A 69,211-nucleotide genomic window follows, 5' to 3' on the forward strand; every position below is an offset into this window, starting at 1 on the left:
ATTTTCTCCAGTGACCATTACTGTTAATGTTTTAGCAGAGACTGAATGACTGTCAGAATGTTGCATAGGAGTTTCTATGTTGAAATTCCTTCAGACTTAGTGTATTTATTTATTCAGTCAGTCAATGTGTATTGAATGTCTCCTATATGCCATTCCTTTAGCTAGGTTCTGGGCTTATAAAGATGAATAAAACAGTTCCTGCTTCAAAGGTGGGCAGATAAATGATAATTTCACTTGTGGGGGAAGAGAAAACTTCTCTACCTTCTTGGTTTAGTAGCTGGAGCTTGCAAATTAAATTGATAAAAAGTCAAATTAACAGGAAAAAAGGCATATACATTTCACTTGTTAATATTTCAATTTTTATATATACAGACGCTCTTCATAGAAAAGAAATGATGGATCAAAGAGGTGCTTAGACACAGGGGATTATATACTATTTTAACAAAGGGTGATAAACTGTGGAGAAGTGACAAGATAAAGGAAAAGCATTTTAGGCCTCTAGGAGTAGTAGATTTCAGGAAACTAAATATATGGGGAAAACTGATAAAAGACAATTGTGATTTTAGTAAGGTTGTTTGTGTACATTCATGATGGTGCTGACTCTGTCTGCCATGTAATGGTTGCTTTTCTTCCTCCCACTATGAGAGATAGGAGGGGGATGACCTTTACAAAGGGAAATTTATATTTCACTTTTATTAGAGGGAGGGCAAAGAGCTCTTTCTGAGTGTGCTGCTTATTTGCCTTCTAATCAAGACAATCTCCATGCCAATATGACACATTTTGGGGTGAGGTCTTCTGATCCCCTTCATAATAAGTATAGAATTATGTATAGAGTACTGTAAAAGCACCTGGTAGTGAGGAGAGAAGTCAGGGAAGCTTCCCAAAGTAGGTGAAGACTAAACTGAGTCTTGAAGAATCAGTACCAGTTAGCAATTTGGGGCTAGGACTACTTACCACTGCTTGAATAAGGCATAAAAGAAAGAAACATATGTGCCAAAGTGAGATGTTTTGACTTAGCTATTTTGACATGACATGGCTTTAACTTCTCACTGGAGTTTTGATTGTTCTGACTTTTTACTAATGTGTGCAAAAAACAGTCCTGACTCCCACCATGCCCATCACTGAGTCACTGCTGTCATGATCATCATCCTTGAAAGTGAAAGTCACTCAGTCGTGTCTGACTCTTTGAGACCCCACCATGATCTATACAGTCCATGCAATTCTCCAGGCCAGAGTACTGGAGTGGGTAGCCTTTCCCTTTTCCAGGGGATCTTCCCAACCCAGGGATTGAACCTGTGTCTTCTGCATTGCAGGAAGATTCTTTATTGCCTGAGCCACCAGATTATGAGTGGGCCCATTTAAAAAACCATCACTGGGGTTTCCCTGCTAGTCCAGTGGTTAAGAATCTGTCTTGCAATGTAGGGAACATTATTCAGTCTTTCGTCAAGGAAGATCCCACGTGCCATGGGGCAACTAAGCCTGTGTGCCACAACTATTGAGACTGTGCTCTGGAGCTTGCAAGCTGCAACTACTGAAGCCTGAGCACCCTAGAGCCTGTGTTTTACAATAAGAGAAGCCATCTCAATGAGAATCCCACGCACCATAACTACAGAGTAGCCCCCACTCTCCGCAAGCAGAGAAAGCCCATGTGCAGCAACGAAGACCCAGAGCAGTCAAAAAACAAAACAAAACACAAAACCATCATTGCTGAGAAACCGAATCTTAAGGTTGGAGAATAAATTAAAGGTCATCTATTCAAACCATTACTGGAGAAGAGAATGGCAAACCACTTCAGCATTCTTACCTTGAGAACCCCATGAACAGTATAAAAATGCAAAAAGATAAGACACTGAAAGATGAACTCCCCAGGTCGGTAGGTGCCCAATATACTACCGGAGAAGAGCAGAGAAATAGCTCCAGAAGGAATGAAGAGGTTGAGCCAAAGCAGAAACAATGCCCAGTTGTGGATGTGTCTGGTGGTAAAAATAAAGTCCAATATTGTGGTGTTGGAGAAGCCTGTTGAGAGTACCTTGGACAGCAAGGAAATCCAACCAGTCAATCCTAAAGGAAATCAGTCCTGAATATTCATTGGAAGGATTCATGCTGAAGCTGAAGCTCCAATACTTTGGCTATCTGATGCAAAGAGCTGACTCATTAGAAAAGACCCTGATGCTGGGAAAGATTGAAGGCAGGAGGAGAAGGGGATGACAGAGGATGAGAAGGTTGGATGGCATGACTGACTCAATGGACATTAGTTTGAGCAAGCTTCCGGAGATGGTGAAGGACAGAGAAGCCTCGTGTGCTACAGTCCATGGGGTCTCAAAGAGTTGGACATGACTCAGAAACTGAACAACAACATTCCAATCATTTGGTTGATACTTGAAAACTCACTTAAACAACTTAACTGTACAGAAGTGCGTTGCACAAAACACCTCAAACATTACCCAGAGGTTGAGAGACTAACTTCAAAGCAGCTCATCTTTAGAAAGGTGTTCCATTTCTCTTTTTTGGTTGAAAACCAGCCTCTCTGCCTCTCTATAATATGACACCATTGGGCCCAGTTTCACATCTTGGGCTCACTAACAATAGTTTCTCTTCCTCATAATTATCTGTGAGATTTACAAAGACATCAGTCCTGTTTCTCTTATGCCATGACTTTGAGTCCTCTCATTTTATCTAAAGCACAAGAGTGGATACAGAGTAGCTTCTTCATATATAAAGTGAGCATAGAATTATAAAGAAGCAAAGCTCCTCTATATGACAAGCTTGGACTTGTAGAAAAATACTTTATAAACAAGAAACTTTAAAAGGCAAGGAAAAATAGATAAGAGTCAACAAAAACAACTCACTCACTCTGGATTGAACACAGGAAACGTTTCTGATAAGAAAAATAAACCAAAGATTCAGATCATAGGTAGAATCAAGAATAACATATAGGACTTACCAGATGGTCCAGTACTTAAGAATCTGCCTGCCAATCCTGGGGACACTATTCAATCTCTGGTCCAAGAAGATTCCACATGCCCCGGGGCAACTAAGCCCACGCACCGCAACGACTGAAGCCTGCGTAGCCTCGAGCCCATGCTCTGCAGCAAGAGAAGCCATGGCAATGAGAAGCCTGCACAACATAACTAAAGAGTAGCCTCCGCTAGCCACACTAGAGAAAGCCCATGTGCACCAATGAAGACCCAGAGCAGCCAAAAATCAATGTTTCTAAAAAATTTTATAAAAATAAAAAGGAATAACATGAACCACAAAATATAATTAAAATAAAACTGAAAAAATATAGGCAAAGAAGGAAAAACAAAGAAACAGAAGACGACTCCCTTTAAGTAAACAGCATCTGAGTTATAAAGCAATACATACCAGTTTAATAGCCTAAGAAATTATACAAGGAGGCCCTTTCCCTGAATTTTTGTCTTTTTTTTCTATTATTAAATTTAATTAAAAAGTTTTTTTTACAGTGTTGTGTTAGTTTCTGCCATACAGCAATGCAAATCAGCTGCAATTATAGATACAGCCCTTCCCTCCCCAGCCTTTCTCCCCTTCCCCCATCCTATTTCTCCAGGTCATCACAGAGCACCAGACTCCCCTAAATTTTTATACATGGGAAAGCATATTAAAACGAACTCCAGGCAACTGTTTTCCCTCCCCCTCCTCCTTTGCTTCCTCCTCCAATTCTGCAGATAGGGACAAGGAGGGCCTGGTAGAGTCTGGGCTCTCCATAAAAAGCCAAACGTGTAAAACATACAGGAAGGGCAAACAGCTAGGGGACAGTTCTATACATTTATTAATACTTTAACTCTTGGAAAGTTTTAAACACATTATTATAATGATAGAAAATAGCACCCACTAGAAGTTTTCCTGCCTTTCCTCCAGAACGAGTCTCTTGCTGCTCAGTCACTAATAGCCCAGCTACAAGGGCAGTATCCTAGATTCCCTGTGCCCTGGACATGGACCTCTGATCACTACAGTGCTCAGATCCTGTCATCCTTATAGGAAACACTGCTTACCAGCGACACACACTGCCACTGTCCTGCTCAATCCAGCAATTAAACATCGAACTTGAAGCAGCACTGGCTGGACAAGCCAAGAAGGAACGATGTGTACACAGAGCAAACCAAAATGGGCCTAGCCAGTACAACAAAATACTGATGAGGTAATCATCTCTTCTCACTAAGATAAAGAATAACTCAGCCCTGACGGTGAGTAGAAAGAGGCTGCAGGGCATTCACTGGGCCAAGCAAGCGAGGTCAGCTCTGATTACTCCTGGGTAGTTGAGTTTACTGATTTTCTGGCTTGAGTCCAGGATTGCATAACACATGGAGGCCCAAGGGCTGGGAATGACCCAGAAGGCCCTGTGCCTCCAGCCTACTTGCTATGCGCTTGGCATGCGTCATGGCCCAGGTGGACTCATAGCAGGGGAGGGATTTGGCGCATGCCCCACAGTGAGCAGACTCCTTCTCCAACTAAGCCATAAGCCACTGACACACGCCATTACCTGGAGGGAAGGCCCTTTGTGAGACCTCGACCCCAGCAGCAAAGAGGCCACAAGATGGCAGCAGAGGACAAAGCCCAGGACACAAAACCTGAACCATCTGCAAAAGCTGATACTTCATTTGGGAAATGTCTGTTGTCTACAATCATGTATTTAAGGTCAGAATAAATGACTGAATCTCAAAAAAATCAGGGTAAAATTCATCAACATGGAGAATTTCCCAACCACCTCAGAATTCAGCCGCATATGAAGCCACATATTTCTTAAATGCTTAAAGCAGGGGATGGTGTCAAGGCCTTTAAAACTGACGTCAGCAGGAACCTTGTCACAGTCACTTCTTTCTGGGAAGTTCCAATGGGCAGGAATTCAAGTAAAACATGAGTGACTTCTATAGTGGCTGCCAAACTGATGAAGGGACAGACACAACGGTTGCTGGGAAGCATTGAGCAAAGCAGAATGCTTTCATGGAGCAGCTAGGAACTCTGGCAGTAGGCAGTATGCCGAGAAGGGTGTGGGGGGATAATGAGGACCACAGGACAAGTCTCACAGTCTTTACTCGCAGCTTGCAGAGGTCAATGCACAGGAAAGGGGCAACAGTAACACTGGGACTAAATCTCTGATCTTCCAATTTATCCTCTTAATACTCTTCTGGTTACATACTCTTCCCCTCCCCCTCCATTGGAAGCTGTCACTACCAAAAATTGCCAAGTAATCCCTGTGGGGCAAAATACCCCTCCCTGAAAACCAATAGGAGAGGGATATGATTCTTAAAAAATGGTTTTGAGAACCTAATGTTAAATCTCTACAGGACTCTTGAATTTTATAAAAGGCTTTGATGGCCTACAAGAACCATATTGTACATCTAAACTCTAAATTTCTACCATATGTGTATATAAAGGACAGATGATAATTGAAGGACTATGGACCAAATCTGGTACTCAGTTTTAAGAAAATCAGTTGTTAACATTTTAAAATCAGAAGATTTTACATTTAAAAAGTCAGAATTTCTGACTATTATAGAAAAATTGGAACAATGACAATACTAAGCCCATAGTCCCACATGGCAATAATTGGGTAGAGTTGAGTAGGGTTAGTCTTTAAACAGAATGTGGGCTCTCTAGATTGCCATAGTTCCCATGACTCCCTATTAACTCATGCCCAATCTGCTCCACTCATTTACACTATTTCTCATCTCTATAGGCAATTTATTTTCAACCTCTGAAGTGCCTTATAGTTTTAAAGTATTTTTTTCTCATGTGTGATTTATTTGAGCCTTACTACTCCAGTAAGGTAGAGAGAGTAAATATTATAATCTCCATTTAAGCAAAATGCATTTCAGAGAGGTCTGATTTGCCCAAACTTCCATATCAAAACAAGAGTCTACATTTTCTGACTCCCAATCTTATTACTCTTGGCAGAGGGAACTATTGAGTTTCTATTAAGAACTTCATTATATGGACTTCTCTGGCGGTCTAGTGGTTGGGACTTCATGTCTCCAACTGTAGGGGGCATGGGTTCCATCCCTGATCAGGGAACTAAGATCCTGTGAGGCATGCGACGTGGACAAAAAACAAAAAACAAAAAACTTCATTTTAGTGGTTCATGTATCAAAACCAGAGAAGTAGATACAGGTATAACTGTTGGAATGGATGAATTCCCAGTGCTTAGTTGTTCAAGAATCCTTACAAATGATTACCTCCTCTTCTTTCAATGAACTATATCTACTCCCCTTTCAGGCATATGAAGATTGCCCTTCTAACCATCCTGAAGTTGAGTGTGGTTATATGACTTGTTTTGGTCAATGAAGTATGTGTGAAAGCGATATGTATCCCTTTGAGGCAGAAGCATTTAAGAACCTGAACAATTCTCCATGTTTACTTCACAACTTGGGAAGGGGCTGGAGCTGGGGGGAGGGGTGATTAGTCTCATGGTGACATGGTAGAGAGCGTCAGGCTGCGACAGTGGTGCAGGAGTGGCCGAGAGGAGCTACCCCACGTCCGAGGTCAGAGGCGGCGGTGGAGAGGAGCAACCCCACGTCCAAGGAGCAGCAGCTGCACAGGTGCAGGAAGGCCGAGAGGAGCTACTCCATGTTCAGGATCAGGAGGGATGACCTTGTCCAAGGTAAGGAGCAGTGGCTGCACTTTGCTGGAGCATCCGTGAAGAGATATCCCAAGTCCAAGGTAAGAGAAACCCAAGTAAGATGGTAGGTGTTGCAAGAGGGCATCAGAGGGCAGACACACTGAAACCATACTCACAGAAACTAGCCAATTTGATCACACAGACCACAGCCTTGTCTAACTCAGTGAAACCAAGCCATGCCATGTGGGGCCACCCAAGATGGATGGATCATGGTGCAGAAGTCTGACAGAATGTGGTCCACTGGAGAAGGGAATGGCAAACCACTTCAGTATTCTTGCTTTGAGAACCCCATGAACAGTATGAAAAGGCAAAATGATAGGATACTGAAAGAGAAACTCCCCACGTTGGTAAGTGCCCAATATGCTTCTGGAGATCAGTGGAGAAATAACTCCAGAAAAAATGAAGGGATGGAGCCAAAGCAAAAACAATACCCAGCTGTGGATGTGATTGGTGATAGAAGCAAGGTCTGATACCGATACCGTAAAGAGCAATATTGCATAGGAACCTGGAATGTTAGGTCCATGAATCAAGGCAAATTGGAAGTGGTCAAACAGGAGATGGCAAGAGTGAACGTCAACATTCTAGGAATCAGCAAACTAAAATGGACTGGAATGGGTGAATTTAACTCAGATGACCATTATATCTACTACTGCGGGCAGGAATCCCTCAGAAGAAATGGAGTAGCCATCATGGTCAACAAAAGAGTCTGAAATGCAGTACTTGGATGCAATCTCAAAAACAACAGAATGATCTCTGTTCATTTCTAAGGCAAACCATTCAATATCACAGTAATCCAAGTCTATGTCCCAACCAGTAACACTGAAGAAGCTGAAGTTGAATGGTTCTATGAAGACCTACAAGACCTTTTAGAACTAACACCCCCAAAAGATGTTCATTATAGGGGACTGGAATGCAAAAGTAGGAAGTCAACAAACACCTGGAGTAACAGGCAAATTTGGCCTTGGAGTACGGAATGAAGCAGGGCAAAGGCTAATAGAGTTTTGCCAAGAAAATGCACTGGTCATAACAAACACCCTCTTCCAACAACACAAGAGAAAACTCTACACATGGACATCACCAGATGGTCAACACTGAAATCAGACTGACTATATTCTTTGCAGCCAAAGATGGAGAAGGTCTATCCAGTCAACAAAAACAACACCAGGAGCTGACTGTGGCTCAGATCATGAACTCCTTATTGCCAAATTCAGACTTAAATTGAAGAAAGCGGGGAAAACCACTAGACCATTCAGGTATGACCTAAATCAAATCCTTTATGATTATACAGTGGAAGTGAGAAATAGATTTAAGGGCCTAGATCTGATAGGTAGAGTGCCTGATGAACTATGGATGGAGGTTCATGACATTGTACAGAAGACAGGGATCAAGACCATCCCCATGGAAAAGAAATGCAAAAAAGCAAAATGGCTGTCTGGGGAGGCCTTACAAATAGCTGTGAAAAGAAGAGAAGCCAAAAGCAAAGGAGAAAAGGAAAGATATAAGCATCTGATGCAGAGTTCCAAAGAATAGCAAGAAGAGATAAGAAAGCCTTCCTCAGCGATCAATGCAAAGAAACAGAGGAAAAGAACAGAATGGGAAAGACTAGCGATCTCTTTAAGAAAATTAGAGATACCAAGGGATCATTTCAGGCAAAGATGGGCTTGATAAAGGACAGAAATGGTCTGGACCTAACAGAAGCAGAAGATATTAAGAAGAAGTGGCAAGAATACACAGAAGAACTGTACAAAAAGATCTTCATGACCCAGGTAATCACCATGGTGTGATCACTCACCTAAAGTCAGACATCCTGGAATGTGAAGTCAAGTGGGCCTTAGAAAGCATCACTATGAACAAAGCTAGTGGAGGTGATGGAATTCCAGTGGAGCTATTTCAAATCCTGAAAGATGATGCTGTGAAAGTGCTGCACTCAAGATGCCAGCAAATTTGGAAAACTCAGCAGTGGCCACAGGACTGGAAAGGGTCAGTCTTCATTCCAATCCCAAACAAAGGGAATGCCAAAGAATGCTCAAACTACCATACAATTGCACTCATCTCACACACTAGTAGAGTAATGCTCAAAATTCTCCAAGCCAGGCTTCAGCAATACGTGAACCGTGAACTTCCTGATGTTCAAGCTGGTTTTAGAAAAGGCAGAGGAACCAGAGATCAAATTGCCAACATCTGCTGGATCATGGAAAAAGCAAGAGAGTTCCAGAAAAACATCTATTTCTGCTTTATTATTGACTTATGCCAAAGCCTTTGACTGTGTGGATCACAATAAACTGGAAAATTCTGAAAAAGATGGGAATACCAGACCACCTGACCTGCCTCTTGAGAAATCTTTGTGTAGGTCAGGAAGCAACAGTTAGAACTGGACATGGAACAACAGACCGGTTCCAAATAGGAAAAGGAGTACGTCAAGGCTGTATATTGTCACCCTGCGTATTTAACTTATATGCAGAGTACATCATGAGAAACGCTGGACTGGAAAAAACACAAGCTGGAATCAAGATTGCCGGGAGAAATATCAATAACCTCAGATATGCAGATGACACCACTCTTATGGCAGAAAGTGAAGAGGAACTAAAAAGCCTCTTGATGAAAGTGAAAGAGGAGAGTGAAAAAGTTGGCTTAAAGCTCAACATCCAGAAAACAAAGATTATGGCATCTGGTCCCATCACTCCATGGGAAATAAATGGAGAAACAGTGGTAACAGTGTCAGACTTTATTTTTTGGGCTCCAAAATCACTGCAGATGGTGACTGCAGCCATGAAATTAAAAGACGCTTACTCCTTGGAAGAAAAGTTATGACCAACCTAGATAGCATACTAAAAAGCAGAGACATTAGTTTGTCGACTAAGGTCCATCTAGTCAAGGCTATGGTTTTTCCAATGGTCATGTATGAATGTGAGAGTTGGACTGTGAAGGAAGCTGAGTGCCGAAGAATTGATGCTGTTGAACTGTGGTGTAGGAGAAGACTCTTGAGAGTCCCTTGGACTCCAAGGAGATCCAACCAGTCCATCCTGAAGATCAGCCCTGGGATTTCTTTGGAAGGACTGATGCTGAAGCTGAAACTCCAATACTTTGGCCACCTCATGCGACGAGTTGACTCACTGGAAAAGCCCCTGATGCTGGGAAGGATTGGGGGCAGGAGGAGAAGGGGACGACAGAAGATGAGATGGCTGGATGGCATCACCGACTCGATGGACATGAGTTTGGGTAAACTCCGGGAGGTCGTGATGGACAGAGAGGCCTGGCGTGCTGTGATTCATGGGGTCGAAGACAGTCTGACACGACTGAGCAACTGAACTGAACTGAACTGAACTGACATGGTAGTATCTCATAATGGTGGTGGTCTATGGACTTGGGTACCTGATTAATTTACAAAGAGCAGAGCACCCTGCCAGAGAGTAAACCTTTGTGGGTTTAAGCCATTGAGATTTTGGTATTGTTACCACAGCACAACCTAGCCTAACCTGATACAAGGTTTACCTGCATGGTAACTGAACTTTTCCAAGAACTAAAATGCAATTCCTAGATATCTGATCATATCATAAAACTTGTTGCTCCTATGTGGAAGACAGTTAAGAATGAATTGTTGACTTTTATCCCTAGCTTCTTCAGCTACCACCACCTTCTGATTTTGAGGAAAATTATTGTGAGTGCTTCACAGATGAGCTCTCCATTATTCTGACATTTAGACTGGGGGAGTGGGGGAGATTTTGTTTCCTCATTCCACAGCCTAATCCCAGAACTGTCCCCACCCACTAATACTCACACAATCTTGTCATAGGGCAACTATTACCACTCCCAAGGGGTCACAAACAGCGGGCTCCACTGCAATGTCAGGGCAATGCAGCCAGGCTGCGCTCTTTCCTCACTGGTGCCTGGGCTTGGTTAAGTCTGGAGAAGCAGCCTTCTCAAGTGGGAACAAAAATGAGTGTGAGGCACACACCCATCCCGGCACTATGTGAATTTGGGGTGAGTTTTCTTAGTATTGCAGCTCTGGTCAATTTCTAGTTTCTCCAGCGGCTAGCAAGCTGTCAGGTTGGTGCTACTGGGTGCCCTCGTTTTCCTGGGCTTTTCTCAAGCCCACCTGAACTTGCCATTTTTGCACAACTGCAAAGATCATAAACGGTGGGGGTTGAGCACAACCAGAGCTTCTGCAAGCGCGCCGCAGCTGCGATCAAAGGTCGGCAGGGCTGCCGAGAGGCTGAGCCTGCGCAGTATCTCTCCCGCCTTGGAAAGGGTGGTTGCAACGCGGGATCGTTACACCGGCTAGCTCACAAGAGGCGGGAAAACCTTAGCTTGGGTCTCCGTGTCCCTCCCTCTTCCTGCCCTATCCACCCCGTCTGCCAAGCCAGTCCGTCCTCCTCAGGCGCCTAGGCCCCGGGGGAGGGGTATGAGAAGGGCCCTGGGCTTCTGACTCATCATCTCCAACCCCTTTCTCGCGCGCGCTCCAAGTCTCAGGACTCTGGACCTGGGCACTGTGGGAGGGGGCACGGCGACAGCATCTGGGAAACCCCAGCTCTGCCGAGGGGCAGCCCTCAACCCCAGCCGGTCTCCGAAGCTACCAGATGGAGGAATATAGAACCCCAGTCAGTTCTCAGTTACCGAGGTTGGGGTGTTGGCGCCCCCGCGTAAAACTGCCCTCCCGGCTCCTCCCTGCACGCGGGGCCAGTGGTCGCGTCCGAGGAAACGCTCGTCTAGGCCCAGATTTCCAGCGCCTCGCGTCACTCAGCAGATGCACAGCGCCCCCACCACAGAAGGGAAGGCTCTTTATTTCCCAGCAGGCCACGGGGCGGCGAGGCATCCTGGGATTTGTAGTTTCCGCTAGAGTAGAAATGCACCAGATCGAAGTGAGAGAACGGAAGCACCAGTGGTGAATGCATCTCAGAGAGTGGGCGTGTACGGGAACCCGGGTTTGGAGTGAATGGGATTGTGAAAGGTGGAAATCTTGGAAACAGTGAGATGAGGCAGATGTGAAGCTGGGGAGGCAGTGGGTAAGAATGGAAGGGAGGAAATGGATCTAGCTGAAAGTTAGTTTAAGGATGTCTTATCTTGCAGGCAGTCAGATTCTCAGGGCTGTGAGGTGATGGCAGACTCACTCTAGGTGTTGCTTTCCCCAGCAGGGAAGGGTAAAGCAAGGGGCCTAGTCAGAGGGAAAATTGAAGGCACTCCACAAGACTTCATGTATGTCTCGGGGGACTCCATCTAGTTTGAGTTCAGGGGGATGCGGTGCAGGAGAGTCTGGAGAATGTTCCAATCGGATAGGAGGGCAGCACATGTCTGCTTCCACTTGCCAGCTCACTCATTTGTTCTCTTTGCTGTGCTAGCCATTGTGGGACCAGTCTCCAACTCAGGAACTTCCTCCAACTCTGAGAGGCCCTGAAAACCAGACAGTTGTGAGGTGAGCAAACATTAAGGGTGAGAAAGGAGGCATCCCAGAGAGATGCAGCTTCCTTCTCTCCCATTTTTTCCCTCATGTTCACATAGTCCTTCCAATATTTAGTCACATTCCTAATGCTCTCCCACATTTCTAGCCCCAACCATTTAGATACTCAGTTTCCTGTTACCCATCACTAGGAGAAAGGGAAAGTGAAGTCGCTCAGTCCTGTTCGACTCTTTGTGGACCCCATGGACTGTAGCCTACCAGGCTCCTCAGTCCATGGAATTTTCCAGGCAAGAGTACTGGAGTGGGTTGCCATTTCCTTCTCCAGGAGATCTTCCCAACCCAGGGATCGAACCCAGGTCTCCCGCACTGCAGGCAAACGCCTTACCATCTGAGTCTCCTAGCCATCACTAGGAGAGACATGTCCAAAGCCAGAAAACTAATAAGTTTCAGTTTAACAACCCCTCCTGCCCCACCACATTATTCTCCCTTAAGTACCATTGACCAGAATAGCCAGTGAAAAAATAAGTTTCTAGCTCTCTGCTTCCTCCCAGCCCTCAATACCTCCTGTAGCTCCTGGTAGCGAAGACTCTGGCTTCTGCAGCATCTTGGCTTCCTCTGGCTCAGCAGGAACAGGGAGTATGCTGAGACCAGCACTCCCCCTAGGGTGAAGGCCTCAGCGCTGAGCTCCAGCACCAACAAGCCAGCTAGCTGTAGGTAGATGGGGCTGAAGGTGTGCTGCAGGGGACCCTGCACCTATCTGCCCTTGTCCTTTCCCCTCCTCTTGCCTCCGCATCCTCCCACATTCTCCTTTATTCACTTGTACCTCGGAGGGGATGGTTCGGGCAGACATCAAGGCTGTCTTCATCACCTCGACCACCAATGCGATGAAGCCCGAGATCAGAGTAAAGGTGTTGAATATCATCATGGCGCGCACCTGCCAGTGAGCCAGTTGAGTCCTGCCAGCCTAGGGGACTCATTGGAACCTCAAGCCCCACCTGTAGCCTAGCTGAAAACAAAACTCAGCTCCTATTCCTCCACCTCCAAACAAGACCATCAGCCCTTTAACTTTCTTATTTTACCCCCTCAGGGTTTTAGGCCAGTCATGGGCAGAGAGCTGACATAATTAGTCAACAGTTAGAAATTCACTTCCTAGACTGAGATGTGCATGTGTGTATGTGTTTCAGGGGGTGGGAGAATAGTACTACATTCTTTTCCCCTCTCACCTTCCAGAGACGGGGTGCTCTGCGCAGCTCAAGAGTAACAATCCCAGTGAGGAGACCCTGAATGATGAGAAAGGCAAGTGGTGAGGTCTGGCTTGTTAGAGAGGGGCCCTTCCTTCTACCCTCCTACGTGGTAGTTCTTACCAGTATGCCAGGCCCAAGTGGCAGTGCTGTGGTCATGTGACAAGCAGAGTTCAGGCAGGCTACTGAGACAGCAAAGGGCACCACGGCCACTGCCAGCCATAGCTGGCTCACCTGGAGGCCAGATGCAGTGTAGTTGAAGGGAAACTGTCAGGAACTCCCTTCCTCCCAATCTTTGCCTCGTACATAGATCAGCGATTGGGAAGAATGCATAGTGCCAGAGAGTAGTCAACCAAGGGCCATAAGGAGAAGGAGATATCATTTAATTTTTTCCTGCCTCATGCTGTAGTTCAGTTACTTACCTGTGTGTTTTCCCCATATGGAGAATCTACTTGGAGATTAAGAGTCTTGCCTTGTTTATTCAATATTTCCTCCACCCTCCTCCCACTCAGCCTAGCATAGTTTCAGGCACGTGATAAGTGCTTACAAAACATGCGTAGAACTGAATTGGGGGTACAAGTGAACATGCTGAAGGTCGGGGTGGGGCAGCTTGGCCTCACCGCCAGCACCAGGAGGCGCCCACTCTGCCTGTGCCTGGCCCAGTGCTGTAGCTTTTCCAGACGAAGGCTAGGTCTCTCTTGCTGACCAGCTCTGTCCTCCATGGCTCCCTTGACCACTAGAGCTCCGTGATTTCTAGCCTGGGAAAAATGCAGTATGACACCCATCAGAAGACAGGACATCCAGCAACATCTCTTTCAGCTGCCCCTCTGCCTGCTTTCAGTATCCAGGAAGTTGAGACTTAGGGTCCTTACACCTACCTAGTCTGAAGCAGCTGCTCCAAAGGGATGGGTCCCAATCGGGCCTGGAGTTCCTGGCGGGGCCCCTGGTAGCTCAGAGCAGATGACAAACTTGTCCTGGCAGAGACAGGCTATCAGGGCTGAGGTGTGGTGGGGCAAAGGTCCCTATGAGGGCCTATGGATCCAGGGAGTGGCGGTGGGTAGACACTAGCCTCAGTTCACTCTACAAGACACCTTGCCCGATCTCATTCTGTTCCCATTTCCTGTTGACCCCATCTCTGCCCATCCTTGGTGCCTCTTCTGATCACTCACCTTATCCACAGGATACTATCACCTTGGGCTCCAATGTCCCATTTCCACCTAATCTTTTTCCTTTTTTAGGGGGCTTCCTCCTTAAATTACTTGTCATTCTGTAGGGAAATCCCACCTCACTCTCTGAATTAGTCCCATCATTACCACTTGAAGATTTGTCCCAAGACCAGCTAAGACCTAGCTTCTTATCTCTCACTTTCTGGACAATTTCTCCTCTCTCATTCCTTTCTTGAAGGATTTACTCTGGATTGGGCACTGACTAAGTGGATAGAGAGCTCTATTTATAGTAGGGATTGTTTTTGACTCAGTGATAACCTGTAGTTAGACATGTTAGAAGACTGGTCCTTAAATGGTCAGTCTTGGAAAGGACACTATTGCAACAATTAATATTTTTGAGGGACAGAAGTTGCCTTGCAGCCAGGCAAGCTCTGACACTTTCCCAGCTGTGTGGCCTTGGATACATTATTCTACCAATTTGAACCTCAGTTTGTTGAAACTGAGTGATTAAAAGGGGGACAGTAATATGACTGGGAAGGGTTGTTGACTCAGGGTGGGTACATAATAACCATTAATGATGCTGATTAGTTTATACTGATATACCTGATGCCATTACAGCACTTATTCAGAAGCTAAGCTGGGGTCATTTATTTCTACACACCAGGGAGGCCTGGTGTGCTGCAGTTCCTGGGGTCGCAAAGAGTCAGATATGACTTAGCTACTGAACAGCAATAAAGAAGCAGAATCACCTGGGCCCAAATATATATTCTGTAGATCAAAAGTAGGAAAAGCCCACCTTGGTGCAAGCCTGACTTTTGGAGGCAACCAGATTTATGTTCAAATCCCAGATCAACCCAGGTGACCTTGGGCAAGTTACTTAATCTCTGTTTTCTTATCATTAAAGGCAAATTAATACCAATCTCAAGGGGTTGCTTTAAGTATTAAAAGAGAAAATGCATATGAACCCATTCAGTTCAGCACCTGGCACCTACACGCTCAATAAATGTGAGTCGCTATTATTAACTGATGACAGAAGACTGAGCCAGAAGACCCCAGGAGTCAGAACTAGGAGGCAGGGTTGTGGGAGGCAAGTGGCCTTCTATGTGAGCCACTTTTGCCCTGTTCAGTGCTGCGCCAACTCACTGAAACACTGTGCCCCCCTCTTCTTTACTGGGCAATGAGAATCATATTTAAAGGGATCTTGAGAACTGTTCTGTCTACTCTCTCCTCTATCCTTAACGTATATTAATTTTATTTTGTGGCGATGGCCTGACAGAATGTGAGATGTTGGGCTTGCACTGAGTATCCCATAACTGGTAGGCCAGTGGAAAGAGTCTAGCCTCATTTTCCTTACCTGTAAATGCAGACTAATTATAGAAGTGTTATTGGAAGGATTGTATACTATTAAATATGTGATCAGGCATTCAGTGAAATATTGATCAAATCTAAGTGTCCAGTTTACAAACTTGTAGTCCTTGTCTAGACTACAATCTCCTCGAGGGAGAGTACCACATTCCCCTACTGTGTTCATCCCCCACGGCCCTGAGCATAGTGCTTGGTACTTAGTAAGCACTCAGTAAATATTTGTTGTATTGAAGAGCCATTAAAGTAACTTAAGGAATGGAAAAATAGAACTCGAGAGGAAGGAGCAGGAATTGTTTATCGAGAACAGAAAGGACCGAACAGTAACTTTAATGTTTCTTACACGGCCGACATTAACTATCTCTATAATCGCCCCTCCTCCTCCCCCAAAAGAGAGACAGAAATTGTAAGGGAGAGGCTTTGAGATAAAACCCCAGGAAGAACTTCCCGAGTCTGTGCATGTTGGGGCAGAAAGAGCGGCAGAGCCAGCTCCTTCCCTGGTATGTCCGGGTTTAGGGTGGGAGGGGCAGTCCTGCTTGGAGGCTGGGGGAAGGACGAGATGACCTTTCAAAATCTCTTCCAGTCTCCTGTTGGAATCATCCGTGCGCCCCACCCCCGTTCCCCCCCTCCTCCGACAGCGCCCCCAGTCTCCAAACGGCCCGCACCCCGCCCCTGGCGGCCGCCTCTCGTGGCTCCCGGGGTCCCCTGCTCCCTGTCCCCGGAGCCGGAGCCCCGCTCCCGCTCCCGCTCCCGCTCCCGTGCGGCTCCCAGCCCCGCCGCGCCGCCCCCCGCATGCTAATGGCCGGGCCGCCTCCCGCCGCACACAATGCGGGCCGGGGCCGGGGGCGGGGGACCGGGGAGGGGGCGGGGGCCGGGCCGGGGGCGGGGGGGCCGGGGCCCGGCGCATCTCCCCCGGCCCCACGTAACGCTGACGCCCGCGCCGCCGGCCCGCCGCCCGCCGCCGCCGCCGCCGCCGCCCGCTCCGCCGCCGCCCGCCCGGGGCTCGTGAGTAGCCGCTCCCCCCACTCCCGGCCCCCCCTCAGCCACCCGGCCCCCGCCCCCGGCCCCCGCCCCCCCTCCGGAGGGGGGGGCCCCCGCTACGCGCGCCCGGCTCGGAGCAGGTGCAGGGGGCGGGGGCGGGGGAGGGGCGCCGGCTCGGCCCCAAGCAAACTTCGCCCAGAGCTCCTGGGGGGGCGGGGTGGGGGCGGCGGCCACGGAAGCCTGAGAGCTAGGGGGGCCTCGAAGGAGGGGGGGCAGGTGGGGGAGTCGGGAAAGCGGACACCAAAGGGGAAAGGCCAGCGGGGGTGGGGGGGGGGCGGTCGTCTTTGTAGGGGCCCGAAGGCAGGGCGCGAGGGGCCTGGGGGTGCCGGGCGGCCGAACTGGGAACCAGAGTGGATGAGTGCCCCCCGGCCCAGGTAGGGCTGATGGAGGAGGAGGGGGAAGGGACCCAAACTCTCCGGGAGCGGGGGATGGGGGAGGGGAGAGGATGGGGGGGTGCTTCCCTCTCTGCGTCCCAAACAAAGTGTCACAAAGAGCTCGGCCGGCGGCAGCGGCGGAGGCGGCTGCAACTCAGCTTTTGTTCTCCGGGCCCGGGTAGCTGAGCCTTGGCCTCCCAGTCTCCCAACCCTGTCCCCCATCATCCTTCTGGTTTATCTTCCCCGGGAGGGGCCCGGGGTGCTGCTAGAAGAACCTCTTGTGCAAGATCAAAGGTCTTGCCCTACTTGCCAACCTACTTCTGGGAGGGAGATGTTCCCAGAGGTTTTCCTACCCACTCCCCACCCCCTTATCTGAGAACTGAGGTTCATATGGGTGCTGAGACCCTGACCTTTCTAGGGTCAGCTCCAGCTAAGGGGGCTTAGGGCTGGCTGCATGCCCTTCCCCCAGATCCAGGTCCTTCGCAACTTTCAGAAGAGGGGTCAACTTGGGACATGCCTCTGGGATAAGATTCACTATGGTGGGGTGGCTGTAGGTGAGCAGGTGTACTTCCCTCTCACCTCCTGCTGTCCATTTGAAACCCACAAATGAGGTCTATAACCCCCACTCAGGGTAGTGAGGATGGAAGGAAGCAGGCTTTACCAAGAACTCAGTCTAAAAGGTGGGCAGGCTGTGCTATGAGGTCAGTTTTTGGGGAGCCACCTGAGCAGTGCAGTTCAGAGGACCATGGAAAGGAGGCCATAAAAGTGATCTAGTGGCATGTCCATGTGATAAAGGTGGTCTTGACTCTAGACCACCTAAGGACTTCCCTTTCAACTCCATCTAGTACAGCATTAATCATAGTTGTTAGAGGACTTGGAGGGCGTAAACATTCTCAGAGGGAAAAACATCAAGTGTAGAGATGACCAGAGACAGAGATCTAGTCACTGTCCTGCAGGCCCTATACTTCAAGTCCTGACCATTGCCCCTTACACTTTGACCCTAAAAGCTTTGGAAACACAAAGTTTGAGAGAGAATCTTCATGGTCCTCCAGACAGCAGATGCATCTATGTACTTGTCCCTGTTGTTTCTAAGAGTCTTCTCACCAACCCTTGATGGTCCACACCCCCTTTCCCACCAGGTCTCCTAGCACATAAAAGGAATTGGCCTATTGCTTTGGAAAGATTTTGGATCCCTATCCCTGGCCCTACATCCCTGTAGAACCCAAATAAGGGCAAAATAACCCTTGATTCCCACTGAGGGTGGGAAGTAGGTCAGTGCTACTGCCTGGCTAAGTCTCGTGGTTGGTGTTTAGGGCCTGACTATAGAAAACTCAGATTATTGCCCACGGGCAATGCATGCATGATCTGGGTTCCAGGTCATTTCATAAAATCTGGGGCTCTGGGGCTCTGTCAGTGCTTTCTCCGACTGAGAAAAACTTGTGGGATCAGGTTCTTGGGACCTCTTTGGTGAGGAGATGATTCTGGAGATCCTGACTGAGCCAAGGAGGTTCTCTCAGTGGGTTTTGTTGATTTGAGGCTACCCTCTGGGAAACTTTCCCTGCTGGGAATTCAGCTTCACTTTGAGCCTTCTTGTATATCACTGCATTTCCGTCCTGGAAAACTGCTATGTGCAAAGCAGTGCTTTTGTTTTGTTTTGGGGAGGAAGCTTTGCCCAATTCCTACTCTACTTGCTTTGGTATGAGATCAGCCTCCCAGGAGGTATTTTGTTTACTATCCTATAAGTGGTTTTAAGGGCCCTAGAATCTTCTCAGAATCAGGGTATCTGCCCATAGGTTAGTCAGCTATGACCATGCAGTATTCCCAGCCTCCTCCCCCTCCTCCCCCACCATCTGCTTCCTCTGAATATACCAGATTGGCTGTACACCAGGATGTTCCGGGAATCCCCAGGAGAGCAACAGAATGTGATGGACCCAAATATGATGCCTCAGTAACTCATTCCAGGATGTACAAACTGTAACTGTCAGAACACTCCTTATAGCTAATTAAAATTCTTCTAGTTACATCTATTTTCTGTTACATCTGTCTATTTTCAGTGACATCCAAAAGGCCAAAATAATCCCTCTGGTACCACTGGTTTTTTTCCCCCCTCTATGGTTTCCAGATAAGAATTTTTAAAAATCCTCTGGCTTTTCTTGTTGCCTTATGTGAGGTGCTAAAATGGCAAATATGGCCCCTCTAGCACTTCATTGCTCTATGGTATGGAGGTGGCCAAAGAGGCTCCTCTGGTAGCCCACTGCACTCTCCATGGTACTGAAGGAATGACCATTTGTTTCAACATCTCTCTGGGGTCCAGAAGAGTCCTATGACTCAGAACCACAAAACTTTTGAGCTGGAGGGGACCATCAGTATAAATTAGTCTAATCCCCTTATTTTACAGATGAGTAAACTGGGAAGTTAAGTGATTTACTGAAGGTTGCAGGGCTATTAATGATCTGACTGGGCCCACAATAGTCTTGTACCCCTCAGTCCTACACTAATTCATCTTTCATTATATTACTTAGTGAACTCAACAAGGCTCTTGGTCTCAGTAAAGGGGCTTATTTGGAGGATCCAGAAGATGAGAGTGGATACCTTAATTTGAAGCTGCAGAAATAAAGATATTAAAAGTTGTGATGGAGGTTGTTTAGTGACCTTGGACAAAGACATTTTGTTAATTAATTTCCTGTTAATAAAATTCCCATCACCCAGATTCCACATGTAACAGGTACCTGACCCTTCATGGAATCTTGTCCCATCTACTAAACATCAAAAATTAAAGCATCCTTGGGTCTCCAGAGCCTTTTTTCTTTGCAGGGCTGACCCTAGCTCAGTTCTCTACTGTTAAAATTCCTTAAGCAAAATATTGCTGAATCCTTTTCTTTCTCAGTAACCTATTTCAGTTTCACAATGCCTATTGTAAGGAGGTTCTTTATACCTCAAACATTCTTTCTGTCTCAGGCCAAAAAAAAAAAAAAAAAATCAGGTAAGGTCCACATTTGTCTAGCTTTGACCACATACAGTTCTTTATGTAAGCAAGATAGACTAGATGACTTCTGGTCATTCTCCTAGGCCTGTTTCCATGAATCTTCATTCTGGGGTTGCTTCTAAGTCCTAAAGCTAACCTTCTCTGCAGCTTAGAATCAGGAGATCCTTGCCCCCCCACCCCCCACCCCCAAGTCCTCTTCCTCTCAGTGCTCTTCTCCTTCCTCAGAACTGGAGCTCTGCACATCCCAGGCCCAGGGAATTTTAGCCTGGAGAATTTTAACCCTTTTCAGCTCAGAGCATGTGCTGAGCCCCTATCTGTGCAGATGGCCCAGCCCCGCCCCCCGTCCCTCACTCCAGCCTCTTGAGCTCAGAGCCAGTGTAATCCTCCTCTTGTGTGAGGGAGCCTCTCCCCTGCAGAGAGGAGGAAAGCCTGCCTCGGAACAGCCCTGGACAAAGGGGCTGAGATGCCCCATCAAACTGCAGGCTCCAAGGTTTGAAACGAGGGGATGAATTCTATCCGGTATTTGCAGTTTTTAACCCCTTCCCAAGGCCAGCAGCGCCCCTTAACTTTCACTCCTCCCCCAACTCTCTCTTCATTCCCTTTCCCTCTGGCTGTCTCCCCCTTCATGCCCCTCCCCCTCTGTCTGTCTCCAGACTCTGCTGCTGGGAGGTGTTTCTCTCCCATGCATGAATGAGTCTCTGTAATGAATGGAAATGAATGGATCAGGAATCCAGGCGGAGGGAGGAAGAATGAGGGGGAAAGACAGAAAGACAGGGTAAAGGCAGAAGGAAGAACTGTGGAGCCTGGAAGAATGTTTGGCTGGCTGGTCAGTTAGGGGTTTGAGAGCAACTGGTCCCACTTGGATAGCTGAGGAGCATGGCAAGCCGACCCCACTTGCTTTTCCCACTGCACAGCCCAGTCTAAATGAGAGAAGAGTATACTGTGATGGTCTCTTCCACCACCAGGGTGGCAGAGACGTGGGTGGGGGTGTGTGGTGGTGGTGGTGGTGGTGATGGTTGTTCTGGATAAGGCATTTAAAATGAAAAATTTGGGGGGAAGAAATCTGGGTTATTAGGGAGCCTTATGGACAAATAAAGTAGTACAAGTTTTGAAAACAGCAGCCTCCTCCTGTCTCAGGATGTAAGGGAGGAGAAGGGATAGATCCCAGGGTGCTAAAAGCTTGGGGCTCTCCGGAAGAGGCTGGGGTTAGGAGTGACTTTTTCCACTGCTGAAAATCAGGGCTCATCCTTTGCTCCAAATCTGTCTCTCTTGCTTTAGCTCTTCAGCACCTGTTGCCTTCACTAGCAGCTTTCCCCCCTCTTCCGTACACTCCTCAGAACCAAAGAATGTGAAGGGGGTCCATGGAGGTGAGTGAGGCTCTGGCCTGAACCTACAAGTACCTGCAACTATACTTCCTCCCCTCCCTACCTCTCTTTTGTCTCTCTGGCCTCCCATTATTATTTCCATGGTCCCCAAAGCTCAGTTCCCATTCATCCCCCAACTTCCTCGAGGTGAGTGGGAGGGGCCCCCGGTGTTTTTGGTTCAGGCCCCGACCCACCCTCTCTTGGGTTCCTCTGGCTCTCCGTATCCATGTCTCCCCCACAGCTCTCCCTTCTCCACCCTTCGCTCTGTTCACATCTTTCTCCACAGGGCTCACGTCCCCGCGCCCCGGTCGGCCACCTAGCGCCGTCGCCCCCGGCTTTCGACGGCGAACTGGATCTGCAGCGCTACTCCAACGGGCCAGGCGTGAGCGCTGGGTCTCCAGGGATGGGAGCAGTGGGTTGGTCTGAGAGTCGCGCAGGCGAACGGCGCTTCCCCTGCCCTGTATGCGGGAAGCGCTTCCGCTTCAACTCTATCCTGGCTTTGCACCTGCGGGCGCACCCAGGCGCCCAGGCCTTCCAGTGCCCGCACTGTGGCCACCGTGCTGCGCAGCGTGCGCTGCTGCGCTCACACCTGCGCACGCACCAGCCCGAGCGCCCGCGAAGCCCCGCAGCGCGCCTGTTGCTGGAGTTGGAGGAGCGCGCTCTACTGCGGGAGGCCCGGCTGGGGCGACCTCGAAGCTCAGGGGGCCTGCAGGCCACCCCTGCCACCGAGGGCCTGGCGCGACCCCAGGCTCCTTCGTCGTCCGCCTTCCGTTGCCCCTTCTGCAAAGGCAAATTTCGCACCGCGGCAGAGCGCGAACGCCACCTGCACATTCTGCACAGGCCCTGGAAGTGCGGCCTGTGCAGTTTCGGCTCCAGCCAGGAGGAGGAGCTGCTGCACCACAGCCTGACGGCCCACGGGGCTCCCGAGCGCCCCCTGGCGGCCACCTCGGCTGCGCCCCAGCCTCAACCTCCACCCCAGCCTGAACCTAGATCGGTCCCCGAGCCAGAGCCGGAGCCTGAAAGTGAGGCAACCCCCGCCCCCGCTCCTGCTGCTCCCGAGGAGCCCCCAGCGCCTCCGGAGTTCCGCTGTCAAGTGTGTGGCCAGAGCTTTACGCAGTCCTGGTTTCTCAAGGGTCACATGCGCAAGCACAAGGCCTCCTTCGATCATGCATGTCCTGTTTGTGGCCGCTGCTTCAAGGAGCCCTGGTTCCTAAAGAACCACATGAAAGTGCACGCCAGCAAGCTGGGCCCACTGCGTGCTCCGGGGCCTGGTTCCGGGCCTGCCCGGGCCCCCCAGCCTCCTGACCTGGGCCTACTTGCCTACGAGCCTCTGGGCCCTGCGCTCCTCTTGGCCCCAGCGCCCACCCCCGCTGAGCGCCGTGAGCCTCCGAGCCTCCTGGGCTACCTGAGCCTGCGAGCCGGCGAGGCGCGGCCCAATGGTGAGGGCGCTGAGCCTGGGGCTGGCCGCAGCTTTGGAAGCTTCCGCCCACTGCCCTCTGCTCTCCCAGCCCGGGCTCGCCGGCACCGCGCCGAGGAGCCAGACGAGGAAGAGGAGGTGGTGGAGGCAGAGGAAGAGACCTGGGCCCGGAGCAGGGCGGTGGGCCCTCTGGCTTCACTGCCCCCGCGCCCAGGTGAGGCCTCAGGGCACTCTGCGCCTGCCGCGGGGGCCCAGGCGAGGTCCACCGCCACGCAGGGTATGTAAGGATCTCCTCTAAGATGCTCCACATTGTGGCCCACTCTGACGCCACCACTGCCCTCCTGCCTGCTCCTTTTAAAAAGGACCTGCCTCATTTCTCGGTTTTCCTCCCGTAGAGGCTTTACTACCCTTTGAGGGCACAATCCAACTCAGAGCAAGTCGAACCTCTCAGGTTCCCGCAAACATTTCGTTTCCTCCTAGGCTGGGAGGGGAAGCAGTCCTGTGGGTGGTATGGGGCCCACAGACCTAATAGAGTTAGGGCAACGGATCCCTCTGACTTTTTTTTTTAACGCGTGTATTGCAGAAGAGAATGGGCTGTTAGTTGGAGGGGCCCGGCCTGAAGGGGGCCGGGGGGCCACCGGCAAGGATTGCCCCTTTTGTGGAAAATCTTTCCGCTCAGCGCATCACCTCAAAGTGCACCTGCGAGTGCACACAGGTGAGGGGGCCAACCTCCGGGATGGGGAGGGGGCTGAGGCCAGGAAGCGGGGTGAGGGGTGCGGGTGAGAGCCAGGAGAAACACCTCTTAATTAAAATCAGAAGGGTGGGTGAGGCAGTGTTTTTTTTCCTTGCCCAAAGCCTGTACATGGAGTGAAATGCGGGTAGGGGCAGACAGTGATCCTGACTGGCATTATCGCACCCCTCCTCTCCAGGCGAGCGCCCCTACAAGTGTCCACACTGCGACTACGCGGGCACCCAGTCCGGCTCGCTCAAGTATCACCTGCAGCGCCACCACCGGGAGCAGAAGAGTGGAGCCGGCCCCGGGCCACCCCCAGAGCCGCCGCCCCCTTCCCAGCGGGGTTCGGTCCAGTCGTCCGGAGCCAAGGCGGCTCCGCAGCCTGCGACCTGGGTAGAGGGCAGAGCGAGCCCCCGGCCTCCCGCGAGTGGCGGCGCGCCGGGGTCCCGTCGGAAGCCCGCTAGCCCCGGGAGGACCCTGCGCAACGGGCGAGGCGGTGAGGCCGAGCCCCTGGACCTGTCCCTGCGGGCGGGGCCGGGAGGCGAGGCTGGGCCAGGGGGTGCCCTCCACCGATGCCTCTTCTGTCCCTTTGCCACTGGAGCCCCCGAGCTCATGGCCTTGCACCTCCAAGTGCACCACAGCCGCAGGGCTCGGGGCCGCAGGCCGCCCCAGGCCGATGCATCCCCGCCCTATGCCCGAGCACCGTCAGGAGAGACCCCTCCCACTCCTCCGCAGGAAGGGGAGGAGGGCCCCGGGCTGTTGAGATCCGGAGAGGCTGGGCTAGGGGGCCAAGAAAGGTAGGGAGCCCTCTTAGGGGGCCGTTAGCTTAGTTTACCCCGCCGGAGCGGGGCAGCGGTAGAGGTAGTTGGGTAGAGCAGCCAGCAGGGGGCAGCGTGGGACCCATATCCCAGCCCCGGGCGGACCAGAGGTGGAGGGGCAGAGAGCGTGAGGAGGGTGGGCGGGCGACACCCACCCAGCCCAGGGGAGAGTCACAGTGCCTTAGCAGTGGCAGGGGTGAGGATCAAAGAACGGGGTCCCAGGGCTGGCAGAGAGGACTGTTCCTGCTGAGGGGCAGCTCTGCCAGCCTTTGCTGGTCCATAGGCGTGAGAGTTTATTTTTGTACAATGGGTGGGGGTGGGGGGCACTGCACCCTTCTAGCCCCTTCAGGGGCCCTGTAGACGTTGCTATTTTTGGTACGATTCCTGTCATCCCTGTCGCAGAGTTGTGTCCCCAATAAACAGGTGTCTTGAGACACAGGGCACTGTGTCTGCCTGCCTATGTCCTGTCCTTGGGCCACTGCATCCAGAAAAGAGTCCTTTCTTCAGGCACTTTTTACCACCCAAAGAGCTTGGTAAGAAGCTTGGGCTTTACCCTCAGGCTTTGGCTTCAGTGGCTCTGGGGTGGGGCCCATGAATTAGTATTTTAACAAGTAGCCTATTGTTCTCCTGTACTGTGATCTGAGAATGCCATCTTGAGAAACTGCTGGATGGTGCTAGTAGACCCTAGCTTGACTGTGACCAGCTCAGCCTCAGGAAGTGCATGCAGAATGAGAGGAGGAACGTCAGGCCTCTGGAGGCCTCTCCTCTGGGAGGGTGCACGTTCACCCAGGCCCAGCTTTGTGCCAGAAAGGGGGTACAGTGTACCTTGCAGCCTTGGCTTTATTTTCTGTGTTCTAGTTAACGATCGGGTGAGCGGAAGTGCTCAAGTTAGTGGTATCACTCCAACCCTGAGGTCTGCTCTAGCTGTTTGGAGACAAAGTGTGAGTAAATATATTTAATATAACAATAGTATTATAACAGTAATTACATATATAAAGTTTGCAGTTCCCTGCCCCACTCTTCTGTAATGGTTTGCATAGCTCCGTGTCTATGACCCCCCCCCCCCCCCCCAAGAACGGAGTTGCCAGGAACTGGCAGAGATGAGTCTTCTCAGGAAGAGTCAGGGGGCGGCATGAGGGGAGAACACAGGCTATGGAGGCAGGGCTGACACGGAGCTGTGTCCTGGGAGTATGCACTGGCCCCGGATGGGAAAAGACTGGACGGAGGAAAATTTCCCCACCTCCAGGGTATAAAGGCAAGCAAGTGTGGACACTGGTTCTTGTAGGAAGGCACCTGGCTGGGAAGAGCTAGAGACAGTGGTAGCAGGGACACATACTAGTCCTTTGACCTCCTCTCTGTCCAGGAAGCAGAGGGAAGGACTTCAGTGCTCTTCCAGTCCTCCACTATGTGCCCTCAGCATCCCAGCCCAAAGTGTGCTGAGAGGAGGGACGGTAGCCAAGCTCCGGATCTTCTCTGGAAGCCAGGAAAGAAGAGGGAAGATGGGTTGGGAGAGGGAAGAAGCTGACTCCCAGGCAGCTGGGGAAGGGAAGGGGAAGGATGTAGGATGTGGTAGAAAGGGGGCACCAACTCACCCAGTCACAGAGGCGTGGTGGGGTCGCTCAGGGCCCGGGTATGACTCTGAAGGAAGAGAAGCTACAGTGAGTTTAAAGCATAAGAAATCATCTCTTGTATAGAGAGGTTATATAACCCTCCCTCTCTCTCAAGCCTGTCAATTAGTTCACCCTTTTTTCCTCCTCATCATTCCTGAATTTTGCGGATTGAATCCAAGTTCCAACCTGTCTGTTAGAATTCTCCCCTCTCTCTCACTCTTGCACCACATTCCTTATTAAAGATTCTTTTTCACTTTTGACCTTCATCCCTCTCAGCCAGGCCTGGAGGAGAGGAGAAACGCAGACTGGACAATAAATCCTTCTAACCTGTAGCCTTGTGGGAGCACAGGCTCACTGGTTCCTCTGCCCCTCATGAGCTGAACGACCAGAAGAGCCCACCCCATTCTCAGCACTCCTGCAAGGACTTACCTGCCGGGATAGCCCTAAGATCCCTCCACTGGACAGAATGGGAGTGCTGCTCCCAGGGTGTGGGGGTTGCAGGCTGGGGCTGTTTCTCGGTCCTGGGGACACATCTCCAGAAGAGTCAAGTGTTTCTGGGGCTGGAGGGGAAGCTAGGGTGAGAGCAGAGTACAGAACCCCTCTAGATTACCTTAAGCAACCAAGCTGCTCCATCAGGGAAGAAAAAGCTCCATAGCAACAGGAAGCTGTAAGTCACCATAGCAATCCAGTTGCAAGAGAACCCCCCTACCAAGAGGCAGGAAATTGTCAGCGGCATCATTAGAGCAACCAGGGAAGAAGCGACAGGAAACTATAAGGATTGCCGTGGTGAACCAGAAGGGTACAACAGGAAGCTGAAGCAGTTTCCATAGAAACCCAAGGAGAGCTAGAGAGAGAGGTACAGAGGAAGTGCTTCTTAGCAACAGGCTGCTGTAAGCATTACCCTAGCAACCAGATGGAAGGCTCTTTTAGCAATGGGGAAGCTGTACATAGTTGTCATGGCAACCGGGCCACTTGGCTAAAGAAAGGAATTGCTCAGCAGCAAGCAGCCTGAACATCACCATGATGACCCAGCTGTTGGGAGCCACCCCTTGAGAGGTGCCTCACCCAGGGCAATTTGCTTGACGTCCAGATCCCAGGCCTCCTCCTCGACGCGGGCAGGCAGGGAACAGGCTCCCGGGGAGAGACCGGGAAGGGAGGGGCCGGCATGCTCAAAGGATGACACGGCCACCGAGGCCCGGGTGCGGGCGGCTGCAGAGAGTGGGGGAGGTGGAGGGGTGGGGTGCTGGTGTGGGAAAGCCCTCCTGGCTCCCTGAAATGACCCTCATCTCCTAGAGGGCCTCCCAGTCAGTCCCACAGTTTCTGAGAAGACATATCCACTTGTGACCCTTCCTTTCTTTCCACCACACCTCCTCACTGTGCATTCACTCTCAAGGTCTTTGACTTCTGGGGGCCACCCCCCTGCACTCTGGCCCTCACCTCTTCCAGTGAGCAGGGCACTCAGTGTCCGCTCCCCAAGTGCTTTGATGTCCAGGAAGGGTTTATTCCCAATGCCCATGGAGACCATCTGCTGCACTCGGAGCTCTAGGGAACAGAGACCATGTTACCAACTTCTTTGCTCCTTCCCAGCTCTTCATTCCTCATTCTCATTCCCTTGGTGTCTCTTGTTACTCTCCTGTTGACTGTTATGACATGGATGGTGATGGTGGTCCTTGACTTCCCCCTTAGACAGCTGTCTCTTCTCTCCTACCTGTTGCATCTTGCCCACTTGGCATTCCTGCTACCCAACTTCTCTTCTAATACTCACACCTTCTTCTTTTATCTTGGGCATTAAGCGCAAAATTCCCATTTTTACATACCTTTACAGTTTATCAAGTGTTTCCATATATATCACCTTATTTAATCCTTCTTATCATACCAAGATGTAGATGTTACTTTCCACTTTTCAGACGAGTGGAATGAGAATTAAAGAGAATTAAAAATGAAAAACAAAAACTAACAAAAGACTGCTCAAAACAAAACAAACAAACTAGGTCTGCTAACAGAGAAATTACATTCTGGAAGGCAAGGCACGTGCGCTGAACACCCTCTGACTCTTTTGCCCAGCCATTTGTGCTCACCTTCCTGAAATTTAGTGACTTCCTCTTTTCTTTTGGTACACCTCCAACTAATTTCTATCTCAGCACTCTCTCTCATGTCGAATCTTCTCATACATCATTCTCCATCTTATACCCTCCTTTCCCCAGGCCCTCTCCAGCTAACCTCCTGCCATAACCTTGATCCCAAGCACACCCACTCCTGGTTCTGCCCAGTACCCTTGTTGTGGGCTGCCTGTCTCCACAGCAACTGGGCAATAGAACTTGTCCACTTGAGTTTGATCTCTGGTGAGGCTGCCTGCAGGGTGTACGCCTCTCGTGCACGCCGCCGCCGAAACCACAACTCAAAGCAGAGCCCAGTGTCCCCGATGTTTTCTGTTAGCCCCATGTCGGCAGTCTGAGAAAGAGCAGAGGAGTGTGGGTGAAGATGAAGTGTTTCCTGACTAGATGGTACCACGTGGAAAAGCACTACACTTAGCTTGGCATCTGGGAGATGCTCAGTAAATGTTTGCTCAACACCTACCCTGTGCCAAGTGCTCTACATTTAGCCTTCACAACAACCACGATTTACAGAAGGGGGGGGGGGCTGTATAATACCCAGAGCATCTTGTCCAAAGGCTTATCATAGCTTATTAGAGAAAGTTCAAGCCCATGGCTGTGTTATTCCACACCTAAGCTTTCTTCTCTGTATTGGACTCTGTTGGAACTAGTATAAGAGGACTAAGTCAGAGAAACTCTTAGAATCATGCCACATTGCCTGATCTGGGACTAGGCTGCTATTGACGTTTATCTGGATATCAAGGCTGTTTCCCTAAAGCAAGGCCTCCCTCCTCTTGGTTTCTTCAGTTCCATAAGTTAAGCTATATTTATAGTGTCCTCTCTTCATCCCCCAGGGACCATCCCTAACTCAGAAAGCATATGTGCTCTTAATGGGAACGGTCCTCCTCCCTTCTGGTCTGGAATGCACCGTGAATCTCCTGTGTGAATGAGAACCCCGTGCAGCAGGCCAGTGACAAGGACTTCTGTCACCTTGACGCCCTGACCTGATGTTTGATTACAGGCCAAAGCCTCTTCGACATGATACAGATTCTGAACCTGGGTTTGGACTGAGTTTTCCAGAACATCCTGAGTTCTCAAGAAGAGCATGATTTCCTGTCCTGTCCCTGTGGTTTCCCACCACCGCCCTGCCCCCAGGCGTTGTACCTTAAAGGCCTGCTTGTAAACGAAGGTCTCTGACCCCCCCTCAGGGCCCTTGAGCTTGCTGAACAGGAGGAGATGCTCAAAGAGAAAGACATGGCGAAAGCACTTTTTTCGGCCACAGATGACTGTGAAAGGGTCCCGGTGCAGGAGTTGGCCCTGCTCCTTCAGATCTATCTGGGGAAAGCAAAAGGAAAAGTCATTGGCCCTAGGGCCCTTTATATATATTTTATGGAGCGTAAAAATGGGATTAATAGGGCAAGGGGCCTACTGCACTGGTTCTCAGGTGGAGTGAGGAAATCAGGAAAGCCCCTGGCCTAGAACCCATCTACTGGTCACCATGCACAGCACCCCTGGCGTGGCAGCACAGCCCTGCCTCTGAAGGCAGAAGATGGATCACACAGTAGGGTTTAGAGCCTCTAGTGGGTAAGCCTTTGCATGTTGGGGACCAAAGCACCATTTTGCCCCAGGAAGAGTGTCAAATCAGCAAAGACCTGAAGGCAAAAGAGGTCTAACCCAGTGGAGGTAGGTTTCCAAGCTGTTCTGGAACCTTAGGGCTGGAAAGAGTCTAAGGAGAGGAGAATAGGTATGTGTTGAGTGTTAAGATACAGAATGAACTGCAGGGTAGATGTAGATAAGAATTAGGAAAGGAATAGGAAAGCAGAGGCAGATACAGGGTCATGGGATGCCGGGCAGGACATAGCTTCTTTATTAGTAATGAGGAAACTGAGGGCCAGTGAAGTTCAGTGACTTGACCAAAGCTATCCACGTTTGTTAGAAACGACAGCCTGGGGCCCTCTGACATTGAGCCTAGTTCCCTGGTCACCAGCCCACACTGCTTCTGAGATCACAGGGCGGCCTGGGCTGGTGTGTCTGGAATATGCCCTTACCTCACAGCCACGCACCGCCTCTACAGCCAGCAGGTCTCTGCCACGGATCTCTTGTTCCCGGAGCAGCTGCACAGCAGCCCCAAGGGCCTGGCGCTCAGAACTTGGCTCAGGTCCAACTTCCCTTAGAAGCTCCTCTAAGAGCCGCCCATACCTGGCCAGCTGCTCCAGGGGCTGCTGCAAGGCCCGGGGCAGGTGAGGGCCCCCCTCCAAGGTGCCCTGGTATGGGGAGGAAACAGATAGGAATGAGGGAAGGTGCTAAGACCTTTGGGGAAGATGGGCAGTACTTTGGGTTTTTAGGGGTAGATCAAGTCCAGATGGTCTTCCCAGGTGGTACTAGAACCCACCTGCCAGTACAGGAGACTTAAAAGACTCAAGTTTGATCCCCAGGTCAGGAAGATCCCCTGGAGGAGGGCATGGCAACCATCTCCAGTCTTCTTGCCTGGAGAATGCCATGGACAGAGATGCACGGCAGGCTACAGTCCATAGGGTCACACAGAGTCGGACATGACTGAAGCAACTTAGCATGCACCCACAAGCCAGATACGCCCAAAGGTAAGGTGAAAAACCTTTCCACAGAAAGAAACAAGATAGGAGGCCTGCATGAGACTCAGACATCCTCTATATCTTAAAGGAGAATGGAAGAGGAATACAAATAATCCCTTGTATTCTCCGGCTTTTAACTTTGGAAGTCACTTTCACATCTTTTGATGTGATGTCTTTTGACCCTCCGAGCAGTCCATTAGTTAGATGTAGTGAATACTGCCCACTTTTACTGGATACAGAAACAGCAGCCCGGAGGAATCGAGACCCTTGCCAAAAGTCCTCAGGTGGACCGGATATGATCCCAGCTTCGCCTGGCTCCCAGACCAGTGCATGCCCCACCCTCAGCAATTCTGGGAGATTACTGGTAGCTGAAGCTCCATGGCACGTCTAGGAAAGCTTTTTTTTCCCGAGAGATTTTGAGGTTGGCTGAACTTTACGTCATCCTGGTTTCTCCCCTTTTCACAGAGTAGGAGAAAAAGTTACCTTGGTTGGGGGGCTGAGGGCAGCCAGACCAGTCTCCAGTTTGTGCCGGTGCTTCACGTACTGGGCATAAAGGCTGAATTGGTCCCCCTGTGCCAGTAGGGAAGCAGTAAGTCATCTCCATGAGGCCCTGCAGACCCGCCTCTCCCTCTCCTCCTCCACATCCTGTGCGACCGGAAGGAGGGACCGGCCCCCGGGGAGCACTCAGTCTGCCTGAGGAATGACAGGCTCCGGTGGAGAGAGCAAAGGCCAGGCAGCCCTGATGCTGGGGACACAGAGGCGGAGTAGATCCAGGAGCCCAGCAAACAGCATTAGGCTCCAGTGTCTGGGACTGCACATTCCGGGGAGGGGAGCGGGGAGGAGAGAGGTACTGAGAAGGAGGGACCGTGGATGGGGCTGAGACATGTGAAGGGAGAAGCCCTGGAAGACGTTTTAGAGGCTGACTCACATGGCGAAGGAAGCAGGCCCCAATGCGCAGGGGGTGGGTGGCGCAGCCCTGAAGTTCCCGCAGAAAGTGTGTCCGGTGGAAACTGCGGAGCCTCTCCCGGGCACTCAGGGCAGCGGCCCAGGTGCCCCGCAATTCTGGAGTCAGCTCAGGCCCCGGGGGTGGCACCGGCTCACTCAAGGCGGCCACATATTCTTGCTCACAGGTAATCAGCTCAGACACCAGACGCTGCTGGGCGCTGCAGGTGCCACAGGGAGAGACAGGGGAGGCTGTGGCATGGGAGGCAGTCGCCACCCCGACAATGGCACGTTCTTTTCCTGCGGGGCAGCTGGGTCTACTGCTTGGGCTCTCACCTGATGCTCCGCTTGCGCTCCATCCGGGGGGTGCCCACTCCCCAGGGCCCTTCTGGTCCCCCGGCCCGGCCCAGCAGCACGTGTTCCCGGGGTGAGCACGTCCTGTCTACCACCTCCGTACTGGTGACCTCCAGGCCTCGGATCAGCACAGTCCTTGGTGGTCTGCCTTCTGCTTCCGGACCCAGCTCGGCACCCTCCTCCTCATAGTCCTCCCCACAGGGGGCCAGAGAGCAATGAGATGGGGCTGCCCGTGGCCCAGGGCTGCTGGGGAGCAGCAGGGAGCTGAGGCTGGGTGAGGGGCTGTGGGGGCCCCGCAGGGCCCCTCCGCTGCTGGCACTGTCTGCCCGTCGTCGCCGGTGGCCCTGGGGACTCGCCTCCTCCCCCAGCTGTTGCTGAATCCTCCTCTCCAGCTCTTGGCAGCGGGCCCGGCAGCGGCCCCATTCTCGCAGGGCTGCCGGGCTGCCCAGGTCCAGGGCCAGGGCCCGCATCTCCTGGAAAGTGCCAGCGCTGGGCTCCGGGGCACGCCGCAGGGCCAAGGCTGCCAGCACCGCCTCCCGCCCTGGTCCCGCTCCTGCCAGCCTCGCAGAACCTTCATCCACCCATTCGTGTGCCTGCAAGGCCAAAGGGATGGGGAGTTGGGGCAGGAAAGGGTGAGGTCCCGGGCCATTCCCATGAACTGCCCCATGGCAGCTCTTGTCCTTCTTCACCGAGGCTTCCCAAGGCCCAGCACCACCACCACCCCTCAAAACACCTCTCCAAACTGTCCTGCATCCCTGCCTAATGTGTTACTCTGAGCTGGTAGGGAGACAGAGGGGCCTAGATGAAGATGGCCAATACACAGAATTTACAAGTGGCAGGCTCTGTACTGAGTGCTTGTTACATACTGCTTATATAATCTTCACGCACCTCTGTGAGGTAGGTGCCACAAGGCACACTCAGTTTAGAATCCTGTCCCAGGTCATTCATCAGGTGGGTGATAGAGCCAAGAGTCAAAGCCCAGGGGAGGCCTCCTAAGTCCTGGCTTCTAATAGGTCCCTAATCAGCTTCTCCAGGCAGAAGAAAGGCGGCGGTGGGCACAGGAAGAAAAGGCTCGGCACGTACCTGCTGGAAGAAGCGCTGTAGCCGCAGAGCCCGATGGAGGCCACTCTCCACCTGCTCCAGGCGCTGTTCAAAGATATCCAGAAGCTTTTGGGAGGCAGTGTCCTCTTCCAGGGCCAGGGTCTCCCTCGCCTGAGCCAGGCGCTCCTGGAGAAACGAGGCTGCTCTGAGGCCTGGCCCCTAGTCCAGCAGTCTCCCCTTCCTCCCCAGTCCCCCTTCTCACCTGAACCTCAGCACTGAAAGCCCGGAATCGTAGCTCTGTCTCCTGCAGGGCAGGCAGGGAATCCCCAGGCACGGCAAAGCTCACCAGTTGCTCCTCTCCGGGACCCGAGAGCCACTGCAGTGCCTGGGGCAGACGGTGGGAGAGTAGGGCCATGAGGGAGAATGGGGCAGGCAGGGCGAAGGAGAACTGAGGTCCAGCTCCTACCGCACCACCCTAACTTGTAGAAGTTGGGGGAAACCACGTCATCTCAGCTGTCAAGTGGAAATAACAGTGAGTGGTGATAATTTCCACAAGGGTCAAGTGAGAAAGTGAGTAAGAGATCTTTGTAAAACACAAGTCGAAGGGGAGGCTGGGCTGTTAGGAAGAGAGACCTGTGCTAGGGTTCCAGGGCTATGCCTGGAGGTGAAGTAGATAAAACTAGTGTGAACTAGAGGCATGAGGGCCAGAAGAAATTTCACATTTACAGAGCCTAGTGACGGGGGCAGTAGTTCGCCTGGAAAGACAACTCAGGTTTGTGTGAGTGTGTAGCTCTGGTTGCCTATTATGGGGCTCTAGGAACTCTCATGTTGGTTCTGGGATGTTTGACCAAAAAGGGATGGTAATTCCTTCCTCTGAAGAAAGGCTGGAAGCTGGGGCAAGACAGCCTGAGGACAAGAAGTCTGAGAATGTTCCCAATAACCTGTGCCAACAATAAACACTTCTGCAGTCCTCTGCTGAAATCATTTGATCATCCTAATGCCCTCATGAGGCAGGCCTTACTGTCACCCCCATTCTGTAGACGAGGACACGGGAATTCAGAGATGTTTCAAGGCTTGTCCAACATCTCTTAGCAGAGCACAACTCAAACTGAGCACCTTAGACGCCAAATCCTGTGTTCTAACAATTTTTAAACAGGAGGAAAACAGCTAATAAGCAAGCAAGCCAACAGTAGAAGAAGTAGGGGGTTAGGTTTTATGTGAAGCAGAGTGCCTGGAAGAGGACTCCACCAGATACCCTGGTGGTTCAGACGGTAAAGTGTCTGCCTGCAATGCAGGAGACCTGGGTTTGATCCCTGTGTCTGGAAGATCCCCCTGGAGAAGGAAATGGCAACCCACTCCAGTACTCTTGCCTGGAAAATTCCATGGATGGAGAAGCCTGGTAGGTTATAATCCATGGGATCGCCAAGAGTTGGACACGACGAGAAACTTCACTGGTTCACAGACCTGGATGCTGGAATGTGTGTGTGCGCTTAGGCACTCAAGAATACTGGAGTAGGTTGTCATGCCCTCCTCCAGGAGATCTTTCCAATCCAGGGATCGAACCCAGGTCTCGAACCCAAGTCTCCTGCATTGCAGACAGATTCTTCACTGTCTGAGCCACCAGGGAAACCCAGATGCTGCAATGGAGGAAGCTAAATATGGAGAAATTTCAGAAAGACAGCCCTGCCCCTACCCTCCTTTGTCATTGACCCTGAGATGACCCTTCTCCTGAGGCCACATGCAGTCCATGAGGTGATCACTCGGCACACACAGGAGTTATGAAGGAGCAATCAGATTTCAAAGCTCCCTTTACCCTACAAGGTAGGGTGGAGAGCAAATCTCTATGGAGCTCTTAACCCCAGGAGAAAAGAATTAAGGTTCAAAGAAGCAAGCCTTATCCCCGAATCTTTCTCATAAAGAGACTTCAGTTTCCAAGGCATTTAGCAGCTTCCATCATCCTCTCCTTCTAAGGTGGAGGGAGGTGGGACCTTTCCAGCCTCAGGTTTGGGGATAATATTGCCTAAGGGGTGGACAGAGCTGGTGTTAATGGACATTTGTTATTTCTGAGCTAAGGAGGTAGGCTCTCAGAATCAATAGATTCTTCCTACAGTCCCCGAGGGCACCCGAGTATCTCACAATTTCTAAGGATCCTTGATCAAATATCAGCAATGGGAAGGGGAGATCTGGCTTCTCTTCCTGGCTGGTGCTGAAATGCCACCTCCCTCTTGCTGAATCTCACACTGACCATGATCAACTTCCAAGGAGATGAGGAGGGAGGGAGGGTAGTTCAAGCCAGATTAGGAGAACACCATCAACTGTAAGTATCAGTGGGAAAAAAAGTTGCTGGAGGCCAGGCCCTCAGGTGGAAAGAGGCATGGGGGAGGGGGTGCTGGCTCACCTGTTGCAGTCGGTGCAAGCGTTGCCGCCGCTCCTGCTGCTGCACGTGCAGATTGGAGAGGCGCACGAGCTGGTGAATGGCTTCATCTACCTCTTGATACAGTGCAGCTGGACCTGGGCCTTCCAGCCTGGGGAGGAAGAGGGGCAGAATTAACCACTGCCCTTGTCAAGCTCCCCTCCAACCCCATCGTATTCTTGCATTCCAATGTGAGGGGTGACACAGCATCCTAGGTCAGCAGAGGGGCCTGTATCTGAATCCTGACTCTTCCATTTACTGACTGACCTTGGCCAAGACATTAAACATTTCTGATCCTCCAAATGTCCATTTATAATCATGACTAGCACCTGGGGATGTTATGAGGGTTGTAAATGGAGAAGCATGATATCCTGTCCAGATAACATGCTTAGTAAGAATCTTCTGGCAGCTAAGGTGAACTGGCAGTTCTCTGCTGTGTCTCCATCGTGCGCGTCCACCTGCCCCCGTGCACCCATTCCTCGTACTTGCTGCTGTGGGTGGTGCGCAGCTTCATCAGGATGGCTCCTCCGTCCCTCTGCAGCTCCGTTAGCCGGGGATCTGCCAGTACCTTCTGCAGGGGCTCAGGCATTCCTACCACCTCCTGGCGGGCAGGGAGAAATTGACAGGGTTCCACCAGAAGGCCCTCAGCCCAGCTCAGCCCCATCCCCACCTCCACCTCATGCCCTTTTGTCCCATCTCATTTCATACCTCTTCCTCTGGCTCTGCTGCTCTCTCTAGTTCCTCAATGGCTTGCCGTATAGAGCCCAGCACACCTCGGCACAGGCGGCACAGCCTTGCCACTTGCTGAAACAAATACACGCGGATGGAGTCCAGGGACAGAGTCTAGGATAAGGGGCCTAAGCCTGAGGGTGGAGGTGGGGCAACCCTAGAGACTTTTATGAGGCAATGCTGGATTCAGTTAGTAAGTAGGTTGTTGCTTACTAACTGTATGATTTTAGGCAGGTCCAGAAAATTCTCTGAACCTCAGTGTTCTCAACTGTAAAGACGTACCAGATTTAAAGGTTTAAAGAGATGAGCCTACATAAGCAGTTAGCGTAGGGCTGACACATTTTACAGCTTAGTAAACATGAATCTCCTTCCCCTCCTCTGCACTACCTCTTCACACTATAAAACCCACCTCTCTGCCTATTCAGATGCACTACCCCTTTGATCCGCAGCTTAGAGACCATGTTACAGACCCCCTTTAATACTCAGCTCAGACCATGTTCAGACCTCTTTTCTTGAAGACAGCATTCAGATTCATACAATCAGAGATGTCCCAACTGGTGTAGTTTGTGGGCAAAAATCTTGAGGCTGGAATGTTGGTGCAGGGAGCAGGTACAGGAAGGCACCATCTCCAGAAGTAAGTAACTTGTTACAGGTCACATGGAACCAGAATCAGCCCCTCTGAGTCAGCTCTTTCTAGAACCCCAGTGACATTCTGCATGCTTCTCCTGTTGTTTCTACTTTATCTTCCACCAAAAATGATGTTATTTAAAGTCATGTTAAGAATCACAAAAAGAGAAGATTACAGGCCAATATCATTAATGAACACAGATGCAAAAACACTCAACAAAACATTAGTAAACCAAATCCAACAATACATTAAAAGGACCACGCATCATGATTAAGTGGGATTTATTCAAGATATGCAAGGATGGTTCAATATCTGCAAATTAATCAACATGAAACACCACGTTAACAAAATGAAGGCTAAATATTACATGATCATCTTGATAGATGTGGAAAAACTTTTTCAGAAAATTCAATATCCACTTATGATAAAAAAAACAACTCTCAATAAAATGGGTAAAGAGGGAAACACCTCAACATCATAAAGGCCATTTATGACAAACCCACAAATAATGTCATACTCAATGATGAAAAGCTGAAAGCATTTCTTCTAAGATGAGGAACAAGATAGGGACATCCATTCATACCGGTTTTATTCAACATAGTTTTGGAAGTCCTAGCCACAGCAATCAGAGAAGAAAAAGAAATAAAAAGGCATCCAAAATGAAAAGGAAGAAGTAAAATGGTCACTGTTTGCAGATGATATGATACTATACATAGAAAATTCTAGAGAAGCCACCAAAACCTACTGTAACTCATCAATGAATTCAATAAAATTGCTGGATACTGAATTAACATATAGAAATTGGTTGCATTTTTATACACTAACAATGAACTATCAGAAAGAGAAATGAAGAAAACAACTCCATTTATAATAATATCAAAACAAATAAAATGCCTAGGAAGAAACCTAACTAAGGAGGTAAAAGATTTGTACTTGATATAACACACTGATGAAAGAAGCTGAAGATGACACAAACAGATTGAAAGATATGCCATGCTCATGGATTGGTGGAATTAATATTATTAACATATCCACACTTTCCAAGATAATCTACAGATTGAAGGCAATCCCTATCAAAATATCAATGGCATTTTTCACAGAACCAGAAGAAATAATCCTAAAATTTATATGAAAATACAAAAGACTCTGGATAGTCAAAACAATCTTGAGAAAGAAGAACAAAGTTGCAGGTAGCATGCTCCCTGATTTCAAACTGTAGCTACAAAGTTACAGTAATCAAAATAGTATGATACTGGCACAGAAATAGACACACAGATCAATGGAACAGAATGGAGAACCCAGAAATGAATCTACACACATATGGCCAATTAATCTATGACAAAGGAGGCAAGAATGTACAATGGAGAAAGACCGTCTCTGCAATAAAGTGTGTTGGGAGTACTGGACAGCTACCTGCAAAAGCATCAAACTGGAATACTCTTTCACACCATGCACAAGATAAATTTTAAATCAATTAAACACTTGAATGTAAATCCTGAAATAACAAAACTTCTAGAAGAAAATGTACGCAATATGCTTCTTGACATCTTAGTATTATTTTTTTGGATACATCTCTTTAGGGAAGGGAAACAAAGACAAAAATAAACAAATGGAATTACATCAAACTACATCACCTTTGTGCAGTGAAGGAAACCATCAACAAAATGAAAAAAGGGGAGAAGATATTTGCAAATAATATATCCTATAAGGGGGTAATATCCAAAATATATGAAGAACTCATACAACTCAATATCAAAAAAGCAAGCAACCCAATTAAAAAATGGGCAGAGGATCTGAATAAACATTTTTCCAAAGAAGACATACAGACATTGTTTCATGGCCAACAGGCATATCAAACAATGCTCAAAATTATTAATAAACAGGAATGTACAAATCAAAACCGTCATGAGATATCACCTCACACCTGTCAGAATAAGTATAGGTGAGGATGTGCAGAAAAGGGAACCCTCATGCACTATTGGTGGGAATGTAAACTGGTGTAGGCACTATGGACAACAGTACGGATGTTCCTCAAAATATTAAAAATAGAACTACCATACGATCCAGCAATTCCACTCCTGAGTATTTAATACAAAGAAAGTGAAAACAGTAATTAGAAAATATATATGCACCTCTATGGTAATTGCAGCATTATTACAATAGCCAAGACATGGAACCAATTTAAGTTCCCATCAGTAGATGAATGGTAACTTCATCTACTGATGGAAAGATGTGGTACACACACACTCACACACACACACTGGAATATTACTCAGCCATAAAAAGGGTGAAATCTTGCCATTTGTGACAACATGGATGGGCCTAGAGGGTATTATGCTAAGTGAAATAAGTCAGACAGAAAAATACAAGTACTTATATGTGGGATCTAAAAAACAAAACAAATGAACAAACATAACCAAAGAGAAGCAAAGTTATAGATACAGAGAACAAACAGGTGGTTGCCAAAGGGGAGGGGGTGGGGAGAGGAAAGAAATAGGTGGGGGAGATTAAGAAGTACAAACTTTCAGTTGCAAAGTAAATCAGCCACAGGTATGAAATGTACAGTACGGGGAATATAGTCGATACTTATGTAATATCGTTGTATGGTGACAGATGTTAATTAGACATCATGGTGATCATCGTGAAATGTATGGAAATATTGAGTCTACTCTTGTATACCAGGAACTAAAATAGTGTTGTTGGTCAATTATACTTCAAAAACAAATAAACTCATAGAAAAAAGAGATCAGATTTTTGTTTTTTTTAAAGGGTGTAGATGAGGGGGAGGGGGAATTGGACAAAGATGATCAGGGCTACCCTGGTAGCTCAGCTGGTAAAGAGTCTGCCTGCAAGGCAAGAGAAGTGAAGTGAAGTGAAGTGAAGTCGCTCAGTCGTGTCCGACTCTTTGTGACCCCATGGACTGTAGCCTACCAGGCTCCTCTGTCCCTGGGATTCTCCAGGCAGGAATACTGGAGCGGGTTGCCATTTCCTTCTCCAGGAGATCTTCCCAACTCAGGGATCAAACCTGGGTCTCCCGTATTGCAGGCAGACGCTTTACCATCTGAGCCACCAGGGAAGTTGCAAGGCAAGAGACTCTGGTTCAATTCCTGGGTCAGGAAGATCCCCTGGAGAAGGGATAGGCTACCCACTCCAGTATTCTGGCCTGGAGAACTCCATGGATTGTACAGTCCATGGGGTTGCAAAGAGTTGGACAACTGAGCGATTTTCACTCACTCACTCAATCAAAAGGTAAAACTTCCAGTTACAAGATGTGAAATGTACTAGGGAAGTGATGTACAACACAATATAATTAATACTGCTGTATGTTAAATATGGAACTTGTTAAGAGTAAATCCTAAGAGTTTTCATCACAAGGAAAACAATTTTCCTATTTCTTTAATTTTGTATCTATATGAGATGATGAATATTGACTAGTGTGGTAATCACTTCATGATTGTATGTAAATCACTGTGTTGTACACCTCAAACTTGTTCACTGCTGAATGTCAACTATATCTCAAAACTAGAAAGAAAAAAAGAATTAATTTAACATATTCCTCCCATCTTCTCAGCAGCCCAGGGTACATGCATAATCTTTTGCTCTTATTGAATTTGCTAATAAACACGTGTTGAATTGTGAACCATAACGACTTATTGAACTAAATGGACTCTTTCCCAGCCCCTTGGTCAAGACTCAGATTTGCCATTTTTTCCTAGAAATATCCCCTGCTGGGTCACTCCTGGTTCCCAGTGTCCTGGGTGAGGGAGAGGAAGCTTACCTGGTGTGTCTCTACCCAGTGACTAGGAGAGGGCTCCCTGTGACCTCCCAAGTCCCACTGCAGCTCCTCAGGCTTGGCCACTCTTTTCAGATCACCCGCTGATAGCAGCTCAGCACCCTGCAGACACATGAAGACAGGGGGTTTTGGGCCTGGGCACCTAGGGATTCAGGGATTGATCAGGGGCTCCAACTAGCCTCTTCTCTCTCCATCACTGATGGGAACTAGGTGGGAATGAGGAGCTCAAACCTGAAGTCCATGGAGTTCAGCTGGAGGCTCATCAAGAGTGAGAAGCAAGAGCCGCTGAATGAGGGGCGGGTCTCCCGAGTCCTGAAGGCAGCGAAGAATAACCCTAAATTACAGGTGACTAGGTGGCCTGGAGTGACCACTAGGGAAGAGTTAGGGCCCAGAATGAGTAATCATCTCAAGGGATTGGTTACCTGAAGTTGACTCAGGACAGGAATGAGAGCTGGAGGCAGTGGGGGTGCCTTGCGAAGATCCAGCAGGACAGACAGCCCCGATATCTGTAGATCAGGTCTGTGGGGGCAGAAGAGCCAAGGAAAGAGAGAGAGTGTTTGTGTGTGTGTGTGTGTGTGTGTGTTTGAGTGTCACTCATCCTCAGGAGAAGTTAGATTCTAGCAATGGGAAAAGGATCAAACAAAGCCTGGGATGTGTGTCCAAGCGACAGTGATGACTAGCAATTAGGAGTCTATATTCATACAACTACTGGGTCATGGGATCAGAGTTTAAAAAGTTAGGAATTCTGTGCTCCAGAAGGATATGAATTCAATGCCAGCACCCAGCCTAATAGGTTCTGGCACTCAAGAAATAGTTGTTGGATGAATGAATCAACATTTTTATAATCTAGGTAGCATCTTAGGAGACTAAAAGTCAGCAGGGTTGATTTTGAGGATTGATGAAGACATTCTGCAAGTCAGGGGTCAGGAAGGTCAGACATCAATGACTTGAACAATCTGAGGGTTGTAGGTGTCCTAGAGGTCAGTGTCCTGTGGAGAGAAGAGGACAGGGTCCTTATGACCCAGGAGGTTACTGTGCAGGGTGTGAGCCTGGGCCTCAGTTACCTGAGAAGTGAGTGAAGGTAATGAAGAGCAGTGCTCAGCACGTCTTGTGAGGGTGGGGGCTCCTCGGGAGGGCACGGTGGGGTAATGGTCAGCAGAGCTCGCCCACTCTGGTCCACCCCTCCTGAGGACACAAAATGGCCAGGCTGTCCTGGCTGGGGGCAGGCCTTGGCTACCTCCCGTCTACCCCGCTTCCCTCTGCAGCCCACCCTGGAGGCTTTTCCTGGAGGCTTTTTCAACCCCTTCCCTTCAGCCACTGCTGCCCACTGACCAGTCAGGATGAGGAATCCAGATGCCATTAAGTCCCAAGCTACACCAGGGTCATCAGAGATGGAGACTGGGGGGCCTTCTTCCGGAATGCTCTCCCCTTTCGCTTCTTGCACAGTCTCTGGGGGTGGTTTTAGGGGGTCAGAGAGGAGCCCTTCTGGATCGTTGGGTGCTGCAGACACAAGGCAGAGCTATGGGCCTGAAGTGAGGACAGGTCTGGCTGTTCCGCTCCCAGCCTCACCTCTGCTTTTCCCCCAGCCCCCTTCCCTAGGCCCCACCTAGCCCGGCCCTTGCCGACTGGCCTCAGTGTTGTCTCACCTGCCATGCACACCAGGCTTAGCCCCTCCTGTTCTCTTTCTCTGGCCCTTTCTTCTACAGGCCCGCAGACTTCTTGGGACCATGGCTCTTTTTCGTCTGCTGGTTTGAGCTCCTCTCTTGGCTCAGGTTCTGGCTTCCCTGAGCCTTCATGTTCCTCCTTAACTGGGCTGCATCCTGGAAGCTCGTGTCCGTTTGGTGGGGGCAGGCTGACAAGGGTTTCCTGATGGCTGGTCTCTTCCTTGTCCCCAGGGCTCAGTGGGGCACTGTCCCCTCCTCGGTTAAGAGCCCCTCTGCCTGCAGCTCGCTTCTTTCTCCTGTTTCCTTTGCCTGTTCTCCGAGGGGTACCAGGCAGCCCTTCAGCCCCCTGGCCTGGTCCTGCTCCAACCTCGCCTGGCCTCAGAGGGCAAGACTCGGAGGCTTCTCCCAGTGCCTCTGCCAGGGGCTCAGACACCTCCAGGGCCGCTGCCTCTGGGAGAGCCTCAACCTCAGCTCCCGGGGGAGACCCAGGGGAGGCTCCAGTGCTGCTCCCCTCACCAGGTGGCCGGGCACCATCCTGGTCCCGAGGCCCCAGACCCTTCTGGTTCATCCACGCCCGGTGTCTCCGATGCCGGCCCTTCCCTCCAGCACCCTTGCGTGTGGGTACTGTCCGGGTCCGAGAGAGGCCGGAGGAGCCTTCAGCATCCATGGGGCTCCCCCTCACAGGCAGTGTTACTTCCAGCAGCTCCACATACTCGCCCTCAGGCCCTTCAGCGGGGGCATTGTGCCCATCCCCGGGACTCCGGGTGCCCAAGGCTTCCTCAGGGAGTGGAGGGCTGGGGAGCCCCGGGGGGCCCGAGGGCAGTTCTGGGGGTAGTGTGCTTGGCCGATGTCCAACCATGAGGCCTCCTTTGTGCACAAATCGAGGGCAGATGAGCTCCGCCCAGGGCAGTCGCTGAATCCCAGAGGGCGCAGACAGGAGGCAGGTGTTGAGGCGACCTGTTGGCCTGTCCTTATTGATGCCTTGTAGCCACTCAGGTGTGAACAGGTATGCACAAGCCTCATTAGGCACAGGCAGCTCCTGCACTCGCCCACCCCCTGGGGCCAGGCACTTGAGCGCCAGGCGGGGTGCTTGGGCTGCTGAGGGTACCACTTGCAGGTAGAAGTCTCCTGGGCGCAGCAGCTGCCAGGGGAGGGCGGCCAGCTGCACCACTACCTGCTCATGCAGGCAGAGGGGCCAGCCCTCGTGGAAGAAGAGGAAACCGCTGTACTGGGCCTGGGGAGATAGGGGGCAGGCTGTGCTCAGGCTTCTGCTGATGAAGCCAGCTGCTGCTGCTGTTGCTGCTAAGTCGCTTCAGTCGTGTCCAACTCTGTGCGACCCCATAGATGACAGCCCACCAGGCTCCCCCATCCCTGGGATTCTCCAGGCAAGAATACTGGAGTGGGTTGCCATTTCCTTCTCCAGTGCATGAAAGTGAAAAGGGAAAGTGAAGTCGCTCAGTCATGTCTGACTCTTAGCGACCCCATGGACTGCAGCCGTCCAGGCTTCTCCACCCATGGGATTTTCCAGGCAACAGTACTGGAGTGGGGTGCCATTGCCTTCTCCGGATGAAGCCAGCAGGAGGGGCTAGTTAGAATGGGACTAGCCTAGGCAGGAGTGGCTTTATGCCTGTTGGGTTAAGACTCAAGGGGTGCACGAGGAGATATCTTGCTGTGTGCATGTGAGAGAGGAAAGATTGGGACTGATCGGTTTTCTGGTGGTAGGAAGCTTCTCAAGGAAGCTAGTTCCACGAGTAGGAGGAGAAGAACTGAGTCATTATAAAGATGTGGTCAGCAGATGTTATTGTTTTGGAGGAGTTGGAGACTCTTAGGAGGTCTTTAGAGCTGTAGAAGTGACTTTGTTGAGTCATTCTTGGGGGAGTCAGTATCTTGAAAAAATTGATATGAGGAGGGAAGTGTCTGGAACTTGGTCTGGAGGGTCAGCGTCTTTGGGAGTTGATGCTTCTCAGGGGTCAATATTTGGGAAGATGAGTGTCTATGTGTTAGTATCTGAGTGGTAAGTGTCTCTGGGGGCATCAGTATTGAGGAGGCAGTGTCTCCGGGTGGGGGGAAATTAATTTGACTGGTGTCTGGGGTGAGGCAGTGGGTCTTAGGGGAGACAGAACAGGAACGTGTTCACTTACACAGGCTTCCTGCTGGATCTTGGCAAGCAGGTGCTTGGCAGGCACCAGGAAGTCCAGGGTGTATCTCAGCGCATCCTCCCGATAAGTCCTCTCCACCACCTGGAACACCTGGCCCAACAGTGTGGGGGCTGTTGCCTCGAACGGTGGGTAAAGGGCCGCTAGAGTACTCTGTACACAGTCCTCTACTGGCTCAGGCTCCTGGGAGAGACAAGATCAGACAGTGGATCCCTAGCACCCAAGCATGGTTCCTTAAAGGTTGGCGTTGTCCCCCAGGGGCCCCATCATGTACAAAGAGTATGCAGAGAGACGGCATTCAGGAAATGGTGGCTGAATGAGATGGGAGTGGGGCTGGGCCAATCAGAGTGCACTCTGAGACCTTGGTTTTGGAGATCTGGGGAGACTTTTCTGTGAATGTCTTTTATCAGGGCTGAAGCTGGTTCTTGTACATTGGGATAATTGCATAGGCCCTCTTCCTCAAGGAAGAGATGGGTCCCTGGGCCATCAGGGAAGTCACAGGTGGCTGAGAGTTCTGCAGGGTGGAGCCTTTTGACACAGCCATTCTACTAGTCCCTCCCCACAGGGCCTATCAACCAGGGTCGTGTCGTGAAGTTGCTCAGTCATGTCCGACTCTTTGTGACCCCATGGACTGTAGCCCACCAGGCTCCTCCATCCATGGAATTTTCTAGGCAAGAGTACTGGAGTGGGTTGCCATTTCCTTCTCCAGGGGATCTTCCCGACCCAGGGATTGAACCTAGGTCTCTTGCATTGCGGGCAGATGCTTTACCATCTGAGCCACCAGGGAATCACTACCAACCAGAGACCAACCAGAGACCTCCTTCTTAAGCAGGGGTGCCATCACCCATGAGCAATCATATGCTAATGGTCATTGGGTGGGAAGAAGAAGGACTGAAGGGCTATCTGTCTTGAGTCTTTCTAGCACCCCTCATCCTCTCCAGTGGCTCTCAAGGAATCACTCATTCCCAGAGTATGCTGGGTTAGGTTACAAAGACGTGGGTGGGGACACCTGAAAGAGGGAAAAGTCACAAAAGGAACATGTAGGAAAGGGAGGAGGAGGCCTTGCTGGTATGTATTAGAGCTGAAATATTTTCTGATTTCTGTAAGGCCTGTCTCACAACCTCCATCCTGGGCCACTCTCTCAAAAGTTCTCAGCCCTGTTTCCTCTAGACTCACCTCCCTAAGTGAATCAGTTGGTTATCTTTCTCCATCTCAGAACCTAAACAGCCACCCCCCAGGCTATTCCTTTACAAACGTACTTCTCTTTCAAGGTGGCTTTGAAATTCCTTTTATCGGATTTCTTTGCTGTAACTGGGCAAGGGTGATGCTCGAATTGAAGTGTTTCCTTAGTTCTCTACTCCGCATTGCCCTCCCCACCCCCTACTCCGCCGGCTCTGCCCTGAGGATAAAACTGCATACTTTACTTTGAGTCTTTCCAGCCTGTTACAAGCCTGTCCCGACAGTCAGAGAGGCGAGGCAGCCACTCCAGAGACCGACAGTCAGTGCGCCAGCACCGAGACCCGGCCCCAAGGTGTGTGGGCGAGCAGACAGACCCCCCAGTGTTCCGGGGACCCGGCCAGCTCCGGGAGCGTGGGTGGGGGAGGGTGGGGATGGGCGGGGTGAGGCAGAGTGGGCTGTCCCCTCGGAGGCCTGGAAGGGGGAGCTAGAGCTGGAGCGGCGAGGCAGCTGCAACCCATTAGGGGCGGTGAGCTCATGGCTGAGTGAGAGTCTCAGCCACAGGAAACAGCAGCGGCAGGAGGGGAGGAGGGGTCTGGGGTGGGAAAGGGCGGGCAGGAGCTCAGCGACCCGGCCTCCAGCCGGCCCGGACCAAAGAGGAGAGCAGACTGAGTCAGCTCTCCCTGGCCCAGTTCCTCTTTCTTCTCGTTCCAGTCTCCCTGCCAGGGGCTGCCCTTCCTTCTGTAGAGGAACAACCCCGGTGGTGCTCCTACCCCTCCTCCACTCCCTGCTGTGAGCGCCCCATGGCGGGCCTCTCCCCCTCCTCCACATCGTGCTGTGAGCACCCCTATGGCCGTGCACCCCCTCATCCCTCCGCAGTGGGCGCTCTCCCTGGCAGTGCCCACACCTGCAGTGACTCTTTAGAGAGTACTTTTGGAGTGAAAGTTCACAGGACCATGTCCACTCCTATAGGCACGGCCGTCCCCTAGCAGCGCCCTCCTGCTTCCTGTGTCCTCGAGTTGCTGCTGCCAGGGTCCCCAACCCGCTGCAGCGGGAATGCTCCGAGACAGTGCTTCGCTTCCCAGCAGCGGGAGCTCCAGGGCACTCCTCCCCCCATCGCATCTCGGGTCGGCTCTGGCATCGTTACGCCCCCTGGCACTGTGGGCCCCCTCCCCACTCTGTCCACTACTCTGAGGCAGCATCTCTTTCTCCACGGGAATTTCCCTTTTTGACCAGGTCCCTGGCCCCAACCCAGCCGCAGCTGCGGCCGGTCCCCCAGGGCCGGATGGGTGGGCCCGGGGTGGGGCCCGGGATGGAAAATGGTGGTTCCAGGCAGGTCATTTCTCATGACCCGAGGCCGGGCCCCCCTCCAGGGCCGCTGCAGCACGAACCCGCAGGGGTCTCCCGCGGGTAAGGAGTTGGGACCGGGAGGGGGAGGGAAGATCCTGCAAGGGAAAGCACAAGTCAGGACAGAGGAGGGCGAGGGGAGGTATGTGGATTAGGGGGAGAGACCTAAGGGAGGTTGGGGGAGGGCGCGAAGAAGAGGGGAAGAAAGGAGTGAGGGCAATACCCAGTGGGGTCAGAGTCAGTGGGGCAGACAGGCAGATCAAAGAAAAGAAGGGGGGGATGGGAGGAAGGAGAGTCCCAGGAGCGCTCAAGAGTTCCAAGCTGGAGCAGGAGGCACCCAGCTGGGGGCTGGCGATCCGCAGAGGACCGCGCGAAAGCGGAGGGGACACCGGGTGGCGACGCGGGACTCACCATGGCTCGGCTCGCGGCCGCGTCTGACGCTCGGGCCGGCGGGCGGGGCCGGGCGCGCCGCCGCCTCCCTCCCGCCGTTCGCGTCTCGCCGGGTCTGGCTAGGGGACAGCTCCGGCCGCGGTGGCGGCTCGGCCCGCTCGGGCTCCCAGGCCGCGGGGCCCCACCAGGGAGGGTCGAGACGGCCGCCCCTCCTCGCCCCGCCCTGCAGTGCCCGCCTCTGCCTCCGCGTCCGACCCCCTGCTGGGACGCCCGCTCCCGCGCCGGGCCTCTGGCCGCTCCCCTCCACGCCCCCAGCCGATCTGCCCGGCTCTCCCGCAACCCTGTTCCTCCTCCGCCCCGCCCTCCAGCCGGTCTCCCCGACCCTGACCCTCGGAGGCCCGTCCCGCCGAAGATGCCCTTTTCCCGCCTCCGCCTAGCTCCCTAGGCGATCAGTTTAGTCTCCGCAAGGGACAGTCCAGACACTGGGGCGTGCGTGAATTCCCTGGGGTCCCCAGCCTAGGACTGGGTCATTTGGTGGCCGGAAGCCTCCTGAGTCTAACTCGCCTGGGAACCTCTTCTCCCCTCGGTTGCCAGGCTTTGGCAGCACTGGCAGCACCTGGAGCTCAGAAGAGAACCCCCCCCCCCCACCCCGCCCAACACACACACACACACACACACACACACACACACAGCCCCCCCCCCCCCCTCCCCCAGCCCCTGCTGGCTTCCCTTGGAGCTGGGGGCAGGAAAATCAGGGGATTCCTCCCACTCTCCAGGGGCTTGCCTGCCCTCCTCCTTCCCCTCCCATCCCCTCCGGCCTCGAGCCTTCGGGCTCCGACAATGGACTCCTCTGTGCGGTCTGGGGAGGGCGGGGGCGGGGGGGAATTAGGGAGCGGAGAAGGCTTGGGGAGGGGGATTGGACGTCGAGGCTGAATACGCTCAGAGTCCCGGGATCAGGATCCTCCTGCCGAGGCGGACGTTTTCTGAGTTCTTTCCTCGCTGCCCCTTCCCCTCTGAATCCCTCATCCTCTCCCTTAGCTAGCGGAGACAAGGCACCAGACCCCGTTCAGCAGCCCCACCTCCGGATTCCAGACCCTTCCTTCTTTGGGGGTGGCGAAACGGAGTCTCCTGGGGCCGCTAGAGCTCTTGGTGGCGGGGATGGCAATCTGAAGCAGTAGACAAAGGGGGTAGGCTAGTTAAGAAAGTTCTAGTCTCACCCATCCTCCACCTCGTCTGGATGGCAAATGAAGCCCTGGCGAGGGTCCCCCAGGAGGATCAGAAGAGGCTTAGGCATAGCAAGGAGATGCTTTGCCCCTCCTCTGAGCAGGCACCTGGAAGCCGTGTAGGGGTGGGCAGGGGCACTTCTAAAGAGTGGGCATTTGAGAAGCTAGGAGAGCCAAATAGACCCCAGGGACGGACGTGAATGCAGGTACCACTGCGACTGGGGAGGGGGTGACGTTTGGGAAACGTCCTGCCTGGGATGCGGCTCCGACGAAGCCAGGAGACTGGAGCCTGAGGGCAGTCTTTGGAACGGAGGCAGGCGGAAGGGTGGGGATACAGGGGGCGTCGCCTAGGTGATGGGCTCTTCTCTCACCTCCTCTGAACGCTAATCTCCGCCCTTTTCTCCTCTCCTCCGGGTCTGGAAAAGAGGAGAGATAATATTCAGTCTTTTGGAGGCAAGAAAATCCCTCTGCTCCATAGTGTAAAAAGAAAAAAAAAAAAATCTAGGGCAGCAAACCTCAGTGCCCATCTTTCCAGCACAGTCAGAGGCAGGGAGCTGGAGCTCTTGTCCGTCAAATGGGTTATGAGCCCTCTAGACATCCAGCTTCCCCGGGCCTCCTTATAATTAGTGCCGAGAACTGGGAGAGTGAGATTTTGCTACCCCCTGGTGTCCACTCTGTAAATGCGACCCAGTGGCTGGTTACAGAGGCCAGAATTTAGGAGATTTTCTTAGGGGGTTTATTATGAACCTTATTCATTTGTTTCAAACCCAGCTCACCCATTCCCAGTGTTGACAGAGTCTGAACTTTTCCTCATTAGATCTTAACATCCTTTATACTCAAACAAATTGGGGAACAGTTGGTAGAATCCGAGTTTCCCACAAAGCTGGCTCTGGTAGTCTGTGAGCTCCTGGGGGAAAAAAAACGAGTGGATATTTTTCCCCCTATGGGAAAAAGGGAGTTATCGAAAGTTTTTGAGCCTACAGGTGAGGGGTTTTGGATGAAGGCTCTGAAATCAAGTCATTCCTTTCCAGGAGTTTTAATCTGTGCTAAATTAGAATGGTTTATTTAAGTAAATAAGGAGACAGATACGCATATAGTGGTTAAATGCCACTTTCTCCAAGGATGCAGGCTCTTACCTAATACCTGTGCATCTGTGTGATAGTGTGTGTGTTGATGTGAACGTTTTGGGGAGATTGTGAAGTAGTAAGATTAAAATGGAGGAAATAGAGACTGGCAATAGACCAGACCTGGAAACTCTCTCCAGCATTCACTAAAAGTTCTAACTATATTTCACCAATTTCAGATTCTTTGGAGTGTAACAAACTCACATTTTACAGATGAAATTCTGGCTTATTTGAAATTAAAAAACAAGGTGTAAACTATACAGTAAGCGGAGAAGCCAGAATTTGAACCCCAGCAGCCTGACAACAGAGCCTTCATTCTCAACCACTGTCGTAGGGTTTCATCCAAGCTGTCAAGCAAGAGTCCATATAGGAAGTGCTTTGAACACTACACCTTTTCCACCACCTAACCATCATGTTAGGTTGACATGTTAGATTAGGACAGGGAAGCGTGGCGTGCTGCAAAGTCCATGGGGTTGCAGAGTCAGACACGACTGAGCAACTGAACTGAACTGAACCATCATGTTAAAAAGGGTTAACTTTGGGACTTCCCTGGTGGTCCACTGGTTAAGATTCCACACTTCCAATGAAGAGGGCCTGGGTTTGGTCCCTGATCAGGAAACTAGATCCCATGTGCTGCAGCTAGGACCTGGTACAGACGGACACAATTTTTTAAAAAGGATATTAAAAAGTGTTGACTTTATTTTTGTAGCAACCAGTGCTGGGAAGAGTTTCTAAAAGTGATAAATATATCACTGTGGTCAGGCATTGAAACCATTTACCCCACTAGTCTTGTTCTAGAATAAATAATAGTTAAAATAATTGCCAGGAAATTTCCAGTATGGTTCTTTTGGGAAGTACTGTTATGCAAACATGAGAGATGGTGAAAGAAACATTTGTGTCTGTAACGTTTATTACCTGGCTTGTGTGCACCAAGAGATGTAATGGCCATTCTACATAGGGTTGGGACTTTAGGCTGCTCAACATTTGTCCACTTAGAGACTAGAAGGGACTAGGGCTCTGCTTGAGCTGTGTACCTCAAGGTAAGGGGGAATTAGTGAAGGACCACAAAGAGGAATTTGGGGGACAGGAAGGGACAGATCTGAGAGAACATATTCTTGTTACTCGTGCTTTCCAAGGAAACTGGGGGCCAAACCTTAGGTATTTCAGGATAAGAAATCTGTGTAGTATATATGTGCTGATTCTATTTTTTGTTTAATTTCCCCTTAGGTTTGGTTTTATTTTTTTGCTAATATTCCTTTAAACATTTATAGCTTGTCTGCTTTGAACGAGGTGACACCAAAGCCCACACCACCACCATCTTGCCTATACTAATGCATTCATTTCCATCCTGGTCTTCCTGCTCCACTCTCGCCACCTAAGAAGCTGTTCTCTGCACCCTCACCAGCGTGATCTTCTAAAAACCCTGATCATTATCCATTCATCTGCCATTGGACGTCTAGGTTGCTTCCATGTCCTGGCTATGGTAAATAATGCTGCAATGAACATTGGGGCACATGTGTCTTTTTAAATTGTGGTTTTCTCAGGGTATACAGATAAAGGAGCTTCCCTGGTGGCTCAGTTGGTAAAGAATCCACTTGCAATGCAGGAGACTGCCTGCAATGCAGGAGACCTGGGTTTGATCCCTGGGTCAGGAAGATCCCCTGGAGAAGGAAATGACAACCCACTCCAGTATTCTTGCCTGGGAAATACTATGGACAGACAATTGGAAGGCTACAGTCCATAGGGTCATGAGAATTGGACATGACTTAGCGACTAGACTGCCACCACCATGGATCAAAGAAGTTGTGGTTCACATATATAATGGAATATTACTAAGTCATAACAAATTTGAGCCAGTTGTAGTGAGGTGGATGAACCTAGAACCTGTTATACAGAGTGAAGTAAGTCAGAAAGAGAAAAACACATATTGTATATTAATGCGTATGTATGGAATCCTGAAAAATAATACTGATGAACCTGTCTGTGCGGATGAAATGGGGATGCACATGTAGATGATGGACTTGTGGACACAGCTGGGGAAGGACGAATTGAGAAAGTAGCCCTGACATATAAACACTATCATGTGTAAAATGGATAGTTGGTGGGAAGCTGATGTATAACACAAGAGCCTAGCCTGGTGCTCTGTAGTGACCTAGAGAGGTGGGATGGGAGGATGGAGGGAGAGAGGCTCAAGAAAGAGGGGCTATACATATATAATTACGGCTGATCCTCATTGATGTACAGAAATCAACACAACATTGTAAAGCAATTATCTTTCAGTTAAAAAAAAATACTCCAATCAGATCCCATCAACCTCTTCTGATGGCCTCCTCTTTGTATCATGACTGCTTTTCTCCTCTCTCCAGCCTCATCTCTTACCACCCCACTGATGTGGGAAGCCACTATGAGCCTCCAGTCATGGCAGCCTTTCAGTTCTTCACACAGGCCTTGCTTATTCCTAATTTGGAATATTCCTTCTCCCTGGAGGCTTCTTTTCACAGTTCTAGGTTCTGGCTCTCATCCTTCGATCCTAACTAAAATGTTGCATTCTCAAATGTCTCCCTAAACTAAAGTGGGCTAAACTGGTCTCTCATCTGTTGTCCCTCCAAATAACGTATGTTTTCTGTTTTGTTTTCCTCCCAGCATTTGTCTCTATCTGATTAGTTCTTTGATTATTTCCTGTTTCTCAATAGACCCACCTCTACCACCACATATCATTTGAAATTAAGCTTCATGAAAAGTCAAGGATCTTATCTCTTTTCTCACTGCTGTATCCTAGCTAGTGTCCAAAAGATGTCACCAAACTAGGTGAAGACTGTAAAGTGAGAGTCACTCGGTTGTGTCCGACTCTTTGCAACCCCATGGATTATACAGTCTGTGGAATTCTCCAGGCCAGAATACTGGAGTGGGTAGCTGTTCCCTTCTCCAGGGGATCTTCCCAACCCAGGGATTGAACCCAGGTCTCCTGCATTGCAGGCAGATTCTTTACCAGCTGAGCCACCAGAGAAACCCAAGAACACTGGAGTGGGTAGCCTAGTCCTTCTCCAACAGACCTTCCCAACCCAGGAACTGAACCAGGGTCCCCTGAATTGCAGGCAGATTCTTTACCAGCTGATCTACCAGGGAAGCTCCGAAGACTGTAAAGAGAGCAGAAATCCCCACATAATAGGAATGGCAGTGGGAACAGGTGAGAGATAGAAACCAGGAACAAGTGAGTAGGCCAAGGCAGGGAGTCCACTGCTTAGCTTTCGTTTCTTCCTGAAGAAAAGATATGTGAATGTCTGTGTTCATTGCTGTATTACTTACAATAGCCAAGACACAGAAACTGCCCGACTACCTGTTGATAGATGGACAAAGGAAATATGGTATACATGTGTGTGTGTGTGTGTGTGTGTGTGTGTGTACTTAGTTGCTCAGTTGTGTCCATCTCTTTGCAACCCCATGGACTGTAGTCTGCCAGGCTTCTTTGTCCATGGGGATTCTCCAGGCAAGAATACTGGAGTGGGTTGCTGTGCCCTTCTCCAGGGGATCTTCCCAACCCAGGGATTGAACCAGGTTTCCCACATTGCAGGTGGATTCTTTACCATCTGAGCCACCAGGGAAGGGCATTATGCTCAGTAAAATAAGTATGAGAAAGACGTCATGTGATTTCTCTTTAAAAAAAATCTTGTAGATACAGAGTACAGACTGCTGGTTGCCTTGCAAGAGGTGGGTTGGTATGTGGGTGAAATGGATGAAGAGGATCAAAAGATACAAACTTACAAAATAAGTCATGAGTATGCAATGTACATTATTGGTGACATCATCTCACACACTAGTAAAGTAATGCTCAAAAGTCTCCAAGCCAGGCTTCAGCAATACGTGAACCATGAACTTCCAGATGTTCAAGCCAGTTTTAGAAAAGGCAGAGGAACCAGAGATCAAATTGTCAACATGCTCTGGATCATCAAAAAAGCAAGAGAGTTCCAGAAAAATATCTATTTCTGCTTTATTGACTATGCCAGAGCCTTTGACTGTGTGGATCACAATAAACTGTGGAAAATTCTCAAAGAGATGGGAATACCAGACCACCTGACCTGCCTCTTGAGAAACCTGTATGCAGGTCAGGAACCAACAGTTAGAACTGAACATGGAACAACAGACTGGTTCCAAATAAGAAAAGGAGTACATCAAGGCTGCATATTGTCACCCTGTTTATTTAACTTATATGCAGAGTACGTCATGAGAAACGCCGGGCTGGAGGAAGCACAAGCTGGAATCAAGACTGCTGGGAGAAATATCAATAACCTCAGATACGCAGATGACACCATCCTGATGGCAGAAAGTGAAGGAGAACTAAAGAGCCTCTTGATGAAAGTGAAAGAGGAGAGTGAAAAAGCTGCCTTAAAGCTCAACATTCAGAAAATTAAGATCATGGCGTCCGGTTTCATCACTTCATGGCAAATAGATGGGGAAACAGTGGCTGACTTTATTTTTTTGGGCTCTAAAAATCACTGCAGATGGTGATTGCAGCCATGAAATTAAAAGACACTTGCTCCTTGGAAGAAAACCTATGACAAACCTAGACAGCATATTACAAAGCAGAGACATTACTTTGCCAACAAAGGTCCTCTAGTCAAGGCTATAGTTTTTCCAGTAGTCATGTATGGATGTGAGAATTGGACTATAAAGAAAGCTGAGCACTGAAGAATTGATGCTTTTGAACTGTGGTTTTGGAGAAGACTCTTGAGAGTCCCTTGGACTGTAAGGAGATCCAACCAGTCCATTCTGAAGGAGATCAGTCCTGGGTGTTCATTGAAGGACTAATGTTGAAGCTGAAACTCCAATACTTTGGCCACCTGATGCAAAGAGCTGACTCATTTGAAAAGACCCTGATGCTGGGAAAGATTGAGGGCAAGAGAAGGGGATGACAGAGGATGAGATGGTTGGATGGCATCACCAACTCAATGGACATGAGTTTGGGTAGACTCTGGGAGTTGGTGATGGACAGGGAGGCCTGGTGTGCTGCAGTTCATGGGGTCATGCAGTTCATGGGGACACAACTGAATAACTGAACTGAACTGAACTGAAGTAATATTGTAATTACTGATGACAAGAATTGATAACACTGTGTTACATATTTGAAAGTTGCCTAGAGAGTAGTTCTTAAAAGTTCTCATCACAAGAAAAAGATTTTGTGTAACTATGTACGGTGACAGATGTCAATTTATTCTGGTAATCATTTTGCAGCACATACAAATATTGAACTATTGTGTCCTATACCTGAAGCTGGTATGATGTTATATTCAATTATACTTTAATTAAAAAAACAACACACGTGGAATGTCTTCTGAGTCAGGCGTAGTTCCCTGGGCTAGATGAATTTGAAGGAGGCACTGGTTTGGAGACAGAGTTCTGGAAAGGCTCCAAATTCACTTAGGGACTTTATTGGTATACAAAAACAGGTACTCTTTTACTTAGTTGTAGTCCATTTGAAAATACAGGTTTTTTTTTTTTTTTCCTTTGGTTGGTGGGGTGGTACATGGCATGCAGGATCTTAGTTCCCTGACAAAGGATCAAACCCATGCCCCCTGCATTGGAAGGCAGATTCTTAACCACTGAACCAGCAAGGAAGTCCCAATGTTCTCTTTTCTTCATTTATCATTCCCCACACAAATTTCTACGCATCAAAATAATTTTTGTATATTTGTCTCCAGCTAAAGTGATGACTTGATGCTTCAATTAATGCATTATAAATAGCTGCCCCATCATTTGTTTAGTCATTCTCAATTTGGGGAAATTTGTATTATTTCTACAATTTCTTTTTTTTTTTGCCACACAAAGACAAATATAAACAGGTTGCACAAATTTACTCCTTCTCACTTCGAGTGATTTCCATTTAGCATATTTTACCAACTGAAAATTATTGGGTCAAACGTTAGAAGCCGTTTTACAGCTCGTGTTATTGTCTGTTGAGGCAATTTTGGAGGGTAGGGGGCACAAAACACTGAAAATATTTACAAAGTTGCGTGTGATAAGGAATTCGATTTACTCTGAATGGCTCAAAGTGATAGGGCATCAGCAAATTGCTGCAGTGACAGAGACATAGATTAGGTTCTCTATAGGAGAATTTTTAATAGTTAGAGCTGCCAGAAAATAGGACAGGCTGTCTCGACAGGTAGTAAATTCCCCCTCTCTGGAAATTTTGAAGCATAATGAGAAAGTTTTAAAATAAATTGTTTTATAAGCTTTCCAGAGTTGTGATTTATATATTTCCCTAGCCCCATTCCTTTGCTCTGAAAACAAATTGTGTTCAATGAACATTTATTAAGACTTCAGTGTGCCAGGTATATCCAGTGGCAGCTGGAGTGCTCATTGGCAGACTCCCAGCTGAGCCTCCAGGGGCAGGCAACCTGGGAATTATAGCACCATGAAATCATATCTCCCAACCCCTTAGTCTTCAGAACTGCTAAGCCGGTGGGCACAAATTTGTCTCCAGTTCCTTGACATCTTGTGTTCTATGCTCATCTTCTCCTTCCACGTCTCTGCCTCTATTCCACCTATTCTTCAGATCTTTTTTACAAACCTTTTAATACACTATGCCATGCATCCAACAGCTCCCAAGCCGTGGGTCTAACACACACACTGCTATACATATCAATAAAATACAAAACCAACAAGGACCTACTTAACAGCACAGGAAACTCTACTCAATACTGTGTAATAATTTATATAGGAAAAGAAGCTGGAAAAGAATGAATATATGTATATGTATTACTGAATCACTCTGCTGTACACCTGGAACTAACACAATGTTGTAAATCAACTATACTCCAATAAAATTAAAAAAAAAAAAAAAGCCCAAGCCAAATGCACCCAGTACCCAAGTGACTGATTGCAAGTAATTGTTACATTATACTGTTGTTGTTTTTAGTTAGTTAGTTAATTAATTAATTAATTTGGCTGCATCAGGTCTTAGTTGCAGCACATGGGCTCTCCCGGCGTGATGCCTGGGCTCAGTAGTTGCAGCTTGCAGCAGGCTTAGTTACTACTTGGCATGTGGGATCTTAGTTCCCAGACTAGAGATAGAACCTGTGTACCCTGCATTGCAAGGTGAATTCTTAACCACTAGATCACTAGGGAAGTCCCGACATTGTCTTGTTTTTTATTTCTACTAAAAAATATTTGTACTTCACACCAGGCATTCTGGTCCCCACAGAATCTGTAACTGGTAGAATACAGCACTCCTAATCCCACTAACATAACTTCTCCTCCTCACCATGAACACATGTGTTTACACACACACACACATTTCCAGGCAAGCAGCCTGATTTATTGAAGGAAACATTTGCTTAACAATCTGTTGTTTTTAAAAAGCCATTTTACTTGGAAATATGTAGTCTCAAAATTCCAAATTTGGCCAGGGAGGAAAAATCCCTATTGAGGATGGAGACTCAGCTATATAGTCTCTGAGTTTTACTTTTATGTATTCAGCTGAATTTGTCTGCCACCGCCGCAGTGGCCTCAGGGAAGCCCTGCTCCCCTTTCTCACTTCCTCCAGAATGCAGAGTGACCCATCTGGAGGCGGAACAATGGAGAGAAAGGAGGGCGCTGAGGAGACAATTTTGGAGTCAGTCCCTGCCAGCTCTGTGCCTTGAGCCCGGCCTCTGCTATTCCATCAGCAGAGCCATTCTCCCTTCTAAAAGCTTAGTAAAACGAGAAAACACGGGAAGAGCAGGATATATAATCGCCCAATCTGCTCTGTACTGGGTAGATGAAAGCAGTCCAGAAAATGGACCAGTCTTGCAGTGGCGGTGTGAATTTTTCAAATGTCCTTTTTGTGCCAGAAAAAAGCATGTAGAGGGCTACTTTGGCTTTTTGAAATTTTGTTCCCTATGTTAAAGATGCAAATCAGAAGCTCAGTTCTTCCTTAAGTTTTTATGTTCAACTTGCAAACAAGTATATTTTAATAATCACTTTAAATGATTGTACTTAATGAACTGTTTGGTACCATTTATAAATGTAGTTAATGACTCCTTTAAACACTTAAAAGTATACTTTATAAGTTTAACATATTCCATGTCCTTACAAAGTGATTTGGTTACCTGAGCTAACCAACCACACATTCCTGAATACCTAAAAAAAATTCTTAGAAATCTGACAATTTATGAATATAGTGATTAAATTCCTAAGTTTTTTAAATGTCCCCAAACTAGTTTTAAAGGGAAATTCTATACATAAAAAGGATGTGTACATATATATATATATAACTGAGTTACTTTGCTGTACAGTGGAGATCAGCACAACACTGTAAATCAACTATACTTTAGTACAAAAAAAAAACTGGGGACTTCTCTGGTGGACCAGTGGTTAAGAATTCACCTTCCAACGCAGAAGCCTGTGTGCCACAACTACTGAGCCTGCGCTCTCTGGAGCTCGCACACCTAGAGGAGCCTTCACACTGGAACAAAGATCCTGCACGCCACAACTAAAGACCCAATGCAACCAAATAAATAAATAAACATAAAAATTGTTTTTTTAACTTGAAGAAAAAAATAAAGGAAAATTCTATTTCAAACCACAGATCTAAACTAATTACACGTTTAAAATAGCAAAACCAATTTGTTACTGTAACAGGCTAGATTCTCTTAAACACTGTAAATACTTAAAATACAAAATACACAGGAAGTCTTTAATACAAACACACTAACGCCATGTACTTGATTTGCGTAAATATTTCTATTCTTACAATTTTATGGATAGTAAAGCAAACTTACCGACCAGGAAATAATTATGTCATCCTAAATATCTGGGGAGTGCCTTTCTGAGTTGACTTTTTGGAAATCTGTTCTCAGAGAATGTAACCAGCAGAGATTTGGTCCCAAGGCTTTTGAGTGGCCCTTCTCAGGCCCCCAACTGCCCCAGTGGGCCCTGTATTCTGTCATTAGTCTCTGAATGGGCCAGGTTCATGATCCATGGCCCCTGGATTCAAGTTACACTGCATCTAATTCTTCAACCTACACACGGAAGTCAGAAACTCCTACCCAAGCTGCTACATTACTTGTTTGGATATAATTAGTCTATTTAAAGATCCATTCTATTCTGAATTTGTTCCACACTCTTGCCAGCTTCTGGAGCCACAGCTCTTACATATATACAGTGGTTTGATTTCTCCTGGTGTTGCCTGACTCTAATTACAGACCTAATGTTATGTGAGAGACATGTGTCAGGAATATTAGCATTTAACAGAGAACAGAGAATCTAACCTATAGGTTAGGACGAATGAAACCCTGGGGGAGGTGGGAGAGAAATGTTACAGAATCCACTTGATTCATTATACTCTTCTATTGCTGCTTTTTTTTTTTCTTAACTTTTTGGCCCCACCCCTTGGCATGTAGGGTTCCACCACCAGGGATTGAACCTGCACCTCTTGCATTGGGAGGTGGAGTCTTAACCGGTGGACCACCGGGGAAGTTCCTACTCTGTTACTGTTCGATAGAGTCCTAGAGGTATTATTTTTTCTTCCCTCTGTAGCTAGACAGTAAATCCTTGATTGCAACCACTTACGTGTGTTTGCTTAGCTTCAAATCACAGCCGCCTCCAAAATCATTATGTCTGTTGGACCAATCTTAGGAACTTATAGTTGGAAAAAAGAAAATCCAAGAACTTGTGCGCCCTCTTAAGGTAATACCTGGGATTACCTGGGTGGTCTCAGGTGGCGCTAGTGGTAAAGAACCCAATTGCCAAGCGGAAGATGTAAGAGAGAGATGTGGGTTTGATCCCTAGGTGGGGAAGATATTCTGGAGAAGGAAATGGCAACACACTCCAGTATTCTTGCCTGGGAAATCCCCTGGACAGTGGAACCTGGGAACCTGGAGGCTATAGTCCATTGGGGTCTTAAAGAGTCAGACATGACTGAGACAAGTTAGCAGGCAAGCATGGGATAGATGAGGAGTTACTGGCGACCCCAGCAAACAGAAAAAGAATGTGTAGACACCGGTGTCTCTTAGATTAAGACTTTGACTGACTGGCTCTGATGTTTCCCCTCACCAAGGCTGAGAGATGCCAGGAGGAGGGGCAAGTTTGGCAGCCAGGCAGATCTGAGCCCAGCTCTGAGTGTTTTTTTTAATGATGTCTGCAAGGTGCTGAGATGAGATGTGCCTGGAACTTGGGAGACAGGGCCGGAGAGATGCTTTTGGGAGCAGATAAGTGGCAGTTGAAGCTATGGGACTGTATCAAGTCATTCAAGAGAGTTCAGTGTGAGAGGAAAAGAGAGCTAAGAATAGGAGCCTGAGAAACACCATCATTTAAGGTGCAGACAGAGGAAGCGAAGCCTGCCCACAACACCCGGGCAAAGACGGAGGAGTAGAAGGATGTTGTTTTCCTCTCATTTCCAGTATATCTTCCTTGGTCAGAAGCACAGGGTGGGTGCAATAGTGGTGGCAATGGGCAGAGTGTGATGTGGGAAGGCTGTCTGGGTGCTGTGGGGAAAGCTATATTTGGGTAAGATAGTGTGGGTGTGGTAGGTAGCAAGGAGCTCTGCTTTAGATCTCTTTCTAGGTAGCAGGGATGGGGGCTGGGAGTCAGAATTTTTGGATTTTCTGCTTTTCTTGCCACTTCATGTTTCGCCAATCATGCTTTCCTTATTATGAGCTCTAGTTGGTGTAGGAAAGTCTCTTTCCAAGTATGGAAAGGAAGCAGTATGCGCGAGGCACAATCAGCCGAGCGAAGGACGGTGTCGCCTTACTGTTGAGTGTGTGTGTTGTGTGCACACGTGCACATGTGTGAGTACGTGCCCATGTATATGTATATATGTATGGGCGTGTATGTCTTATGCTGGTGTTTAATTTATATGTGTATATGTATATAGTATTTTCCTCTGTGTATCTATCGTAAGTATAGAAATTGAAAGGCAGCATTGAGAAACTTTTATCCCAATCTGATACACCACTTTTATGTTCACTGAATTTGATTATAAAAAAATTCGACCTTGTGTTTTCTATATCTGCATATTCTATTTCATTTTTCCAGTAATTCATTTTATTGTATTTTATGAAAGTGCTGATCTGTGGCGGATTTTGCGTACAAAACTGATCCTTCACCGTGGAAATTAGAGAAGCACTGATTAGAACCAGATCAAGATTTTTAGAAGGTCCTGGTTCTGAAATTTCCAAGGGAGGGAAGTTCACTTCAAAGATCCGAGATTCCTGCTCTGGGTCATAACAGTGAGGCATGAAGTCAGGTCTTGAACATAAACAAGGGGTCCCACCTTAGGTCTGACTGCTATCCTGAGGCTCAGCCTGCCCTTCCCTGCCATCCTCCCCTTCATGTGACATGGGACCACCAGGCAGTTTTTAAGGGGGTGGAAGGCAGAGCCCCCCAGACTGACTGCTCCTTCGAGCCTGAGCCTGCTCAGGGTGCTGCCGTCTCTTCTGCCTGCAGGGTACATGATGCTGAAGCTTCACGGAGATAAAGAGGCGTTTCCAAACCTCCATGCTTCCCCTGGACAGTAATGCACACACTCGATCAGGATAAGAAGGGTTTTTCATTGTAGCAAAGTCAGACACATTCCTTTGCCCAGTACAGTGAACAAGGCACAGACTCTCCTAGCCTCCTTCCTTGAATGATCTCCCCTGGGGTTCCCTCTGAATGGTCCAACCACAGCTCTACCAAGGTCCTGACTTTACTTTGCATTTGTAATTTTGTGTTCTTCTTCTTTAAGATGGTCTCTAAAATTGCATGTGCCATAAGCCCCACAAAACCTGGATCCACCCATGCCAACAGCCTTAGTGCCTGAAGAGCCACAGGGCATCCACACTCAGAAAACAACGTAAGCAGCAGTGAAGGGTTAAGGAGAATCACCTCTCTTCCCTCATCATTTGGAGCATCCACAAAACCCCGTAAGGAATTAAGAGTATGTGAAGTTGGCTGCGTGGGAGAGAAGTGGTATTTGCAAAAAGGGTGAGGATTAGTGAAGAACTCAAGGGAGAAAAGGCAGCCACAGTGTCAGGAGTCTGCAGAGCTTGGGGTGAGGGGAACACTTGGCCTTAGACAACATTATCCAAAAGCGCAGGACCAGCTGGTACCTCAGGTCATCCTTCTGTTGTGGCAGGTCCCAGGCTATGATGAAGAATGCCTCCAGTTGCTTCTCCTTGTTCCTGTAGTCTGGACACCTTCCTGAGAGGAGCTCACACGTAGTCAGGGATATAGGCTTTTGGCTCTGGTGGCAGTTTTTATGACCATTCTTGCAGGCTATGTTGGGGGTCTGACAGGTGATGACCATGCAGTAGATGGATTCATGCAGAAAGGTGCTGAAGTCTTTGCAGTGCTTAGAGAACTTGTTGATTTTGTGTATTGCAGTGCTGCATCCTTGAGGTCTGGGTTGCACATGCTGAGTTTCAAACCACTGAGCTGGGGTCATGTTCCCGGGCTTGGCGCTGACTGGTCCTTGGCCACCCACAGCCCCAGCAGCAGGAGCAGCAGCAGAGGGCAGAATCCTGCTCTGGCTGGCGCCATTGCTCCCAGGGGGCACAGGGACACAGAAGAGATGGGAGGTGGGTGACTAGGTCACCATGGGGGTGCCCTGCTAGCCCTTCTAAAAATTTCATACTGTAAATCAATTATTGCAGGGTTCCTACAGCCTCAGATATTTAAAAACACTACTGGCATTTAATTGTTCAGTCCCAGCAGATACATTTTATTTAATGATACATTTTATGCCCCCCATAAATACATATTCAATTTTTCCTTCATAAGAGTTTTATGAGGTATGAACTCTTTCTTTTTTTTAATTTTTAATAAGCAAGCAAACTGAAGCTCAGAAAAGTTGAGGAAATTGCCCATCATCACACAGCTAGGGAGTGTTCCAGGCTTTGAATCGATGCTTCTCAGCTTCCAAAGCCCCTATTCTTTCCACATTCCCATGTTCCTGGTTTGAAACTCTGAGAAATCAGACCACAAAAGGAAACCAGTCTTGGAAGAAAGTAGGTCAAGGGTCCATACCTTGCTCTTCCAGGCTGGCTCAGACATTCCTGAAAATCAATATTAAGGTTGTGGTGTCAGACTAATTCCTCTCTGCTCTGTGGTCCAGTTTCTCACTGAAGCTAGAAAAACAGTCACTCTCAGTGTTCCAGCCAGCCAAGCAGGATTCTGTGAATTGGGTTCTTTCTGGGACTGACATATCGCCCTAAGTGGAGAAAGTTTTGGAATGACAGAATCAGAGCAGAAGAGTTTCTTCAAGATCATCTCAATCAACTCTGCTTTACAGAAGAAAGAACTGGAGGGCCTGAAAGAGCAAGTGCCCTTCCCAAGGCCACCAATTGAGTGTCAGAGCTGGGATAACTTTCAGCCCATCCCTTTCGTCTAGTACCAGGCTGAAAAGGGAAGGAGAACGTGTTTCCCACAGAGACAGGGCCGAGTGAGTGTGTCTGTTTGTGGTTTAAGTGAAACATGACCATTGCCTTTGATAATTCTCTTCTAATCCTCCTGATGACATTTAAGAGAAAGTCTCCTATTAGGACAAGAATGTAAAGCCTTTGTTTCTACCCACTTTTCAGTACAGACAACAGATCTCAGGCTGAGCCTTCAACTGAAAACAGTATCTGGATAGAACTTAAACATTTTTTTTTTGGCTGCACTGGGTTTGTTTCAGCATGCAGGCTTCTTTTGTGGAGCAGTGGGCTTAGTTGCCCCATGGCACGTGGGATCTTAATTCCCTGACCAGGAATCGAACCCACATTCTCTGCTTGGAAGGCAGATTCTCAACCACTGGACCACCAGGGAAGATCACCAGAATTTTAAACGATTTGATGACATTCTTTATTTTTACTTCTATTTATCCAGTGACACTCTAGTATTCTTTGAAATATGATGTTACACAGTTTCATATTCAAAGAACTCTTTGAACTAAATGCATATAAATATAAATTTAGTAAATGATAATACTGGCAGTATTACAGCAATTATCAAGGGAGGGAGCAAATGATTGAAGTGAGGGATCTTGCTTTAGCTGTAGCCTCTCGGGTCTGTGCTGGTGTGTTGAGCCCTACCATGACTTCTGTGTGACTTCACTGCCTTTGAGATAAAAAGCTCTGCAAAGTGGCAAAAAACACTTAGACTCCTATGATCTGCATTGCCAGATGAGAAACACTGGAGATGTTTTCCTTTCTGTCTTCAAGGTGGAGCCTGGTTCATCAACCGAGCTCACCCTTCTCCTGCACTTCTCCCCACAAAGCTAACGAAACACTGCTTTTTGATCCCAGTAGAGCATTATCCAGCAAACAGTTGATTCGGGCCTCAGAGAGAAAATATATTGAGTTGTTCAAAAAGTTCATTTTGTTTGTTTTTTCCATAAGATGTTACAGAAAATCTCTAACTAATTTTTTGGCCAACCCAATATAGATATTTCCCTTTTGCAGGCTGTCAGCTGAGCCTTTCCCACTGGGATGGTTGGATTGCCATGTGATTGTTCATTACCTGTTGCAGACCCAAGCCTCTGGGCTTTTTGTGTGAGAGGGTAGGGATGGCAGCAGGAGCCAAGGGTTGGCAGGAACATTTCATGCCAACCAAGTGACTGACCATGGACTTCGCAAACTCTGAATCTAGTTAAGTTGCAAACATGCTTTCCTCAAGTAGGTACTGACTGTGCAACTGGCCAGTCCCACTCAGGGAGGTCTGAGGAAAGGGTTCCTTTAATTGTGTGTTTCATCCTAGTTATTCAGCAAAAGTCTTCCTGGTGGTCACAGTCTCAGGGCTGTTTTATCCATTAAGCACTAAAAGCCCAGCGCCTAGGGTCTGGGAGGTTTACAAGGGCCTACAATATTTGAGACTAGGAAAAAAAATATATTGGCTCCAATATAGGAAAAGTCAACTACAAAATCAAATTTAAAATATTTACTTACCTGCTACCACAGTAACATAAAGTTGATTTCACTTATTTTGGAATCTGGCACCCATAAGAAGTCTATTACTTTGGAAAACAGTTTTAGGTTAGATTTTTTTTTTTTTTCTGTCCTTTTACTGGAATTCTCAACACTGTGATTGGAGAAGAAGTGCCAATCCCAAGTTACTTGGAGTCAAATAATTTCAGAAGTAAAACTTTAAAAATCATTTCAGATACATTTCTGCAAGAATGATATTGAATAAGGAGCATACATTTTATATATTCAATGTGGCATGAGGAAATGTTAAAATGCCTAGTGTGGTATGGGGATATTAAACAGAGCCCTTGATGTTCTAGAGCTAGTTGCCTTGAGTGTATCATTTACTGCTTTCCTAAAGGCAGCCTGGATGATACACACTACATTGCTTTATTTATTTATTTTAAGTGTACACTAACCACCGTTCCGTGAAGATATAGCATGTGCTTGGCACAGTGCTAGGTATTCTGTTAAGGATTACAGCTATCATTTAAAAGTGCTTGCGGACTTCCCTGGTGGTCCAGTGGTTAAGTCTACACTTCCACTGCAGGTGGTTTGATCCCTGGTTGGGGAACTAAGATTCTGCATGCTGCAGTGTATGGCCAAATTTTTTTTTTTAAAAAGTGCTCACTGTGTGCCAAGGTCTTGTGCTTTATGTACAATTCAATTTGAAAAATAGTATGATGGGAAAACAGTGAAAACAGAGTCAGACTATTTTTTGGGGCTCCAAAATCACTGCAGATGGTGATTGCAGCCATGAAATTAAAAGACGCTTACTCCTTGGAAGGAAAGTTATGACCAACCTAGACAGCATATTCAAAAGCAGAGATATTACTTTGCCAACAAAGGTCCGTCTAGTCAAGGCTATGGTTTTTTCAGTAGTCATGTATGGATGTGAGAGTTGGACTGTGAAGAAAGCTGAGTGCTGAAGAATTGATGCTTTTGAACTGTGGTGTTGGAGAAGACTCTTGAGAGTCCCTTGGACTGCAAGGAGATCCAACCAGTCCATTCTAAAGGAGATCAGTCCTGGGATTTCTTTGGAAGGAATGATGCTAAAGCTGAAACTCCAATACTTTGGCCACCTCATGCAAAGAGTTGACTCATTGGAAAGGACTCTGATGCTGGGAGGGATTGAGGGCAGGAGGAGAAGGGGATGACAGAGGATGAGATGGCTGGATGGCATCACCGACTTGATGGACATGAGTTTGGGTGTTGGGAGTTGGTGATGTCCATCGCGAGGGAGGCCTGGCATGCTGCAATTCATGGGGTCGCAAAGAGTCAGACACGACTGAGAGACTGAACTGAACTGACTATGTGTTGCATGTTATTTTTTCCATTTTATACAAAAGGAAACTGAGGCTTGGAGAGGCTAAGTTCACAGATGTGTTCAGTGGCAGGCCTAGGACAGAAAAGGAGGGAGCCCTGGCTCCAGTGGTGTGTTGTTCCCTCCTCACCACGCTGCTGTTTTACTTTTATAAATGTGCTCTTTGAATCTATTATTTCCTGCATTTCCTGGTACCACTCATTTGGATGCTCAATCAGGTACTACCTTGTTCTATTATTTGACTCTTGCATGTGTATTCAGTCTTCCCAACTAGATGATGAACTTGTGGGACAGAAATCAGGTCCTTTCAGGCTTCTCAGTCTCCACAGAGCTGGGCATGTAGCTAGCTCGGAGGGATACTTATTTCCTCTTATTTCCTTATTTTATTTTCTGTTGCATTGAGTCTTCTTTGCTGCGCGTGGGCTTCTCATTGCAGTGGCATCTTTCGTTGCAGAGCACAGGCTCTCGGCCCACGGGCTTCAGTAGCTGCAATGCTTGTGGCACGCGGACTTAGTTTCTCTGTGGCATGTGGGATCTTCCTGGACCAGGTGTGGAACCCTTGTCCCCTGCATTGGCAGGCAGATTCCTGTCCCAGTGCGGGAAGTCCCCACACTGCTTTCTGATAGTTACCTTATGGGCTGACAGTTACTGTGTGACTGATAGATTGTGACTTTATTTCTGCTTTTTTTTTTCCTCTTCCCTAAAGGTTCTCCCTCAACTATTATCCATCCTTCAGTGCTCAGCTTGGTCCCCCAAGCTTGTGCTTGAACCTTCCTGTACAACTCTACCTGGGGTGACTCTTTGCTGAACACACCTCCTTCAGCATTAACTCCTGGTACCACTCACTTAGATGTTCAATCAGGTACTGCCTTGTTCTGTTATTTGACTCTGATGTGTGTATCCAGGCTTCCCAACTAGACGGTGAACTCGTGGGCAGAAATCAGCTCCTTTCATGCTTCTCAATCTCCATAAAGCCGGGATAGCTCAGAGGGATACTCAGTAACTGTGTGCTGAACTGAATCGCCACTCTTGTCCTCTTAGTCTCCTCATCATTTGTAGCCTAAAGAGTTTCAGTTGAGTAATTTCTAAAAAGCATAATAATTTCTAAATATTTTCTAAAAAGAATAATTTCTAAAAGACTCTGTGAAACAAGAGGAAGCATCAGAGTGCTAGTGGCCAGACTAGAATGTGAAAAGAGATCCTGCAGGAAGACCCCAAAGGTAGCTCCAAGAGGGCGAGTGGAGAGTAAGCACTGATCCTGTAGAGACCAGTTTTTTCAGCATAGCCTAGGAGGTGTGAAGAGCTGACTCATTTGAAAAGACCCTGATGGTGGGAATGAATGAAGGCAGGAGGAGAAGGGGAAGACAGAGGATAAGATGGTTGGATGGCATCACCGACTCAATGGACATGAGTTTGAGTAAGCTCCGGGAGGTGGGAGCTGGTGATGGACAAGGAGGCTTGGCATACTGCAGTCCATGTGGTCACAAAGAGTCGGACATAACTGAGCGACTGAACTAAACTGAACTGAGGAGGTGTGGGTGAGGGGGCCAGAAAAGTCTATCTGGGTTGCTGGCCTGAGATAGGCTTTGAGCTACAAATGCTACCTTCGGTTGGGTTGTCAGGCTTTACCCTGGAGGCAAGGGGCAGCCTCTTCAGGAAGAAGGGGGTTCTGGAGGAGCAGGACTGGTGTAGGAGTGGCCGGGACCACTACAAATGGCTGCAAGTGGCTAAGTGGAGAGTGGGCTGTATGTACATTTTCTGGTCCTCTGCTTGGATCTTGTGTGAGATTGCCCAGAACCGATTCTTGGCACCTCAGTAGAGGGCCTTGGTGGGATCTGTTCATAGAGGTCTCTGAGGACATGCTCAGCTTGAGTAACCAGCGGGAAGCTTCATTTGCTTGGCTAAGTTACTCCTGACTATGCGTGAGAGGAGCTGTTGCTGACTGTTTTACATAGGTGCCAAGGATGAGGCAGGCTGGGGTGCAGATGCCCTGAGGTAAAATTCACCAAGAGGCAAGCTGAATGAAGGTATAACATTAACTTCAGGAGGCAGGTGGTTGCTGATAGTGTTCAGGTTCTCTGGGCACAGTATGGAAGATTCTCAGCTAACTTTCTGCCAAACGGCTCACACATCTATGATTACCACGTGGGGCCAGGACAGGTGACTGGAAGCTGCACTTACTCCTGATGATGGACGTCCTGACCGTGGATGCCTTGCAGATGGATGCCCTGACGCCCCACAGCTCTGCTGTGAAACACTATTGCGCTTCTAATTCAGAAAGGAGACTGAGATTGTGAATATTCAGCTCCTCAATTACTTTGTAAATATATATATATAAAGATATCCTCAGGAGAGAGGGAAGAGGGAGGAAAGAGAAAAATGCAAACAGAATGAAAGTCCAGGAAGCTGGGTAGATGCAAGCTCAGGCTGGAAAAACCCAGAGGGAAGCTAGAAGGATGAGAAGCCTGAAGGGCAGCACCCTGCTCCAGGGTATCACTGAAGGACCGTAGGGCTACCTAGCCCCCGACTCTCTGAATGTCCTCCTTGCCCTGCTTGCTGGGACTCATGGTCTTGGTACTGAGTCTACAGCCAGGCTAGATATAGGAGCTGGGTTGGTCTCAGGCTGAGGCAGGAGCTTACCAGAAACTTTGACAAGGAATCTCTCCAAGAAGGATTCTCCTCCAAGAGAATTGGAAGAGAAGACCCATGGCTATAAGATGTCCTAGATTCTGGTTTCTAAACTTTGAGCCTCAGAGTGCTATCACGGGAAATCTCTGCCCCCAGTGGCTCACCCACTTTCTTACCAGCTTCATTTTTCTTTACTGTGAAGCTCTTTGGGGCCTTTTCAGGGTGTCCAGTCCGCCATGATCGTGCTTCTTTGGGTGGGCTGTCTCCCTTTGTTTCTTTCTGTAGGATCTGTCCTCAAGCAGGAGAGGATGTGGTCTTCAGTCCAACAAGCCTGGGGGTCTGTGTTTCCCCTTGCATGTGTTTTGTGGCTTTTGACATACTTCAAGCCTGTGTTCAGTATTCAGACCTCCCATGGGTGATGATGACAATGATAAAAACAGTCTGAGTGAACACTTAACTTGAGGGGGTCTAGGTCCCAGTTTCAAGTGCTGTTTGTTTATTTTCTCATTTTTAGGTTGGACACGACTCAGTGACTTCACTTTCACTTTTCAGTT

General features: G+C 48.9%; 4 protein-coding genes across 9 annotated transcripts; 1 reads left to right on the forward strand and 3 right to left on the reverse strand.

Moving 5' to 3' along the window:
• Positions 1-11,944: 11,944 nt before the first annotated feature.
• TMEM253 (transmembrane protein 253) lies at positions 11,945-25,383 on the reverse strand. Its single transcript, XM_052646432.1, has 8 exons — positions 25,360-25,383; positions 14,152-14,247; positions 13,894-14,031; positions 13,397-13,507; positions 13,256-13,312; positions 12,856-12,966; positions 12,594-12,740; positions 11,945-12,025 (listed from the first exon to the last, which is right to left on the reverse strand). The coding sequence occupies exons 3-8, from the start codon at positions 13,993-13,995 to the stop codon at positions 11,945-11,947; spliced, it is 609 nt and encodes a 202-aa protein (XP_052502392.1). The 5' UTR covers positions 13,996-14,031; positions 14,152-14,247; positions 25,360-25,383.
• On the forward strand, positions 16,774-29,300 carry ZNF219 (zinc finger protein 219). Of its 4 annotated transcripts, none has more exons than XM_052646429.1 (7): positions 16,774-16,806; positions 21,481-21,569; positions 21,853-23,260; positions 23,567-23,698; positions 23,913-25,067; positions 25,393-25,475; positions 29,092-29,300. In XM_052646429.1, exons 2-5 carry the CDS (start codon positions 21,564-21,566, stop codon positions 24,515-24,517), a joined length of 2,151 nt encoding a protein of 716 aa, XP_052502389.1. In that variant the 5' UTR covers positions 16,774-16,806; positions 21,481-21,563; the 3' UTR covers positions 24,518-25,067; positions 25,393-25,475; positions 29,092-29,300. The 4 variants fall into 4 exon arrangements, with proteins under 4 accessions (XP_052502389.1, XP_052502391.1, XP_052502390.1 ...); XM_052646431.1 differs by having other exon boundaries at positions 21,853-23,197; XM_052646430.1 differs by lacking the exon at positions 16,774-16,806 and adding an exon at positions 17,183-17,216.
• ARHGEF40 (Rho guanine nucleotide exchange factor 40) lies at positions 25,595-47,545 on the reverse strand. Of its 3 annotated transcripts, none has more exons than XM_052646426.1 (24): positions 47,483-47,545; positions 44,534-44,731; positions 42,375-43,626; positions 42,061-42,228; positions 41,793-41,913; positions 41,151-41,247; positions 40,960-41,040; positions 40,714-40,830; positions 36,287-36,382; positions 36,064-36,179; positions 35,564-35,690; positions 33,428-33,541; positions 33,208-33,351; positions 32,107-32,717; positions 31,757-31,991; positions 31,312-31,398; positions 30,286-30,501; positions 29,402-29,572; positions 28,418-28,595; positions 27,582-27,686; positions 27,210-27,353; positions 26,574-26,716; positions 26,127-26,172; positions 25,595-26,007 (listed from the first exon to the last, which is right to left on the reverse strand). In XM_052646426.1, exons 1-23 carry the CDS (start codon positions 47,483-47,485, stop codon positions 26,131-26,133), a joined length of 4,566 nt encoding a protein of 1,521 aa, XP_052502386.1. In that variant the 5' UTR covers positions 47,486-47,545; the 3' UTR covers positions 25,595-26,007; positions 26,127-26,130. The 3 variants fall into 3 exon arrangements, with proteins under 3 accessions (XP_052502386.1, XP_052502385.1, XP_052502387.1); XM_052646425.1 differs by having other exon boundaries at positions 25,596-26,007; positions 33,428-33,550; XM_052646427.1 differs by having other exon boundaries at positions 25,597-26,007; positions 26,574-26,704; positions 33,428-33,550.
• A 14,222-nt stretch (positions 47,546-61,767) lies between these two features.
• On the reverse strand, positions 61,768-62,303 carry LOC128054754 (ribonuclease 7-like). The gene is given in 2 exon segments (XM_052647328.1): positions 61,768-62,234; positions 62,237-62,303. Coding segments are annotated over 2 exon segments (534 nt in total).
• Between the last annotated feature and the right edge of the window lie 6,908 nt (positions 62,304-69,211).

This window comes from Budorcas taxicolor, chromosome 10 (assembly GCF_023091745.1).
Source record: "Budorcas taxicolor isolate Tak-1 chromosome 10, Takin1.1, whole genome shotgun sequence".
Classification (NCBI taxonomy): Eukaryota; Metazoa; Chordata; class Mammalia; order Artiodactyla; family Bovidae; genus Budorcas; species Budorcas taxicolor.

What these genes read in the sequence shown, in the direction of transcription:
- TMEM253 (XM_052646432.1), bottom strand. Translation starts at nt 13,995, where the DNA reads ATGGAGGACAGAGCTGGTCAGCAAGAGAGACCTAGCCTTCGTCTGGAA. An exon ending in CACTTGGGCCTGGCATACTG is followed by an intron (nt 13,313 to 13,396) that starts GTAAGAACTACC and finishes CTCATCATTCAG; the next exon opens with GGTCTCCTCACTGGGATTGT. An exon ending in GCTACCAGGAGCTACAGGAG is followed by an intron (nt 12,026 to 12,593) that starts GTATTGAGGGCT and finishes TCTGGTTTTCAG; the next exon opens with GGCCTCTCAGAGTTGGAGGA.
- ZNF219 (XM_052646428.1), top strand. Translation starts at nt 21,793, where the DNA reads ATGTCTCCCCCACAGCTCTCCCTTCTCCACCCTTCGCTCTGTTCACAT. An exon ending in GAGGTCCACCGCCACGCAGG is followed by an intron (nt 23,261 to 23,566) that starts GTATGTAAGGAT and finishes CGTGTATTGCAG; the next exon opens with AAGAGAATGGGCTGTTAGTT. An exon ending in GCACCTGCGAGTGCACACAG is followed by an intron (nt 23,699 to 23,912) that starts GTGAGGGGGCCA and finishes CCTCCTCTCCAG; the next exon opens with GCGAGCGCCCCTACAAGTGT.
- ARHGEF40 (XM_052646425.1), bottom strand. An exon ending in TGGATTCCTCATCCTGACTG is followed by an intron (nt 41,914 to 42,060) that starts GTCAGTGGGCAG and finishes TTGTGTCCTCAG; the next exon opens with GAGGGGTGGACCAGAGTGGG. An exon ending in ACAGGCAGCCCACAACAAGG is followed by an intron (nt 27,687 to 28,417) that starts GTACTGGGCAGA and finishes TCTGTTCCCTAG; the next exon opens with AGCTCCGAGTGCAGCAGATG.